This window comes from Solanum stenotomum, chromosome 11 (assembly GCF_019186545.1).
Source record: "Solanum stenotomum isolate F172 chromosome 11, ASM1918654v1, whole genome shotgun sequence".
NCBI lineage: Eukaryota > Viridiplantae > Streptophyta > Magnoliopsida > Solanales > Solanaceae > Solanum > Solanum stenotomum.
The window spans coordinates 12595361-12667293 of NC_064292.1; the positions used below are offsets into that span (position 1 = coordinate 12595361).

Genomic DNA, 71933 nt, shown 5'->3' on the forward strand with positions numbered 1-71933 from the left:
CTTTTAATTTTGCCAAAAAATCTTTGATTTTCTTCAGTGCATCCACTGGACTTTGTTCTTCATATTGTTGGGCTTCGTGCATATCTTCACTTGTTTCACTACGCATTGAAGAATCTGATTTTGCGTAATGACTTATATTTAGAAGAATCTTCTTCTTGACTTCTTCTAGATATCTCATAATCATTTCATTTTGCTCTCCTTCATCATGATTAGAATTTTTCTAGCCATATGTTTTACGGAGGTCGAGTCATCAGTCATGATTCCTTTATTAGGAATTGATTTATAATCGTGTACGGTTTTCGTAATTAGATCCAGCAATTCTTGTCCGTATATGGACTTTGTTTGAGGATCTTTCTTCATCAACTTGTCCCAAAAATTATTATAATAAGTTCTGTATAGATAAGGGATTTGTTCCTCAGTAAAATCTACTTCCGGAACCCATTTATGAATCCATGGAACAGAGAATTCTATAAAAAAGTATATCTGTTCAATTTGTTGAAAATAACAAATATGTTCTTGATGATATAATTTGTTGAGATCTGAGGAAACCTTGACCCATTCTTTGTATAACTTGTGAAATGGTTCGGGCAATATTTTTATTGTTGGCCCGTGGTATGACCACAGTTTAAAAACCAATTTGGTATAGGATTCGCAAATATCTTGGCACATACTTTTATAAACCAAGTATGTTTATGTCTCTCATTGTTATAACAGAGAACTTTATTAAATGCCTGAATATAATCCCAATAGGTAAAGCTTACCATGACTTTGTTTAGACTGAATTGTCTTTCAGTCATTGAGGAAATACCCCAATCTTCAATATGAATGATGTGTTTTATAATCATTTTAGAGAAGTTATAAACATTCTCACTTGTATTATATCCTGAAAAATGTTGAAATTCAACACCTGTGCTTATTAGCAGAGTCTAATAATATTTTCGAGTTTTGTATGACTCACCCGGGAAATAAAGCCCATTAACTAAATACCTCTAGAATATCTTCCAAGGTTCTTCTCTTCTCTGTATGTCAGAGTTTTCTAAGAGAAATATCATTTCTCTTTTTTCTACCTTTTCATATGTTTTGACATCATCAACTTCTTCTTTGGCGATTGAAGCAAAAGAATCACCCTGCTTTTGAGTTATAAACTCCTGTAGTTTAGCATATAATGGATCACTTTCTGGAATATCTTCCAGATGTATTGATGATGAAGCTCTTTCTTGTGCTCTAGAGTTTAAGTTATATAAACTCATTCCTCCCTTTTGTATAATTGGAGTACTAGATGATGAAGATCCGTATGATGATCTTGATGAACTTGGGGATGATCTTCCCCTTCCGCGAGTATAACTGCCTTTTCCTCTAGCCTTGGTTATCCAAGGAGGATCCATCCTGCAAACATAACGTTTAGTTTTAATCATTCAAGAAGTTATATTTTTAATCATTCAAGAGGTTATAAACTTCATCACAATAAAATCTTTCATAAAGCTCTTGTTCAATCATGTAATTATTGACAATATCAATCACCATTCCGTCTATAATTTTCCATAATATAAGTTCCTTTAAATCTCTAATAAGAGGAACTGCCTTCAAAATCGTAACCAAATATTTATCAGGAAAGAAGTCAAGAAAACCCATCAGAAGAAAGATATTCCCTTGATAAGAAGTCTGGGAGGGAGTTATCACTTCCCTTTTTATATTGAATTTCGAAATCAAAAGGGGCTAATTGTGCCTGCCACCTAGCAAAAATTAACTTAGACGCATCATGTTTAAAATCTTTATCAAACATATACTTGACTGACTGAGTATCAGTTTTTATCAAAATTTTTTGATTATATAAATCATCTTGAAATTTTAAAACGCACTTAACGATAGTTAACATTTCATGGGTTACCGTCGCATATTTTTTCTGAGCATCGCTCCATTTTCCTGAATGAAAACGAATAAGATATTCATTTTTATCATGCGGATTAATTTGTTTTAATATACCTCCATACTCAATATTAGACACATCCGTCTCTACAATCTTTGGCCAAGCAGGATTAGCAAGGGTTAAACAAGGTAAAGATTTAACTCTTTCTTTAATAGTCTTTACAAGATCTGTGAGACTATTGGTCCAAGGCTTTTTATGATCCTTTTTTAGCTTGTCATATAACGGAGCTAAATCTCGAGATAAATTCTTGTAGAATGGGGAAATGTAGTTTAAACTTCCCAGAAACCGCTGCAATTGCGTCTTATTTGTAATAATATCAGGGAATTTCGATGCAAATTCAATAGATCGCTGAATAGGAGTTAATTTTCCTTGACAAATCAAATGCCCCAAAAATCTAACTTCTGTTTGAAAAAGACTCATTTTAGGTTTAGATATGACCAAACCATTTTGAATAACTATTTTCTTAAAAATGTCTAAATGCTTAATATGCATTTCAAGAGTCTTTGAGTATACCAAAATATCATCAATATAAACTATGATGAAATCCAAATAGGGATTGAAAATATCATTCATTATCTTTTGAAATTCTGAGGGAGCATTTTTTAACCCAAAAGGCATTACATTCCATTCGTACTGTCCAAACGGAACATTAAATGCCGTTCTATATGAATGGTCTCTAAATATTTGGATTTGCCAATATCCAGATTTTAAATCAAATTTTGAAAAGATATTAGCATCATATAATCTGGTTAATAAATCTCTTTTATTAGGAATAGGATATCTAATCCATTTTAAAAATTTATTTAAAGGTTTATAATTTATAACTAACCTGGGAACACCTCGTTCTTTTTCTGCTGCGTTATTAACATAAAAAGCAGTACACGACCATGGTGATTTGGAAGGCTTTATCAATCCCTTTTGTAATAAATTATCAATTTCCTTTTTGCAGAATTCAACCAATTCGGTATTCATCTGACAAGGACGAGATTTGGTAGGGATATTTTCCTCAGAGAAATCATCTTCATATGGAAGAGTTACAATATGTTTTTTCCGATTCCAAAAGGCACTAGGATGATCAGCACAAATATCAATGGCCATTTTTTCAGAAATGAGTTTAATTTTTTCCTGTATTTTAGCAGATTTTAAAGTATCGAATATATTCATACTAAATATCTCAAGTTGTAAATAATCAACATGCTTTTGTTTCATTTCAATTAGAGCATTAATATCTCTAGAAATAGGCTCGGTGATAAAAGTATAACTAATATCTTGATTTTTATAAGTAGCAGAAAATCCTTTAGCATTTATATTAGTAAAAGGATAAATTGCATTTATAAAAGGAGTTCCTAGAATAATAGGAGGGTATAACTGATTTTTTACTAAGAAAAAGAAGTGAGGAATACAAACTTTATTCTGGCAAATACGAGTATTAGATAATTTATACTTTATATCTAAAGCATGACCAGATGCAGATTTAACCATATGAGTTGTTTTTTCAAAATATTTAGTAGGTACAAGACCTTCTTGAATGCAACTCACATCAGCGCCACTATCAATCATAGCAATGTTAGTTATAGAAAAAGTATTATCAATTAATATAGTACATTTAACATACCATTTATGAGCTGTAACAATTTGCATCATTCCTAAAAACATATTTTGTTTCGGATCAATATTCAAAGTGTTGGCAAGAATATTTTCTTCAGCAGTAGATTCATCATCAACCTTATTTTTTCCTTTGCTATTAGCAGACTCAATCTGAGTAAGACGGTGATCATAAATAATATGATTTTGTTTAAGAAATTTAATTTCTTCCTTCAAATGTTCAATTTCTCCTTTTAAATCATCAAAAGAGGTATCACGAATAACCATGGTTTGTTTAGAAGAGAGTCTATTATGAACTTCAGACAAGGAGTAAGGAGCAGAATAATTAAAATCATCTTTAACCTTTTTATCACTAGGAATACTAGTTGAAGAGCTAGTTTTACTAGCAGCCAATTGAATGATCTTTTCACGAAGAGTATTATCGGTAACTTCTTTTAGAAGTTCTATCACATTGTCTGTAGTGATAGTGAACATATTCATGTCTTCAAACTGAGATTGCAACTTGTAAAATTCATCATGTTCGCAGTGACAAGTATCACCATGACATTTGCAAGCATCATTCGAATCTTGTTGAACCTTACTAGATGACTCAGGTTGCTCATCCTCCGTTGCATAACTTGCTTCAGAATCATCATAATCTGATTCGGAACCAGAAGTATATAGAAAACTATAAATCTTCTCTTGAATATCATCATCAAGTTCTAGAGTCTTAAGCTTTTCTAGCTTACAATTTGGAGCTATATGCCCAAATTTTCCACATTTATAACACTTAATCTTATCAAGATTTCGCTTGGACCTATTCCTGGTAAATCTATGAGATTTACGATGAGTCCTACGCTCATCTCTTTCTTCTCTAGTCCTTCTTCTAGATCTTCTTTTCTTATGATGAGATCTATGATATTCTGATTTAGAAGTTTCTCGGTGGGTGCTTTTTGAAGCATCCGGTAAACCGAATTGAGTACAAAAATCTCCTAATTGAGACTTTTCTTTAAGCTTATCCATCTTAAGCTGTCTTGAGAGTTTTAACTCATTGCACAAATTTATGCCTTCTTGCGTACAAGCCCTAATAAGCTTTCCATAAGTAAAATCACTATAGGGAATAATTCCTTGAGGATTTCTAAGAGTCTTTTTTACTCTTTCTGCAAATAAAGAAGGTAAACCATCAATAAATTTGGCTTTCCAGAATTCTAAACCATTTTCGGGAAGTTCCATGACCCGACTTAAATAAGTGTCTTTATACCATCTAAACTCACCTAAATGTCTACATCTAAGACCATTTAGAAGAGATCTAATGGTTTCATATTGATTGGTAAATCTACCACTAAAATGTTCAAGAATAGTCAAAATAAGTGTATACACAGCGTCTTCTCTATTTTGAACAAGGGCAAAGCCTAAATTGTCATGACCTTCATTTGCTGCCTTAGCATTAATTACTGCTGCTCTGGCATCAGAGGGCATATAATTATCCCACCATCCTCTTAGTTGACCGGTAAATCCTGCAATAATCATCTTGCAGATGGTCCTGTCAGTGTTATTGACACTTTTGCAAATAGTAGCATACATAAGCATCCTATGAACCATAATCGTCAACTGCCTATCAGTTAGCCCATCGAGATTCCATTCATAAATCTCACTTCCACTATAAGAAGTGTTAGTTTGATTCCAATCTCTTTCCTCTATTAAAACATCTTGAGGAGTAGGCCTAGGATAGTAATACGTTTGCATGCTAGGTTTTCTAGCATAAGCAATATTACCACTATTCTTCTTTGGATACCCATGAAGTTTATTAACTTCCATTTCCATTTGAGTTTTGAAATCAAAAGTAGCTTCCATCTCATCTGCAAAATCTTCAGCGAGACTTATCGGTTTCGCACTTGCACCAAATTATGAAAACTTTTTATCAAGAAGATTTTCAAGGTCGTGCAAAGGTCTAAGAATAAAATCCTGAATCTCAGGAGGCCTTTGAATATGGACATCAGGTTGTTTTGACGAAGAAGCCTGTTCCGAAACTTGTTTCACATAATAATAATATCATCATTCAACCTTAACATTATTAGAATTCATTTTTCGTGTTTTTGCGTACATTCAGTTATAATATATATTTTCCAACGTTTTTCTATTAAGTATTTTTAAAAATTATAACTTAAATTAAGAAAAATAACGAATACTCTCTGTTAAGAGAATGACTATAAATATATGAATTAAAACAAAATTAAAATAACAATAACTATAAATATATGAACTAAAACAGAATTAAAAAAAAATGAAAAACTAAATTTGAATTAATTTGTTTTTTTAGGTGCTAGTAATTGAGAAAACACTAAATATTTTTGAGTTAATTTGATATTATTAAAAATATTGAATGATATGAGTATTTTAAATACTCAATCCTAAAAACATTTTTAGTTATTGTGATTAAAAAAAATATACTTATTAATTCTTTTATTCAATGTATCAACATCTTAAGAAAATGAAGTTAAGAAATATTTATTAGGAGTAAGAAAATAAGAAAATGAATGAAAAGAAGGGTGAGTAGGAGAGAGATGGTAAAAAGGTAAAGAAATAGACACATTATCCAAGTGTCACTTAATCAATGGAAGATCACATAACTATTGTTGGTTGGACCTCTACCATTATAAAAATTTTCATAAATAGATACCATGGAAATAGAGAGTAGATTCCTTAGATATAGACATATAGTCAACCATATTTAAGAATTTACTTATAATATCACTTTTATTTCTTTTAACTTTTATTTCTTTTAGGACCACAATGTCACTCAATTATACATATTTTCCTCAAAATATATTTATTTCTTTTAATTAGATGTCATGTCATATTATTATTCCTTTAATAAAAAAGATTTTAAGAATACAATAAAAGCTCATTTAATGTCTCTATAAGCAACTTCCTTTAGGTATTCAATTGAAGCATTTACCTTATTTTTGAATTTCATAAAAGATAATCAAATTAAAATTAATTAATACTTTCTCTCTCCAATTATTTGTTCACTTTTAAATTGGTACACCTATTAAGAAAACAATGATTGACATAGTGAGTTTACCATTTTACCCCTATAAATTATGAAGTAGATAAATTAAAAATTTAAGATTTTCAGGAAGTTATACCTTTCTAAAAATCATTAATTGAGGATATAATAGGTAATTTTTTTTTGTCATTTCTTGATTAGTCAAAATGGACAAGTAAAAAAAAAAATTGACAAGTAATTAGGGACAAAGAAAATGCTTATTATTTGTTTGTCAATATTTTTATAAACTAATGATAAAAAAAATATATAAGTAAAGACTATAAGTTAATAAAATTCATAGACTAAATGTTTCAATTGAATATACCTAAAAGAAGTTGCTTATAAAGATATTAAACAAGTTTTTATTAATTGTTAAATGAATAAAAGAATAATGTAACATGGAATCCCATTGGAAAAGAGGAATATATTTTGATAAAAATAACAATAGTTGGGTAATGTTGTTGTGCTAAAAGAAACAAAAGTGATATTAGGGTAAATTTCTAAATATGAATGACTATTTAAGAAATTTACTCTTGAAAGATACAAGTAATTAATGAACTCTTTTAAAAGAAATTTTGAAAAACTTCTCAATTATATTTATTTAGGCATTCAAAGAGTATTAATTATAAGAGTAAAATGAGAAAATTTTATTTAATTTTAGATTGATTTAATAAGTGGACAAGTAATTTACGAAATATATTTTTAGTAAGGTGGCCAACTAATATGTGACGAAGGTAATATTAGAATTTCTTCAAGTACTCTCTCATCTTATATTGTTTGTCCACACTATTGAAAATATCTATCTCAAATTACTTGTTAATTTATAAAATTAAAAAAATTAATGTAATTTCCCCCCCTTTCTCTTGAAATTAATTTTTTTAAAAGTATATTATGAAGTTCTGAAAAAGTTTTTCAGTTGTTAATCCTAATATTGATGGATAAGATACATGAATATAAAATGTATTAAAAAGAGTAAAAAGGGTAAATTACTAAAGTATATTTCATATTTATTATTTATTAAAGAATGTATAAAAATAAAAGTGGATAAGTAATATGAGACGGACGTAGTAATATATAAGTGATGCTTCTCCCTTTGTGTCATTGGTGCTGAGTGAAGTGAAAATCTCACTCATCATGACTACTACGCGAAAGTTATCATAAGATATATACCCCTGTACTATAATCAAAATTTCTATCATAAAAAAATGAAAGGGATAAGGCACAAGTACCCCTGTACTATAATTGAAACTCCTACAACATATCTTAACTTAATTAATATCCTATTACCCCTCCAACTCATATTTTCATATTTTTTATGCACCTTTAATGCTAACATGATACCTTCAACCACCCAAATTGGTCATGTGCGTACCTTGTATCCTAATTTTTTTTTAGCCTTCATTCATTGTTTTTCTCTCTTTTAGAGTGAGAGAGAGAGAGTTGATTGTGTGAGAGAAAGAGAGAGTGCATCTTTCGGTAAAAATGAAAGCCTCTCAAAAATGGGCCGTCATTGTTTTTTTTAAGGAAAATTTACTAAAATACACGTCCTATGTTTTTCTTATTTTCAATATCCCCTTCTATTTCTAAAAATCTCTAAAATCCCTTATTTCTTTAATATATTCGAGCTACATATTAATGTATCCGAGCTAGTATTTAATGTATCCAAGTTACATATTATGTATCCGATTTATTTTATAATATATCTGAGCTAGTTTTTAATGTATCCGAGTTACATATTATGTATCCGAGCTAGTTTTTAATGTATCCGAGTTACATATTATGTATCCGAGCTTGGTTTTAATGTATCTGAGCTACATATTATGTATCCGGTGTGTGTTACTTTTTAAGGGATTAATGTAATTACAAACTAAAGAGGGATAGATTGTAATTTAATATTAAAACCATGTGATTCCTAATATTTATCCTTTTTTTAATGACCTTATAATTGAATCGATCCCCGAATAAAATAGGCTACTACTTATGAACTTGTTTTTTCTACATTTTAAGTAAAACCATTTTTATTTTTAAGAAACTTGTTTTCTAAAAAAATTAGTCAAACACACATATAAAATTTAAAAAGTGTTTTTTGAAAAATATTTCTCTTCGTATCAAATACACTCTTTTAATTTAACAATGTAAATTAAAAGATTGTTGACCAACATAATTAACTTGGAAGCTTGTGACATATAATTTTTATATTAGGATAACCGGCATGAATTTGATTCGTAAACATGATATCATATCATGTTTCGTGTTTTTTAAGAAATGATTTAAAAAAGAGACGAAGAAAGTCATTCCGACATGCTTCTTTTGATCTTTTTAGGTTTTCTTGTTTAGTTTCATAAACTTTGTATCACTAGTTTTGCTAATGTGTAATTTTTTCAATAACTATAACATATTAAATGTAATCTTATAAGTGAAGTCTCGAGCGAGAGAGTAGGATGTACGCAGATTGATGAAGTAAGAATGTAAATAATAAAACATTTCAATGAAAAAAATATAATATAAAGTTAGTATAATAAAACCTAGCTCAAAAAAATTAAAAAGTTGATATAATGATATTGAAAGAGTTGCGTTGAATTTGATGAGTTGATATAATGATATTAAAATTGTATTAATCTGTTGAAGTGCTTGAAATTTAAAGAATTTATCAAAAAATAAATTTAATCTTTTTATAAACACATAACAATAGATTTTGCATAATGTAAAAGATTTGAGCGGTTGGTGGAGTTTAGAAAAATCAGTAATGAGATAATAAAAAGGGAAAATGCATAAGTACCTCCAACCTATGCCTGAAATCTCAGAGACACACTTACACTATACTAACGTCCTATTACCCCCCCCCCCCCTCTCTCCTCAATTTATTTTATAAATAATTTTCTACCCCTTTTCGGCCTACGTGGCACTATCTTCTGGGTCCAGCGCGGGTGACAATTTTTTCAAGCTATCTGGTTGATAGTGTCACGTAGGTCGAAAAGGAATAGAAAATTATTTATAAAATAAGTTGGGGGGAGGGCGGGTAATAAGACCTTAGTATAGTATAAGTGTGTCTTTGGAATTTCGAGCATAGGTTGGGGCTACTTCTGCATTTTCTCTAATAAAAATATAAAAGGGAATAACAAAGAAACGTGTAAGAATAATGATGTGGCATTATGATAATGATCGAGATATAAATAATTTAGTAATCTTATGGTGGAGACTCCTCTGGGTAAATTATCAACTCAATGTTAGTCTGGAAATTTTTTGTTTTATATATTTAGGTAAAAGAGGAATAATATGTGACGTTAAATTGCATATATATTTGGTGGACTTTACAAAAATGAAGGACCATAGGGAGAACAAGTGATTAATTATAAAGCATATATAATTGGTGGACTTTCTACCTCTTTATGTTATACTACTATTTGTTTCTTTAATTAATTTAAAAGTAAATTCCACCAACTTGTCTAAATTTTGCTAATTACATTCTTACTACTTTCTCCATCAAATAACCCTTTAACTAAACACCATGATTACTTTAACTAACTTAGTAAACAACCTGAATAAAGTAACTAATTGCTTTATGCTTAGTGCCAATTAGCTTTCTTTAGGAGTTAAATATATGGATTTAGCTTAGGATTTTCTTAAGCCTTTAACACTTTCCGACACTAATCCTGAATAAATACACATAAAAAAATTAGCAAACATTATGATTTTATAATATTTGATAGCATTTGGAGTAATAGATTAAACAACTTTGTAGTAGTAAATCTTCTAAAGCAATATTTTACTTTTGTGAATACCTTTGTGATCCACCATCTTTGAAAATGTTGTTAATGCAATTGACACATGCAGGCGATATTTGAAATAAATTAGGGATGTGCCCATTGCCATTATTAATAAATGCTTTTGACTATGACTATACTATACTATTCCCTCCGTCCCATTTTATGTAGCATCCTTTGATTTAACACAAAATTTAAGAAAAAAGAAAAAAATTTGAAACTTGTGGTCTAAAACATTAATTCTTAGATATCTGTGTGGTTAATTGTAGTAATATGACATTCTTTTTGAGACGGACTAAAAAAAAAGAGTGTAGCATAAAATAAGATAGATCGAATAGTATTTATGCTTTTATATTTAATTTTCCACAAGTAAAATGACATGTAATACCCTGCATTTGTTGTTGAAACTCTAGAATTATTAAAAAGTTTATAGGGAGATGAATTTAGGATTTAAACTCGATAAGGTAGAACAATAAGATTCTTGGAACTTATTCGCACTAAATATATTTTGCCTTTGAAATAGTAAGTAAGAATTTAACATGTTAGAAATTATTTTAGTGATTTTTCACATAAAGAGATTTGTATTCCGTAGGTTAAAACTACTTAGTTCAATCGAAACTGTTAAATATAAATGACGTCCACCTATGTATTTAATTGCATAGAAAATATGTGTTGATTAAACAATTATATATATATATATATATATATATATATATATATATAGATATATAAAATATCACTTTCAAGAGTTAATTATCAACACTGGTTTGAGTATTTGAGCTGAAAATAAATCTTTGTGATTTGTATTATTCATTTATTTATTCAATTATATAAATAAAGGTGATGCTCCTACTTGATGGGACTTCTTGGAGAATCTACATATCATGGGCCCTCATTGTCTAATAACACTCTAAATTTAATCTCTTTTGTTATGTTAATAACTAAACATGGCCAACAAAAGCAATAAGTTTCTTCTTGGCATGTGAAAAATTGTCTTATGAAATTTGATTTATGAATTGAGGCATGGGGTCATATTTTCTTTTTGTTAATATTATAATAACCTAATTTGGCATCATATGTTTGTCTGTTAGGGATTATTTTAACAATAACCTCTTTATACCAAATGTTAATTAAGAAGGTGGTGGCTTTTGTCCAAAGAAAAAGTGATTGTTAACGCGTCTAATTAGTGGATTAATTACTAATTAGCTTTAGTTTAATGGAATGACAATGTCATCATACTATGAAGATTTTGTTTGGAGTAAGTCACCTGTCATTTGCTATGGTGATTTCCTTTTTCATGTAAATGGAAAAATTGAAAAATAATTTTAAAACTAAGGTCACTTCACTAGATAACCAAATTAGGTACTTTAGTACATTATGGTTTGACATCACATAGATTAGGATAAGATCTTGCTTATAGATGTTAACTATGATGATTTCCAGCTAGCTAACAAGAGCAAAACGTTGCTTCCAAATGCACACACAAGTATATGTAGTCAATAAGTAATAGATTGATGATAAGATTGAGTATTATTCCACAAAGTCTTATAATTGACTATTTATTATATTAAACTAATACTAATTATTTATTCAAGCAACTTCTTAGAAGTGATTTTGATTAACTAAAAAGACTGAAATTAAACTAGAAAATAAGAAAATAAGCAAACTTCGAGACAGAATTCAACAAGAGAAAACATTCGAGGGTTATTGATGCTTGGTGTATTTATATATCTTTACGCATTACGTTGCACACATTTCTACCTTTTTATTTAGTAATATATATAAGATTTTAAATATTCCCTACTTGTGATGATTATGAAGTATTATGTTGGAATACTGACCCCCAGGAACGTGTATATTCAATCTATTCCTTTACTGATTACAATAATTATGTTATGTAAAGAAAATAAAGTAATAATATAATATTTTATCACGGAAAACCCCAGCTCATAAAGGATAAAAAATCACAACCTATACATCTGTAGGATTTAACTTAACTTCATTAAACTATGTGTAACACCCCAAAAAAATTTCTAAGTTAAGACTCGAACCATTCTTCATTTGTTAATAAGATCATATTGGGTGATTCTTAAATTGCCCATATGTGTAAAGGTCAATTCTATAGTGTGAGAATGAATTTGGATATGAATTAAGGTCACTAGAATCCCCTGGCACAAAGTTGAGTTGAAAGTTTCCATACCGAGTAAGTTTTGATACAAGATTCTACTTGGGTCAACTTCAAACGACCATATCTCTTAGAATTTAAAGACTTACGTGGCCCATAACCTATCAAATTAAAGGTACTTGAAACTTCTTTCCAACACCAGCAGTTTTGCGTTAATCGGAGTTCCTAGTAGGAAGTTATGACCATTGTAGTAACCTGATATAGTGTAGTGACGAATTAGTCGGCGGGAAAACATTAAAAAAGGTCATTCTTTTCTTTTTACCTCTAAGAAAACCATAAACGAATTTCTTAACTAATTATAGGCCCAAACCAATCAAACTTTCATCTCTTAATCCAACATTTTCTTCTCTCTTAAACCCTAAGGTAAAACCTTAAGGAAAAATCAAAGTAGAAGACTTCCATTCATGATTCTTTCAATCTTCTTCAAGGTAAGTCCTTTCCAAGAACTTCATTCTTACCTACTTAAATTTCTTCATACAATTATGAATCATTAATAAGAATCCTAATTTTTGGTCATATAGTTTCAAGAAGCTAATTCAAGAATCTCAAGAAAGGTTTTCTTGATGATGCTCCATCAAGATAGGGTTTCAAGGATTCTAATTAAGTTCTTCTTCAAGATTCTTAAAGAACATTATTCTTCTAGGTATGCAAGGCTATCATAGTGTTGGACTAGTTCATCATTATGACCTACATCTATTTTCAATCAATAAAAGAGTAATCTAGGATTCTATCCTTAGAATTGAGTATTCTTGAGATGAGTTGATGTTGAGTTCTCAGTTCTTAATTTCCTGATTCTTTTTGAAATTTTATTCCTAATTATTGAACTGCTATATGTTATGCATTAAGATTCTTGAGTTGATTTGTTCATGACTATATTTCAGCATGAACCCTATGAATTGAGTATTCTTAAGATGAGTAGTATCGTTGAGTTATGTGCTCTTGAGTTCTGATTATTGACTTTTTATATTGTTATTGAGATCCTTGAGTTGATTTGTTCATGTTTATATTCCAGCATGAACCCTAATTTGAGCTATAAATTTTAAGAATATTTTAAAGCTAACATTTGTGTTTTAAACTGAGTTTTTGATAAAGTAAAGAGGAGTTTGAGAAAGATTATAAGGGAACTAAATATTTCCCAAATATTTCATTTTTACATGAAGAAAGAGAGTGTTATTTTGAGAAAATAGAAACTTTGATTTCTAAACAAGTTTATGAGTTCAGAGATATTTCAAAGTAGTTACCTCTTTTAAGAGGATAGTTTGAGCAATTATCTCAAACTAGAGAAAGAGTGTGTTTTATACATTTGATCATGAGCATATGTATTTTGGGAGTAGTATTGAGCACCGATATGGAGATGAGTTCAGACAACTCAAAATCCTCATAAATCATGTTTTGCCAACATGAGTAAAGGATCATACTTTTTAGATGAATCTTTATTTCTTAGTAGATCCACTTAGTTGAGGTGTCCTATATCCCGGCACGATATAGGACAGTTTGGACAGTGTGGGTTGTATCATTACATAACTCATAGTGATGATTTTTGAATGTTGTACGTGGTGTACGGATTACATCCCGATTATTTCTTTGATGTATTAGATTGACTTATCAAGACTATGCTTACATTTCCACTTTTATGTCAAACTCTTCTATTGATATGAGATTTCCTACTTTTGTCTATTATGTTGTGTTGAATGTATGTCAAGTGGCTTGTGTAATGTCTCTCAGGGTCTTATACACCATGTCACATCTATGGTGTAATTTGGGCCATGACAATTCATCTTAGTTAAGTACATCACCCTTGTTTCCGCCATACCCACCATTGGGTTCACAAGAGCAACGACCTCTCCATTAGCTTGGGCAGTCATGGCTTGAGCCAATACTTGGAAAGTGGCTCGAAACTCAGCATGTGACACTTGCTCAGCCAAAGGATTAACTGGTATTCAAGGAACCTCAGGCTCCACACTGTTGCCCACATTCTTTCTTGCATTAACTCTTTGAGGAGACATATCCTGGAAAGCATCAGACAAGAGTTAGAAGAAAGACCTTTATAGAGATGAACTCTATGACACAACTTTAGAGTGGTGAAAGAAGTGAAGTTTCCTAAACGTCTTGTGGCCTCATATTCATGAATGTGGCCTGCTTCACACTTATGAACAAGACTCTACTCGACGCAACTTGTTAGACATCCTAGGACTTTTCTATAAACCTAGCGCTTTGAATACAAAGCCTGTCACGATCCAATGTACATGGCGAATAAGACTCCAAGAGATATTAAACAAGTCACTTGACATAAGCATGACGTACGAAAACACAATAAATGAGAAATATAGGCAATATATGTCTCAACCCATAAAATGACATAAAAGATACCAATAAAGTACATGAGAGAATACACATAATACTACTAAGTCTTTCATAAGTCTTATATATCCATATATGTGACTAGGAAAACCCCCAAGTCACAAACGAAACCTGAAAACTCAAATGACATCAAAAGCAATAAAGCAGTCTATGGCCTTGACCTTAAAATATGAGGACATATCAATCCAATCTGTAAAGGGGAACAATCCCGATCTAGCCAAGATCAGGAGGAGGACGTCAGACCCTATATTATGCGATAATATAAGCACAAATATGCATTATTACTATAAATATACTAAGTATGGGGAAATACATAAAAACGTAGGCATGATGGTATGATGAACTTCAAAAATGATATATATGACTAAGTGAAACGTCGTAAAAGTCTTTAAAGAGAAATCATAATTCCTAGCAGGTTCAATACATATTGAAAACTATAGAAAACTTTGAAGAGACTTCTGGAAAAATAACATAGTTAATTTGTAGGATATTGACCGTTAACCGATAATGAAACCATGTGAGCTATAACATGAAATCTGGTGTAACCCTCACACTGAAAAAAAAGAGTTTACTTGTCAGGGTAGAAATCTGTATCATTTATAGTTTCTAAGGTGGATCTACTAGCTAGGTCATTTAAGAAAATCCTATGGGAACACATAGTTTGGGACAAAGAGATTAGTCCTATAGACCCGACCTCTACCAACGGGAGAGCCTCTATCTCAAAGTCCTCTCGGTGCTAAGTGAATCCCAACAAAATAGACAAAGTCATGTTATATCATAGTAAAAATACTTGGAAAGGAAACAATGAAGACTTACCAATCCAATTATAAATTCATATTAGAGTAGCTCCTTTCAAAACCATGATTTCATAACTTCATTCATTAAAAAACTTACCTATCTAAGCATATAAATCATGATTTCCTTCATATGTAAGGAAAACATTTCTTAAATAGTTGACATCTTATCTTAAAAGCATCATTTAGTCATAGATCAACAATTTCATATAGCATGCATAGATTCATAATCAAAATTCATAAATCCATAATCATAGTTCATATTCATAAAATAGACATAGACATAGATTCATGTGAAAACAATTGAAAATCATGTAATTGAGTTATAATGAATTGAATCGCAATAAATTGAACCCATGACGAATCATATGAAACACTAAGAGAATTTGGGTGAAATTGAATTGGAGATTGAGATTTCTTTAGAACTCAATGGATGAAAGGGATCAATTGGTGAATTCTCACATAACTTGGTAATGAAAGCCCTAACAATGGTGTAAGAGACCTCTAAGATTGATGAAACCCTAGCTTGACTTGAAGATCCTCAGAGAGAATTTGGAGAAGAAACACCTAAGAGAACTTGTGAGTTTGAGTGAATAGGAAATGAGCTAAGCTTTGAAGAGTAAAATCAGTTATAAGGGTAGTTATAGGGTAAAAATACATAGTTTAAGGGGTGAATGGATAGAAAATGTAACACCCCGCAGCTAGAAAGAGTCATTTTTGGAAACAATGAAAATCTGGAAATTTGACAAAATTAAGTTAAGTATGAAGTTTTAGGTCAACTTCAAACAACCATAACTTCTAGATCACGATGAGTTAAGTGTAATACAAGATACCATAGGAAATATCTTTGAATTATCTTTCCAACGCCACTGAGTTTGCGCAATTTCGAGTTCATATGAGGGAGATATGCCCATTTGAAGTTGGGTTGTCTAGATAAGAAAAGTCAAAACAAGATTTTAAAAGGGTATTATGGTCTTTTCACCACCCAATTAATTAATTTCATTTTTGATAATTAAGTTGGGGTCTAAACTGATTGGGTTCAGTTTACGCTATTGAAAAATAAGTTAGGGTTTTGAGAGAAGAGAAAAGAGGAGAAAAAGCAAGGAATCGCCAAGTTCTTGAAGTTTTGCTTGAGGATTTCGCCAAGGGTTGATCCCTACGACGTATGTGAGATCACATAGCATTGGGTTAGTTCACCCACGTGTCAATCATGATTTGATTCAACGTAATTATGTTCTTGAAAGAACAGTTTATGAGTTTTTGATGAATATTGTTGAAAGTTTCATTTGAATCTTGATTGTTAAAGTTTGGAGAAGTTCTTGAGTTAGATCCATGAAATTAGATGTGGTTTTGAGTAGATTCTTGCATAGTTTTGGTATGTAGTCGAATCTAAGTGTATGGGGAAAGACCGAATTGAGTTTAGAGGGTTTAGAGTTGAAAAACAACCAAGAGAATTCGTCAAAAATCTGGGAAAATAGGTGGGGCGCCGCGCCACTCAGAGTGCCCCACAAAGCTCTCTGATGGTTGTCCTCTGGGGCACCGCGTCAGCAAGAACGCCTCAAGCAAGACTCTGAAGTGAAGTTTTGGGTCTGGCGCCCCGCGCTACTCAGAGAGCTAGGGACGCCAGGTCTTTTACTTTTTCCCACTTCTTTCCGTACTAGTTCCCTTGAAACGTACCTATGTTTCCTAGTTGATTCCTACACTCTAAGGTACGTTTAAACAACATGAAATCATCAATAACATGAGATCGTGAACCTTGAATCCATAATTCAATTCAAGGAAAGTTAAGAGTCAAGTCAAGAGAAGTTCATAGAGTTTTCCAAAAGTCTTTTCCAAAAGTTTTAACTTTGTTTTAAGACTTGAGTTTTGAGTTAAGTAAAGAGTAAGAGTTGAAGTTCATTTATTCAAAAGAGTATATGGGTACTATGTATTCCTAAAGAGTTTAAAGTGTTTTCACATTTAAATAAGAAAGGAAACTAAGATTTCCAAAGAGCCTTTGAGCTAGTTTACAGAAAAGAGTTAATGCTTTCACAATTAAGCAAGAGAGGAAACTTTTATTTCCAAGAAGAGCCTTTGAGCTAAGTTTTGAGCAATTATCTCAAATCATAGAAAGAAGATAGGTTTTTAAACATGAGAGCTAGTATTATATTTTGGGAGTTGTATTGAGCACCGATATGGGGGAGAGTTGAGACAACTCCCAGCCCCCATAAACCATGTAGCCACCATGGGTAGAAAAGGGGCATACTTTTTAGATGATTTCTTGGTGCTTTTTAGCATAGACTAGTGGATCCACTTAGTATTCAGGTTCTATGCCTTCGGCAAGGTATAGGTTGGCCCTGGCAGCGTGAGGTAAAACGTTGTATCATCACAATAACTCTTGAGTGATGGTTGTCGGTTAGAGAAACTCTCATAGCAGTATTTTGTATTTTTATATATATTTCAGAGTTATATTGTATCTTTGCATACACAGAGTATTATTATATTTCTAAATACACAGAGTTGTTATCCATGTTTCAAAAAGCTTTTCTTTATATTGCACTTGTTTATACTTTTTTTTATTGAAATGAGTTCAGTTCAGTTNCTCATAGCAGTATTTTATATTTTTATATATATTTCAGAGTTATATTGTATCTTTGCATACACAGAGTATTATTATATTTCTAAATACACAGAGTTGTTATCCATGTTTCAAAAGGCTTTTCTTTATATTGCACTTGTTTATACTTTTTTATATTGAAATGAGTTCAGTTCAGTTGAGACCAGGTTTGTTCTTTCATTTCTTTTCAAGCTTATGTCTTGTTTGTATTCCTCTCGCATGCTCGTACATTCAGTGTATTGATGCCATTTGGCCTGCATCTTTTAATAATGCAGATACAGGTAACTAGGATCAGCATCCAGCGCATCATTGATTCTAGTTGAGTTCTGGAGTTATTGGTGAGCATCCTTATTTTCGGAGGATCCCTTTTATCGCTTTCAGTATGTTTAGTTCTTTATGATATCGTGGGTCTTGTCCCGACGTCCATCTCAATTGTGTAAAGGCTTCATATACAATTAGTGATGTTAGTTCTTGAGTCTTTCTATTTCCTGTTTTGATGGTTGAGACTTGAGTTGCCACTTTGACCAGTGAATGTTTTTTAATATATTCTAAGTTTATTATTGAGCAATTTAGTTTACTTTTTAAAGTACTTATATCATGAGTAAGTCTTTCGTTGAGTAAGTAAGCCAGACCAAGGGTTCACTTGGGGCCAGCAATGGTTCTCGAGTGTCAATCTCGCCCAAGGTGAAGGCTCGAGGCATGACAGAAAAGACCAAAACACCCTTGATTAAAAATCATTGTACAGTGTCTACGGTTGGACCTACGATCCGTAAGACTTTCCACGAACTACCCTGGTAAACTGTAGAACTGTTACTAGGTCTCATTAATTGGCCATACTTTCATGAAACTCCTCTTATGGATCGTGGATGTTATTACGGTTCGTAGGACCTGGTCGTGAAACCCAGAAACCATTCCAAAATTTCACTAAGTCCAAACAACTTCTAGGGGCACTTCCTACGGCTCATATGACTTATTAAGATGCCATGTTCACTTGAGACCACATCAGAGACTTGACATTTTCAAAACCTCCACTTAACTCCCACGATTACCTTCCTATGGCCCGTAAAGCTTCCTACAGTCTGTAGGTCGACTCTTAGAAACTACTTCAATGTCCAAAAGTGCAAACCCTTTTTGTCTTCATTCATAAAACTACTCATGCATTAATGATATCATGATGGTATCATATATTAATATGATATCATTAAGATTTTTTATATTCATTCATGTACAACCAACTCATTCTCAATGATATCAACTCATATATATATATATATATATATAATAGCATTGTATCATTGATTATTGACCAGTCCTTCAGGGAAGAATTTAGAATTTCTCAACGATACCATCACAACATATCATATATTGACATGATATCATTAAGGACTATTTTATATATTCTGTAACACTCTTCAAATCATGTATGATATCATCACCATATATTAATATATTGTTATGGTAGCACTAAGGTTTCCTTCATTCATTATTAATGTAAGTGTCAAAAATACACCTAAACTATCCTTTTTTTTTTAGGTTTCATACCTAAACTATTGAGAGTGTGAGTTTCATACCTAAACTATCACTTATTAGTTTGAGAAACACACATCTCTCTTTTATAACTCTCTCATCATGCTGTCAATATTATGATTTGAAAAAAATGAAAAGAAAAGAAAGAAAAAAATAAGAAATATTTTTTAAAAAAAAGAAAAGAGGAAAGGAAGAGGAACAAATAATTTTTTTACCGAACAATAAAAAGAAAATTAGATGAAAACTGAAATTATGAAGAAAAAAAAATCAATTTTGCTACTTTGTTAGGGGAGGGGGGTGTCTGGTAAAATATTAAGGCAATGGCTACAATAAAGATAAATATATTAAGTTGGATCCAATTTAGATAAATATTTTTTCTAATGGGTTCAAGTTATGTAGTTTTCCTTTTAAAATAAATCGATCCAAACAATTGCTTTAATTTACTATTGTCATCCCCCTTTTTACTTTGTTGCAATATAACTAGACTCAGCAGGAACTGCAACTTCTCATTCGGTTCATTCTTTATAATAACTTTTACTTTTTGTTTGATAATAAAATGCTCTCTTCAACCCAAAAAAAATAATTATAATAACTTTAACGTAATGATGTCAGATGACATTGCTTCGTCCAAATATTTAATAAATACATATATTAATATTCTGAAATTGTTAAAAAGTAATTTTTTTTCATTTTAAAATGAATGATTTGTTTTCCTTTTTAGTCAGTTTAAAAAAGAATGACTCCTTTCCTTTTTTGGCAACATTTTAATTTTAGTTTTACCCGTGGCATGTTTAAGGCATTAAGATTAAAGAACATTCTGATACATTTGATATAACATTAATTTAGGACCATAAAATTAAAAAGTCTTGTTTATTTTCTTAAACTTCGTACCAAGTCAAAGTAGACTTTTGTTTAAACAGATGGAGTATAAATTATCAACTCGTAAATGAAGTAAAACCTGCTAACCCTGACGAGAGGGAGTTGCTCGGATGGTAAGCACCTCTCACTTTCAATCTGAAGGTTGCGAGTTCGAGTCACCAAAGGAACAAAAGGGGTGGGAGCTCCTAGGGAGGGATTAAAAAAAAAAACTGCTAACCCTTACTGCCCTATACCCAAACTTGTGTACAATTGAGTTGTGACAATAAATGATTGGTGCAATGTTTATAATTCATTCTTCTCTTACCAACAAAACACTCACATCGGTGCAAAGTCTCAAATTTGACCACCAAAAGGCATCATGGTTCATGCCATAATAGATTAATCACCCTTTTGATCTAATATTGTATTTAGAAACCATTCTTTGACAATGAGATACTAACAACTATTTTTTCCAGTTGACTAATAACCAAAAAAAAAAAAGTGTGATTTCATCCTGTGATTATAAGCATTTTTTAAAAATTTACTCAAATACTTTAAAAGTGTTTAAAAATCATTTTGACTTGAAGATACTTAAAATAAGTTAATTCAAACAAATTGTACGTATCTTGTCACATGAAACATATCTTAATATGATAGGGTAAATATTGTTCCTAAAACTTCACTAACCAGAAAATATTGAGTTGGAGTAGTGTGCAATTGATATTCTTTGCAACTTGATAGAATTTTATTCAAGCACAAAATATTCTTCTTTGTCTTCACCTACTTAAAGGTTCAAAATCATGCTTTTATGAACCTTACATCTCATTGGAGTCTTGGACATCCATATTATATGATTTTGTATGTTGATTCTTATACAACAATTAAACTAATTCAAGCAAGGGTTAGAAAAAAGAATCAAAGAAAAATGTCTTCTTCATTTTTTCATACATATTTTTTAATGTTCAACTAGATCATATTATATTTCCAACAAATTCAAATGCCAAAATCTTGCTTCCTAAATATAAAATATAATTTAACTATGTAACAAAAAAAAAACATTACTATAAATTGGTATAGATAGGAAGCACAACTTCCTCATTCAAAATCACAAAATCTTGATTCATCAAAAAAATATTTCCAAGAATATAATATGGCCCCAAGTATTGATGAAAGTAATGCCTTGTTTGATTTTGTGGTCCAAAAGGGTAATGGAGTAAAGGGACTTGTAGACAATGGCATTAAAATGGTACCAGAAAGATACATACAACCACCAAAAGAGAGAATATTAATTGACAAAAAAATCATGAATTCAAATGATGATATTGATCAACTATTGGTGGCCATTGATTTATCAAAATTACATGGTCCTGAACATGATCAAGTGGTGGGAACTATTACAAAGGCTGCTGAGACACTTGGATTTTTTCAAGTGGTAAATCATGGTGTAACTTTGGAGTTATTGGAATCACTTAAAGGTGCAGCACATAACTTCTTTGCCCAACCACCTATGGAAAAGGCTGTTTATCTAAAAGAAGTGAGTCCAAGTCCTTTGGTTAAATATGGGACTAGCTTTGTACCTGAAAAGGAAATGGCTTTGGAATGGAAAGATTATGTTAGTATGATGTATACTAATGATGATGAGGCACATGCACAATGGCCTCCTCAATGCAAGTAGGAACCCTTCTTCACTTTCTCTTTAATTTGATCACTTTCTAATCCCACTTTTTATGGAAGGTTGCACTCTTATTATCAACTTAGTTTGATCTGATACGGAGTTTATAAAATAAAGAAAGATTTTTAAAAATTTTGGTCTAAAATATGTCATAAATGTTTGTGTGACTATGAATCATTTCATTAAAGTTAAAATGAGCATTTTAAAATTAAATTGTTTTCTAAATATAGAAAAGGTCATTTTTTTTAGACGGGCTAAAAAGAAAAATAAGTCATATAAATTGGGACAAAGGGAGAACAATTATAAGTGCATATAAATTATATTCTATTAAATAGAGCATATTGTCACGTGCATATTAATTCCTCAAACATTACGTGTATACTTAGTTTTTTTAAAATTTTCAATTATATACATGCAAAGTGTGAAAAATCTATCCTATTAATGTAGTTTAACTTATGTAGCAGGTAATAGTATGTTATTACTTTTATATTTTATGAGTGATTATTTGCAAGTGACTAAGGATGTGTATAGTATAAAGGAAAATATATGTTTCTCATATTTGATTTGTTCATTTTCTCTAGTAAAATAAATTCTTTAAAACTCGTAAATATGGCTTTCATTATGGAAGTAGGAAAACAAGTTTCACAAGCGGTGTTCCACATTAATTATCTCTTCCTCATCCTCAACCACTCCATTCCAATAATGTTTGTCTGTATTATATATAATTGATTTTGGGACAATACGTTTTGCTAATTATCACAGATAAGAAAATAAGTTTATTTTATTTTTTTCACATGTTAGGGATGTGGCTCTTGAATACTTGAAGTCATCAACAAAAATGGTGAGGATACTATTGGAGATATTATTTGAAAATCTTGGAGTAACACTAGATGAAGAAAAATTTGAATCACTAACAGGGCTCAAAATGGTAAACATGAATTTTTACCCAAGTTGCCCTAATCCAGAGCTAACCGTAGGCGTCGGACGCCATTCGGACATGGGAACCCTAACTGTTTTACTACAAGATGGCATTGGTGGTCTATATGTTAAACTTGAACAAGATGTGGAAGATGAGTGGATTGAGATTCCTCCCATTCCTGGTGCTTTAGTTATCAACGTTGGAGATACCATGCAAGTAAGAATGGATTTCACTTTTATACACTGACATCGTAAATAATTTTTTACACTATATTATGGTTTGTTGTAATAGATAATCAATCTTATTTTCTAGGTTATTGATTTCATTTTTCGAACAATTACCTATAGCTATCTTTTTAGGTAACCATATAGTATATTAGAATAAATTTACATATATAAGTTAATCTTATGAAATTTACACTAGATTTTAACATAATCAAAGGAAATGGGGCCTAATATATTTGGATTTTGGATTTAGATCTTAAGTAATGGGAGATACAAGAGCGCGGAGCATAGAGTTCGTACAACAAGTTCAGAATCAAGAGTTTCAATTCCACTGTTTGCTACACCAAAGCCAAGTGAAAAGATAGGGCCATTGCCTCAACTTGTGGAAAGTGATGGAGTTGCTCACTACAAACAAGTCTTGTTTGGTGATTACATGAAAAACTTTTTTGGAAAAGCTCATGAAGGAAAAAAATCTCTTGATTTTGCTCAGAATGATGATTCTGCTTAAGTTGTATGTTTATGGGGGTTTCTTCTTCTATTTTTATTCCCAAAAAGTGCTTCAAACATGCACAAATAAACAATTGTACTTTGTTGTAACCGTTTTGAGTTTATCTTATCAAGTTGACTTTTAATAAATTGCTATGTGTACTAGTTTATTGAGTTTTAAAATAACAAATTATCAATAAATTGTCATTTCCTTTATCATGGAAAAATAGATTTAAAAAAAAAAAAAAATTAGTATTGCCTTTTCTTTTTCCTTTGTAGTCAAGTCTAAAGCAAAGTATAAATTTGTCAATATATAAATGAAAGACGATAATAAAGGGTTTCATCAAATAGAGCTTCGCAAACGTTTTTTCTGTATGTGTAGGCCAACACCGCTTGAAAATAATATATTTTTTTTAAAAAAATAGAGAGACTTCAATATTATATTATTCTTAGTGTAGAGGAGAAGTTTAGATGATTATCAGTGTACCACAATGAAACTTCTGAGTTTCAATCATGAATGTCTTATGAGTGAAGATTTGTCAATATTAGATAAAGAAAATACATATACGGAATGATACAATTGATAGAAATTGCATATTTAAACAATTATATAAGATTCTAAGCCACTAAATTAAAGATGTTAAACATGTTCCTCTACTCAATCTTATTCATTTGATCAAGAAGGCATTAGACCATGCCTACTAGAGCTTGATGTTCACACTTAACACACAATCAATGGATAGTGCTAGTTGGCTATATGAATTTACAGGTAAATTCTACCCCAGACATGTTAGGACAATAATATCAAATGTGACATTACTTCTATCGTTAGATCCTTCTTTTGGAGAAGGATCTACCCAGATGGTGTATCCATGCTAATCAAGTGTTAGTCCCCAAAGATAAACAAGTAAATACCTTTTTTGATGTAAGGCAAATAGGTCTGAGCAATTTAAAAAACAAGATGATTTCTGAGGTTCTTCATAAGTTTTTTACTTGGATTATTCTCAACTAAATAGGTTGGCTCTAAAAAAGGGGAGAGTATTGTGAAAAAATCTTACTAACATAAGAAATATCATACTTAGAACCAAAACAATCAATGTAGTAATGAGTGACTAACCTTTCATGTAAGACTTTGTATATAATCTTGTTGGCAAATCATACCATATCATATATTTATATAAAAGAGAACCCTAGGCCCACCTACGTGGCGCCACCACAAGCTAGAATTTCCTTTTAAATTTATTTATTTCCAAATATAGCCTTCCCTTTTCATGAAAAGATGTGACTTTTATGAAATGTTGTGACTTTTATGAAGAGTTGCGACTTTTATGAAGACTTACCAAAAAAATAGTCATCCCCTTTCATGAAATGATGTGACTTTTATGAAAAGTTGTAGTTTTTATGAATAGTTGCGACGACTTTTATGACAAGTTACGACTTTTATGAAAAGCTGTGACTTTTATGAAAGGTTCTGACCTTTCCGAAGGGTTGTAACTTTTCCAAAAAGTTGTGACATTTCTGATAAGGCATAATAAGAATTTGTTCACACTATCTTTTGTTGTCTATAAATATAGGAATTTCCTCTCATTTCAAAACAACGAAGAACTTTTCTTCTTCTTTCTTATGCACAATTAAATATTCGAGTACTTTGCTCCTGTTGAGTGGCTCACTGATACCATTGTTTTTGTATCAATATACTTGTGAATAAAATTGTTCCATCCTGAGAAGATCTATTCCATTAAACCTCGGGTACTAAAGGGGAATAATTTCCTTAAGGGGACACTGTGCATTGAGTGGGCTCAATTATTTCCTTTCTGTTTCATTAATATTCTATTGTAATAGATCCTGATATTTATTTTGTACACATTAATTTATGCTTATGATATTAATTGTTGTTTTTGGTACATGTTTTAACCTTTGTTGTTTATGTTTCTGCAAAACTATTGTTAAAAGTATTTGTTATTACATATAAATATTATTTATTTATTAAAAAATATAAAATATCTCTCGTGGATGTTCATCTTATTTCCCAAAAATATCAAATAGTAACACTTCTTGGAGGCAAAAGGATAAATTACAAAAATCAAATTAAAGATGATTGATTGAAGGATAAATGATGAGATGTTATAATTATTATTTTCCTTTACATTATTAATGTACGTTACTACGTAATCTTGTATGTAAGATAATATAGTGTTTTAGTTTTAATGACTGATAGATTGTGAGTATTATTTTATAAATTCGGTGATATTAAATTTCCGCGCGAAGCACGGATAATTTTACTAGTATATATAAAAGAGAACCCTAGGCCCACCTATGTGGCGCCACCACAAACAAGGATTCTCTTTTAATTTATTTGTTTCCAAAATTAGTCTTCCATTTTATGAAGAGTTGTGACTTTTATGAAGAGTTGCGACTTTTATGAAAAGTTGTAACTTTTATGAAGAGTTGTAACTTTTATGAAGAGTTGCAACTTTTATGAAAAGTGACTTTTATGAAAGGTGGTGACTTTTATGAAAGATTGTGACTTTTTCAAAGAGTTGTGACCTTTCCGATAAGGCACATTAATCATTTGTTCACACTACCCTTTGTTGTCTATAATTAGAGGGATTTCCTCTCATTTTAAAACAATGAAAATTCTTCTTCTTCTTCTACACAATTAAATATTCATCTACTTTGCTCATGTTGAGTGGCTCACTGACACCATTATTTTTGTATCAATACACTGATGAATAGAATCGTTCTATCCTGAGAGGATCTATTCTTTTATACCTCGAGTACTAGAGAGGAATAATTTCCTGAAGAGGACAATGTGCATTCAATGGGCTCATTTTTTTCCTTTCTGCTTCATTCTATTGTTCAGATAATGATATTTTTTTTTACAGTCATTAATTTAGGCCTAGGTTATTAATTGTTGTTTTGAGTACATGTTTTAAACTTTGTTATTTATGTTTATGATTTTGATCATTATGTTGAAGTTAAGATATGTTAATCAAAAGTTTGATGTAATCATTAGATTATTGGTGTCATGTAGATTAAAATTCTTAAACATGTAAAATAAATGAGTTTGATTTTTATAGAGTTTTCAGTGGCTAAAAGATCAATAAGATGTCCAAGAAGGGACTTTTGAGTGTTCAGAAGTTATGGTGGTTCCACATTACAATTGAGTTTTAGTTATTAAACTTTCTATCTTATCGAGGTTTTCAATCGATTATTGACATAGAAAAAAAACAGGAATGTAGTGGGATGGTCAGTATTGTACTCAACCTTAATAAAAAATTGGGGGTTCAAATTTCGAATTGGAGTCAATGAATTACCCCTCAAAGTAGGATGAATCCATATTAATCAAATCTTAAAGAAATAATTATCTCAAACATTAGATTAAAAGTCCCAAAAAAAATTAAAGTTTTAACCATATTGATCGAAACATAAACAACAAAATATGTCTTTTGGCTCTCAAAGTAGTGCCATCGACTGCGAATGATTTTGAATAAGTGACTTGTCAAGACATCATTTAATTCAAATTATTTGAGCGACATACATTATTTCATTGAACTCCAAGGCATATGTTTTAAAATTTTAATTAACTTATCAAGTATACAACTAATTACATAAGATGTATAACATTTGGATTATGTATGTAGAGGCCTTGAATAGAAGAAAAACTCTCGCAATTGATGAATAAAATGTTTGTACCATTTTTAGAAAATACAAATATAGACAATGAAACAATTAAATATCTTTACTAAACACCTTGGTGATGAATAACTAAAATAAAATGAAGAATTAATAACAAAATGCATAAACACTTAGAATCAAATCTTTTTGGTTTGAAGATTTAAAAAATATTTCATTTCATCTCTGGATAAAATATTCTTGACAATTTATCGTAGGGTTGTACCCACTCGAAAACACTTATACTATCAAATGTTCAGAAGTAGATTATTAACATAGTTCACCACCGCGCGAAGCGCGGACAATTTACCTAGTAAGCTATAAAACCTATGACCTTAAATCTGCAAAAGTATTTGTCACTTTTTTTAGACAATAAAATCAGATTGGTGCGAGTAATGAACCTTGATAAATTTTGCTAAAACAAAATACTTTCACTGTTATTGTCACATCTTTTCGTATCATCTCCCAACAAGTTTAGCAAAAAACATATTTGAGAAGGCTTCTGGTCCAAATGCACTATTATCTTTTTTCAAAATATATTCTTTTTCATTTCATCTCTTATGATATTTCGACATAAGATCATAATTGATCTTGATCCATTGACCTTTTGCTTCCCCTGTGCTCCGATAGGGATTTTGTCTAGGGTTTTAGAGAGAGCTTCTTTGGAATCATACAGGTTTTGCTGAATATATAATGCTATTAAGTGTACCTCACCTTCACAAAAATTAACTTTGAAAATGCATATATTTGGTCTTTATTTAAAAATCAATCTTGAAAAGGAAGTAAAGTTTTATAAATAAACATAGTTCCCAAATCAAATCCATTGACAAGACGAATTGTCACAATAGGAGGCCAGTAGCTCTTGGCAATATCCTATTTATGCCACCAAAACTATTCAACTCACCCCTAAAAAGAATCAGTATGTAAAGCCAGTCCAGTATAATCTAAGGTTATTTTCTGTAACTGTTGTGGACTCAATTTGCGTTTGCACTGAGAAATGCAGGCTCTTAGAAAGAATACAAAGACAAATGAACCTCCGTTTGGAGAATTAAGTAAAAGTTTAGAGGTAAAACTACTACCCTAAACCCTGTAAAGTTTCATCTTGAAAAGGACAATCACTTCCATTTTCAGTCGAAAAGTTGGTTCTGAGAAAAATGATGATTATTAATACAAATCTTGAACCCTGGACAAACTGATGGATGCATAATTTCAATAATGATAAGCAGGGAGAATATTGTGGATGGTGCACCTCCTGGAAGCTGTACAAACAATACCATTGCTAAAGCACAGTAATGAAGGGATATGGATGCTACAGACACAAAGGAATGATCACCAAGTATACCACGAGAACTGACAAGTGAAAAATATCAACGAAAATCCAGAATTGTAAGTCAGTCGGTGTAGATACAGTTGCATCCACTACTTATGACTTACACCTCCACAAAGCATAAAGTTAACGGCTATATTTATACCACCTCCTTCATTTGCTCAAGGATCTAGCTGGGGTCGAAATCAACTTCAGTGAATCATTACTCAGGTCAGACAATATGTTCTTCCATGATTCACACATTAAAGCAAACGGAGCAATCTTCACCTTCCTCTACATACACTCCTTTGTACACTTCCAAATGACATGCGGTCTGAAACCTTGCCCTCTAACAAAGACTTTACACATTCATCTAAAGCTCAGCCTCCACCAATATCTTCCTGCTGCACTTGCTAGAATGTGCAACTGAATTCTAGTTTGGTAGATGTGTATAACCATGTGAGCGAGATTTAGCTGGTTCTTCTAAGATTGCCTTCAGAGCAAGGAGAATCATATGCACCTTGAAATGACTTCCCTGTTTGTGAAATCACCAGGAGCGACGAATGCTGCTTCCATAGAAGAATATAATGACTTGTTAGAACAGAAAATCAGCATCATATTGATATGTATGCTTCTATTAGTTACATGTTTTCCAGCATACTGTTTAGAGTAAAGCATTGCCTTAACAAGATAAGCAATAAACAATGATTGTACCAGGTTCCCAGAGACTACAAGCATTTCAAATTTTATTCACTTCTTTTAAAATTGTGATCCCTTTGAAACAGTCTCAGGGTAACTTGGGCTTTGACTGTAAAGAGATGGAGGTTCTATTTTCATACAGATAAAGCAGTTACTGCCTCTACAGGAACTGCATTTAAAAAAACCACAGGAAGATTCACAAGAAACTGAAGAAAGGTGGCAGGACTGAAGTCTACATCTGAATGCCCCTTGTCTGCTGAGTTGGTGGCTGCTTGGACTCGTCATTGTCCATAAAATATCATTGTCTTGAGTATTATGTATGTAATAGTAGAAGTAAACATTAAAATAAGATTGACCAAAGGTTGCCAATACAGAAAACGTAACATCAAATTTGAATTTGATTAATTATTTGAAATTCTTAAAACTTTTGAAAATAGTATATAAAAGACATAATAAATGGCATGGTGTAAAACAGTCTGCAACATAATGTGAAGAATATTCTGAAGACAACTGCAGTCTTTTTATGAATTGCAAGGTCATATTTCAGCTTTGGTGCATGTATTTTTGCAATTTTTGGCCTTCGCTGGTCCATGTCCAACTCCACTTTAGACCTACTGCATTTCTGGAAAGGGAGTGAACAAGAAGTACCTGAAGAGTTGGAACACTACACCACACATCATCTGAAGGACTATTTGGCTTGAAAGAAACAGTTGAATTTTCTAAGGCATAAGGACAAACATACTTAGCCTTGAACAAAGATGCTTTACTAGTTTTTTGGTGCAACTTGTCTCTTGTAAATGATGTACATGCAATGTTAGACATGATAAGGGAGTCACACGACTTGTAATTTCTTTTTACAGAACCGGCTCAGTGCAAGTTTGCCATCTATGGAAAAATTCATTATTTATAGAAAAAACATTCTGCAATATATCAAAATAGAACTAATGTAATACAAATAGGGACAAAAAACTACGATAAAATGACATGAGGTGCAAAGGCATCATATATATAGAAATATTTTGAGCATAACCAGAAAATAAGGTCCATCAGGTAAGGTGAATCAGTATACAGACCTTGGTTCCAACCACAATGGTTCCACTTGAGGGATGAGTAATACATGCAGTAACACCTTCAGTTGTTGGAATGAATTGATTTTGCTTATGTGGGCTCTTTACTCCGTAAAACTCTTGCATTTCTTCACTATAAGAAGAATACCCTCATTTAAGCAATATTCTCAAAGAAAAAATGAACAACATTGAGGGTGTGTTGAGTATGGAGTTGGTCAAAATGTTTTGGAAAACATTTTCTCTACGAAAACAAGTTCTTTTAAAATGAGGAAACTGACTTCTCTAATTAAAGTAAGGAAAACAAGTTCTATAAATGACAATCCAAGTTCATTGTCTCTTCCTCACTCACCCAACATCCCAACCCCTGCCGCTTGTCCATCCCACCCCCTATTAACTATCTTATCTTCTGTCTATTTTTACTAAGTCATAGGATATATTATAATTTTATTCATCTCTTGTTACTATTTTATTATAGTGTGAATGTCTCCTAATGCTATGGAGCTTATCTAGAAGTAACTATTAGTTCCTATTGCGTAAGCGGATAATTGCCTATACTTTAGCTTAAGTTTAGTAGATAGTTGCCAACACGTTAGCTTAAGTTTAGTAGATAGTTGCCACTCCTATCATGAATGACGAGTCACCTTATCAAAAACTATTTGGTAGATCTCATAAGTCCTGACAATACCACCTTAAAAAATATTGGTTATCTCTATTACCCATGGCTTAAACCTTATATATACCAAAAATAAAATTGAACCCCGGTCCACCCCATGTGTATTTAGGTATCTCTCAGGCTCACCATGCTCATATATGCTTTGACCCAGTTCAGTCCAAAAAATATGTAAGTCATGATGTCTAATTTTTTGAAAAGAATTCACTTCTAAACAAATGTTCATCCATTTACGGAAATATACTTCCAATTAAGTTGGGATATCGACTCCAATGAGAACAGTCCAACAACGATTCAAACTCCTCCTCTCTCAATTCTGTCACTTATCTCAATCCCTGTAGAGTCCAACTCTAACAATACAACCTATTCCCCTAGCGATGCTCACTCCTACAACAATGGCCAAGTACCAGGCAGAGACATCAGGTAATCCGCAACTCCCTGCCCCTTCTTCTTCACAACTTCGTGTCCCTTCTTCTTCACACGACACTACTAGTTGCTACACATATGCCTCTACTCACATGGTAATGACCCTCCAGGTCATTTCTGTGTTATTGCCTTCTTTTCATCGTTTAGACCGTTCCTATAGAGACCCAAGTCATTTATGACTTACTGGGACTGACAATTTGGTCACATGGTTATTCGTTTCGATTCTGTGCAAGTTTTCGTGTTTTGGAGCTTTTGAAACTTGAACAATTGACTTCGGTCAAAAATTTAGAAAGACAGCCTCAAAATGCAATTCTAACGGTTATGTTAGCTCCAAAACATCGAGTTAGTCTAGAAGGACCTTTTGTGCGGATCTCGAGCTAATCTTGAGCCCCTTTGTGGAATTTGGCTTAGAGTGGAGCTTGGGTGTAGGACTCACTTTTTGTCGAGACGACCTTGATTGAAAGTTTTGACGGATTCGTTGAGTTCGAAATGTCGAATTTGGTAAGGTAGCATATTTTGTTTGCGAGCACTGGGTTCTGAACGAATCCCGAGCACCCCGTTGGAGATTTTGGCATTGGCCAAAACCAACTGATGCACATCAGCTGGTGCAGACATATTTAACCTTCGCGTTCACAAGCTTCTAGCCGCGTTTGCGATAGCTAGAAGACTGTCTCCTCGTTTGCAGGCTTCTGACCGCATTTGCAGTGGCCAGAAGACCTTGTCTCCTCGTTCGTGAGGCCTTAGCCACGTTCGCGAAGGCCAGCATGGTTGCCTTCCGCATTCGCAGAGGTTAGTGAAGTTACACTCCGCGTTCGCGAGCCAGCCGTCACATTCGCAAAAAGTAAGGCCTTGACCCTCTGCGATCATGGAAGGTTTGCCCGCGTTCGTGATGAAGCTTTTGTCCAATCTTTTAAATAAAGACCAGACGCGTATCAGCTTAGTTAGGAAATTTCAAACTCGAATATCTTGAGCTACAAAGCTCCAAATTAGGTGATTTCAAGTCGTGGGTTTCCGGAAGGCTCGTGGCTACGCGTTGTAGTGATCGGGGATTGCTGAGGACTACTTGTTTGAGGTATATTCCCCCTAAAGTGACTTCCAGCCCTCTTGATGTTGCTTAAATTGGTGTTTTATTGCACGTTGTTGATTATATATGTTCCAAACCCCAAAATGGATCCCGTTTTGGGATACAAGTTGGAGAGCTTGGATGAACCTTTTGACAAAGTCAATTCTAGGATTTCCGACGCGGGTCACACATTCTCATTTTGACTCAAATTTTGTCTGTCTCTGATTAATGTGTTTTTGGTGTCTAAACGACCGCTTTGACGTTGTGATCCTATTTTTGATAGTGTGGCAGCATTCGGAGGCCATATGAAAAGAACAAGCTTTAGGGTTGTGAATTTGGAGCACGTGCGGTCTGCTTTGAGGTAGACTATGGCTTCCCAACCTTTAGGTTGAGCTCGAGAATGTAAATGCATGTTGATTTGTGTGAATTTGGGTTGGGTGGTTAGTCGATCATGCTTACATACTCAGAAATCATGTTTTACACTTGCTTCGGGTTATTTCGGGACTCGTTGGCACGTTGCTCTTCTTTTTTGACCATCCCTACCTTGTGGCTTGATTGGTACTTTTTTCTACTGATGTCGGAAGCATGTTTTGGCCTTAGTCTAGGTGTAGACTATTATTTGCCTTAGACTAGCTGATTTTGGAACCGATAGGCCTTAGTTCTGCTTTGTCGTCGTTTCGAACGACTTAGCTCCCTATAGAATGATGTAGGAGACTTAGGTTTGATAGAATGAGCCTTAGATTAGGTGATAACTCAGCTTTGATGACCTTTTATCCATAACTCCCTCTTTCTATGGCCCTTCGATTTACGATTAATATTTCGAGCCTTGCTTGGCGACGTGGGAATGGATTCAATTTAGGCTTGGAGTACTATATTGATTACCTTGGTATGGATGTCGTTCCACGGTGGTACTATGATGATGATTTGGCATGGAAATCTTCAGCAGCTTTATGTTTGCAGATTCAAGGTCTGGTCACGCTGCTCTATTATTGGTCATAGATTCGAGGTCTGGTCATTTGATCTACAGCATCAGTCCATGATTCGGACTCTTTATCCTCTACAGAGTTAATACATATCGGCTAGATCCTATTGGTTCTTTTGGAGGCCTATCCGCAGTTCAAGGTCCGAGCTACGCACTTTCTAGCTTTGGATGATCCTATTGGTTACTTTAGGATGTTATCCATGATTCGAGGTCTGGGCTACGCACTCTCCAGTTCTGGATTCACCGGGTTCTGTTTTTAGTAGGTATAGCTATTTTGTGTACCCGTCGGGCTTTTGGAGGTCCATTCAGGTTTTTATTTAAACTTCACACGAGTGTACCTCCTAAGCTTATGGGTCCAGTTAGGTTTTAGTTACTTACTTACTTCATTTCAGTCTTTTCTACACTCCATGTGCATTTCTGTTAGATTTCTGCTCTTTGATCTTTGTTGTAGTAAATTCTCGCTTTTCATATTGCCTTTACTTTTCTTGCTCAGTTGGCCTATGATGCCTACTTAGTACTTGTTGTTTTGGTACTCATGCTACACTCTGCATCTGTTTTGTGATGCAGGTTCGAGCATCAGCTATCAAAGTTGAGATCGAGCAAGCAAGCGTAGTATTCGTAGGTGAGAGTGAGCACGTGGTTGTCCTGGATCATACCTGTCTCCATCTATATTATTTGACTAGTCTTTTGTGTTTTGACACCAGTCTGTTTGTTTTGGTCCACTTTTGAGACTTGTACTATTTTATTTAGTAGCTCTATACTCGTGACTTCTAGGTTCTAGGATGGATCTTTTGGCTTTACGTATATATATGCTTTGCTTCCGCTCTATTCTCCTGTTATTTCTATTAAATTGTTTATTCTTGTTTAGCTTCTACCCCTATAACCATTACTTGACATTTCGGGTTACGAGTTGGCTTACCTACTAGTGGGTTATAGTATGTGCCATCATGACCTTAGAGATCGGGTCGTGACACATACCAGAGATGCAAAACCATAGCTAGCAACCTACAATCCGTACAGCCAGAGAAGCCACTCCTCCACCCTTGTCATCCCAACAAAATCCAAATCCAGAAACCAAGCAGTTAAGCCCTCTCCTTCTATACCTGCTGCCCTGATTCCCCCAACACCCCCAAACCGTATTGTAACTTGGTCACAGAATAATATCTTCAAGACAAAAAGAAAACTCTCTTTTCTGACACATTTGACTCCTACACTTGTAACTTTCAAACAAGCCGATAAACATGAAGAGTGGAGACAAGCCATGAGAGTAGAGTATGATGTTTTAATAACCAAACCATAAAATTGGTGCTATCTATAGTTATGCAACACAATTGGCCAATCCATCAACTTGATGTCAATAATGCTTTCCTACAAGGAAAATTGGATGAAGAAGTTTCTATGCCTCAACTCATTTATTAATCCCCAATTTCCAACTCATGTTTGCACACTGAAGAAGGCTATTCATGACCTCAAACATGCCCCCCAGGCTTAGTAAAATATTCTGAGTGAACATCTGCCGAGAATGGGCTTTGTCAAAACAAAATCTGAAACCTCTTTATTTGTATGGAAGCATTTGGATGTAACTATTTATGTGCTTGTCTATGTTGACGACATCATAATCACTGGAAAACATACACTAGTTATTAAATTTGTCATCAAATTCTTCGTAGAAATATTTTCATTGAAGGATTTTGGCTATCTGAACTACTTCTTGGGTGTTGACGTTAAGAAAGTACCGAACGGTCTCATTCTTTCACAATCAAAATACATTTTGGGCATACTTTCTAAACTGGATATGGACAATTGTAAAGGTGTTCGTGTTTCTACTCCCATGTGTTCCAGATTACCACTTGAGTATGCTGATGGTTCTCCACCTACTGATGCCACGCGCTACCAGTGCACACTTGGAAAATTGCAGTATTTGTCCCTCATTCGTCCAAATATTTCTTATGAAGTCAATAAATTGTCACAATGACAATTTATGCATGCTCCTACTCATGAACATTGGACAGCGATTAAAAGAGTATACGGTATCTCAAAGAAACTGCAAGTTCAGGACTTTGCATCCTTCGCAGCTGACTCTAATTTGTATGTGTATGCTGATGTGGACTGGGATGGCGATCCGAATGACAAAATCTCTACATCAGGTTACATCCTTTTCTTTGGGCCAAATCCAGTCAGTTGGTCGTTAAAAAAGCAACATGATGTGCCCCCAAGGCCTAGCTCAAGTGGCAAAAGGTGGAGGATTTGTGGCTTAGGTCGCAGGTTCAAGCCCCACACCATGCAAAGCGAAGCCTGGTATTTAAGTGGAGAAGGGTAGAGGGGCGGGCCCATTATCCACCGAGTTTAGAAGGCTGTGATTGGTCCAAAGGGCGGGTCACAGACGGATTTCTCGATTATCAAAAAAAAAAAAGCAACATGATGTGGCTTGCTCATCCACCAAGGCAAGTATAAATCAATCGCCAATGCACTTGCAGAGCTCACTTGGGTGAGAGACTTCATGAGTTACATGTGACGATTTCGAAGTAACCAACAATCTACTATGACAATGTTAGAGTTACTTATTTATCTTACAACCTAGTGTTTCATACCCGTATGAAACATATTGTTGTAGATTTTGCATATGTCCATGACCAGGTTCAATCTCATTGAGTTCATGTTACTCATACTCATGCTTGTGATCAACTTGTTAATACCTTCACCAAGCCACTGCCTAATCAGCCTTCACTAGATATCGTTCCAAGTTAGGCATTGTAATTTGTTACACCATGCCTAACTTGAGGGGGTGTATTAACTATCTTATGTGCTGTCTATTTTCACCAAGTCATAGGATATTATTTTATTTATCTCTTGTTACTATTTTATCATAGTTTGAACAAGTCTCCTAATTCTTCGGAGCATATCTAGGAGTAGTTATTAGTTCCTATTGTGTGGGCAGATAGTTGCCTACACTTTAGCTTAAGTTTAGTAGATAGTTGCATACACTTTAGCTTAAGTTGGTTGTAGTTCATGTATTTAATGTTGGATGACAGATTCAATAAGATGATCCCTTTGACCTCCTCATCTGAATCTTTATACCCACCCCTTAACCCCACCTCATACCATTCCCATCGTGTTTAGTTAGATTACATATAAATACTCTTGGGATAATATTTATTTGCTTAATTACCAAACACTAGAAAATAAGTAAAAATTCTATTTGTTTTCCAAGAAAACATTTTAACACACCGTGCATCCCCCAGATTTTGTCAATTTGGCCAGTTAAGAATCTAAGTCGAAAAGAAATCATATGTAAGGATCTGCAGCAAGTACGTCAAAACTAGAAACAGAAAATCAGAACAGTCCACTAAGGCCATCAAAGAAATCATATGAAAAGATCTACATCAAGTACCATGAAAGTATAAAAACAAAAAAAACTCAACAGTCCACTATGAACATCTAATGTAAATATGTCAAAGGAAATAACAGAAAACTGAAAATTACTTGAAATCCACATGGCAAGGGGAGCTTCGATCTGGATAGAAATCCAAAAGATAGAGCCCATTACTTGACAATGATCCAACAACATAAATCTGCAGCAAAAGAAATTTCAGTAGAACATAAGAACTCACATTGCAGAAAAATATTCTACTTGAAGCAAACAGATATGTAAATTGTTATAGAATGTTCATAGACACATCTTCATATAGTATACATAGGTATAGCTATTGATAGATTTTCTTATTTTGTTTCCTCAAATAGTTTTACTTGTACAGAGGAGGCGTATCCAGAATTTCAGGATGATGGATGTGTTAACTTGTACAGAGGCATATCCAGGATTTCCGGATGATGGGTGTGTTGACTTGTACAGAGGCGTATCCAGGATTTCGGGATGATGGGTCTGTTGAAGTGTGTGGCCATCTCATCTAAAAGCTTAAGTTGTTAGAGAGAGCACATTTTTATAAGTTAATTATATTCTCAACACACCCCTTCACATGCGGGCCTAATTCTTTTTCGTGGGTCAAGCACGTGGAAATTCTTTTTGATATGGGTGGCGGTGAGATTTGATCCCAGGACCTCTACCTGCTCTTATACCATGTTGAAGCGTGTGACCATCTCATCTAAAAGTTTAAGTTGTTAGAGAGAGCACACTAATATTAGTTAATTATATTCTCAACAGGGTGCACTATTGCAGATAGGTGGATCTAAGATATAAATTCGATCGATTTGACATTTAGGTTCTTATTACTAAATATTGTTTAAATTATAAAATTATAGGTCCAAATTAATTTTTATCTATTCAAAGAGTGTATGTGTGTGTGTGTGTGTATATATATATATATATATATATATATATATATATATTTCACACCGAAGGTATTGAGATCGACTGAACCCATTGATTGTATGTTATATCATCTAGTACTACTAGTTTTATTAGTTTAATTATATAAAAACAATTATAGTGTCAAAAAAATTAGGAATTTCAAAAGTCACAAACTTGAAAATTTTGAAAGATTAAAGATATATATATATATATATATATAAAGTGCTACCAATAACCATGTGTTACCCAATTTTAGAAAGAAAAATAAAACAAGATAGATATAAGATTCAAATTTCTAAACTCACTTAGAGAGGTGCACCCAATCATCATTGCATTATATGATACTCTAGTGTGGATTCACATAACTCTCTCTTGGAAAAAAACGAAAAGAAGATTACTCCATTGTCTCAGTGTTTTACATAAATCAAACACTATAAAGGAGGGTAAGCTGCAAATAACAACCAGACCACAATTTCACTTCAAATAATTTTTCCGAGGTTTATGTTCCATGCAAAAAACAAAGAGCATGCAGCATCTCCAAACAGCATTCACAAAGCACTTTCTCCCCCTTCCTCCGCCCCCAAGGCTTACCCAAAATGAATCAAGAAGAAAAGATATAAAAGGATGATCCACATAATTGTAAATCAGCCTTTGAAACAGGGGATCAGACTCATAGAAACAATCCACTGAGATATAATCCTTGCCCAAAATATCAGTATCTTCCATCTAGTTTCCTCATGCACAATTAACTGATGATGGTTTAATGCAGTCAAGTCGAAACCAGTTTCTCTCACCATCCACATTATAGAAACAAACAAGCCATTTTGAATGGTATTTTCAGTCATGATCTTATGCATGGGAGATGATCAAAATATCAGCATGATGGCTTAGGGTCAAAAATCAGCAGAAAACACTCGTAAAGTTTTAAAATTATAAATTAAAATGGAGAAAAAAAAGCCTACTATCACCTGCTGCTACCTCTCATCGACAACAACAACAAAGCCAGTGAAATCCCACAAGATGGGGTATGGGGAGGGTAGAGTGTGCGCAGACCTTACCACTACCTCTTAGGAGTAGACAGATTGTTTCCAAAATACACCAGCTCAAGCAAATCAAAGAAGAAATCAAAATAAAAACTTTTTGGAACTCTTAGTACTTAATGATGCCAAAAGACTTCTTATTAAATGCATAATACTGTATAAAATAGGATATTAAATTGACCACTCCTCAAGAACATATAACGGACAACTGAATTCACTCATTCCCTCAACTTTCAAACAGATGATAAATTAGAGATGAAGCCCCTCCATACCAATACTTATCATGGCCAAGTGCGATATGAAATTTAAAACACAGTATAAGTGACTAATCTAAAGTATATAAAACCAGATTTAAGAGAAAAAAACCATTATTTTTGACAGAATAGCTTCTAACAATAACCATCTTAACAAAAATGAATCTACGGTACACTGTTATAACTCAAGGGGAACTAAAGAAGTATGTGCAGCAGAAGGATTAGTCTTACAGAATATGCTGGTATCCATGAAGGTTTCCGTAAACAGCGTAAGTTAGCCAAATCATTGAAGTCATCCCTACACTCGAGAAGAAGATAAATTATGTAAGATAATAGTAAACAGATCGTCCTTTAGAATACTGAACTAGAAATGTCTTTTACTCACAACCAAGGTGGAGGAGGACAATGAATATGTGTGACTTTCAAACTATGGACATCCAAAACACCTGACCTGTAAAAAAAAGAAAGGAGACTTACAAACAACTAAGGAGTAGTATATGTATTAGTGGCAAAACAAGTCAGCACCAACACTTTGGTAGTATGTCACAATTAGTTTCAAATAAATAGCTAATAATCAATACTTAGGAATAAATATTGCACACGAGTATACATTGACAGACAGGAGAAAGTGGTGATTGCTCTTTGATTTCATCCGCTTGCTCTCACACTTCAGTGTGTGCATTCGAGACATGTATGAAATATCTGTTGCTGCTTGATGCCAAAGGTACAAAGGTACCACAGCGTCAATTAGCATAAGCGTGTAATATTAACTTCAGCAATCCAAAATAAAACACCCAACATAGGACCTACTTTCATGCAGGAATAATCAGAAAAAACACAACGACAAAGCCTTGGAAGCATGCTAAGTGTATGGGTCACGTGAAAATCTTTGATCATGATTCATGACTCGGAGAGTTTCCTACTCCACCTCAAGTTTGAAATAATCTTATTGACACCACCATTACGTAACAAGAGTTCTACCAAAAATATTCCAGTACCTTCTCTGTTACACAAAAGTAAGTATGTGAATGACCTGACATCAATAGAACGCATTCCAATAATAACAGAGAAAAGCCACCTAATAAGCAACGCATAATTCAGCACACTGGGCGTAAAAATGCATCAAGAAGTAAAATGAAAGAATGTCTATGCATTTCCTTTCCAACTTACCAACCATCGTCAAGATGAAATGCCAATTGATTTTGACAAGATGGATTTATGTCAATGGAGTGTATTTCCTTCGATACTATATTTGACTGAGCCTGTAAAATGATATCTTGAATAAGATAGAAATAGCAAATGTATGTAAATTATGAGAATAACTATAGATAATGTGAAAACGGAAGAGAAGATGAGAGGAACTCGGCTTGGTTATTCCCTCAAGCTATTGTGGTTTAAATAACTATGTTCAAAGGTCTTAAAAAGGAAAGGAAATCAATACCTAATTACAAATCACAACGATTCTAACCCTCCCCATCAAGTTGGTGCATAAAATTTTATGTACCAAGCTTGCTACATATATAACTCGTCTTGGGACGATTAGGGACTTTGTGAATATGTTGTAAGATGATCATTTGACCGCACAAACCTTCTGACAAAAATTACAACCAATCTTTGTGTTTGTTTCTCTCGTGAAACACTAGACTTGATGCAATATAAAGTGCAACTTCATTATCGCACACAAGTTTCATTTCCTTAATCTCTCCAAATTTCAACTCCTTCAATAGTTGCTTGATCTGTCGGCACTACCATTGCCTGATATTTTGTTTGTGCATAGATTTAGCAACAACATGTTGTTTCTTACTTTTCCAAGATACCAAATTTTTCCCAACTAGAACATAGTATCCAGAAGTGGATCATCCGTTAGGGTATGACCCTACTAGTCTGATATCCAACAATTTTCTCATGTCCTTGGTCTTTGTAAAGTATTCCTTTACCTAGAGCAGATTTTATGTATCAAAGAATGCAATTAACTGCAGATGCCTCTTACAAAGAGAATCCAACAATTGACTTACAACACTAACCAGGAAGCCAATATCAGGTTGAGTCACTGTGAGATAGTTCAACTTTCCTACCAGCCTCCTATATCTCACAGGATCATTGATGGGCTCTCTGACCAAGTAGGAGCTTAATATTTGGATTTGATGAAGTATCAATAGGCCTACAATTTGCCGTCCCAATTTACTCAATAATACCAAGTACGTACTCCATGAAATGGCAATTGAACCGCAATTCCTAATTTGGATTGAGTAACCCCAATGCCCAAGAAGTACCTCAATCGACCAAGATCCTTAGTCTAAAAGTGTTGAAAAAGGTGATGTTTCAATTTGGTAATTCCCTCGTCACTGTTACCCGTGATGACTACGTCATCAATGTAAACCACTAAGTGCATGCATAAAATTGGGGCAAAGTGACGATAAAACACAAATGATCAGCTTCACTTCATACCATACCATGTCAAATGCCTTAATAGCCATGCTTAACTTCTCAAACCATGCCCGAGGAGACTGATTCAGACCATAAAGTGCTTGCCGTAGTCTGCACTCCATGTTACTAGACTCCCACTGAGCAACAAAACCAGGTGGTTGCTCCATATATACCTTATATTCAAGTCTATTGATGATTTCTTAATTACCGTGTAAAATAGTAAAGTTGATCAATCTATTAATGATTTTTTAATTACCATGTAAAATAAAAAGTGTCCATCTAATATTGGATGGAGGGAGTACAAGTCACCATGATTGATAATTTAAAATATTTAAAAAATAGACTTGTTTGAATCGCGAAATTTGGAAGGTGCCCCATGAATTGAGACGCAGGAGTATCTTTTAGGTATTTAAATACATTGTGTGTAATTGACCACTGGTATTTCCTCTCAAACAATGGCTAACACTAGGATTTTACCCCATCTATGTTTTTCCTTTTCATTTCATTAATTAGCTGTAATATTTTTGTCAGAGTCCATCAAAAGTTGCAATGGAATTAGCTAAAAATATTATACAAAGTATTGTGTGCACGGAATAAGAGTATGCAACACTCTTTCCACTTCCAAGAAATTACAGTAAGTGTGATTAAACCTCTCATGCTTAAATGAAAAATATAGTTGATCATACTCTTATTTCAACTGCATCAGTAAATTATCGCATTACCTTTCACATTATATTTAACCCTCTTGTATTCTTATTTTGTCTTGCCTTGTGAATAGTTTTAAAAAATGCATAATTTAAAATAAATAAATAGTTCAAAATTTAAGAAAATTTTGGACTTCTTTTTCATATTGATGTTCTTAACTATTATTGTCTTAGAGCCCGTTTGGCAATACAATATAAAATGATGAGATGAAGTTGAAGTTTTGTTTGGACATGCAATTTGAACTTTTTATGTTGCATGTTTTCTCATAAACATAAAAACTCCATAAGTTGTAAAACTATTAAAATTGTCCCAATTCTTTGTACATCTTATAAAATAAGCAAAAGTTTATAAAATCGCATAGTACACAATCACAAAGTTATTCTAAAAAAAATTATTGATCAAACTTTAACTTAATAAAAAGATAAAATTGAATATAAGTTGTATTGTACTAGTCTTTAATATAATCCTCTCACATAATATGGACAATCTTCTCACATTGAACTTGCATTTCACAAGACACGACAAGACAAAATAAGAACATAAGAGGGTTAAATATATGGGAAAACGAAAAAAATTAATTTACTAATGCAACTAAAATTAGAGTATGGTCAGTTTTATTTTTCATCTAACGCATGACAGGTCTGATCATATTTACTGTAATTTCTTAAGTGGAAAGAGTGTTACATACTCTTATTTTGTGTACACAATACTTAGTTTGTATAATATTATTAGTTAATTCCATTGCAACTTTAGATGGACGCTGACAGAAATGTTGCAGCTAATGAATGAAATGAAAAAGAAAAACAAAGATGGGCTAAAATCCTATTGTTAGCCATTGTTTGAGAGGAAATACAAGTGGTCAATTACACAATGTATTTACATACCTTAAAGATACTCCCTTCGTCTCAATTTATGTGGCACCTTCCGGATTTTGAGATTCAACCAAATCTATTTTTGACCAAATTTTTTTGTATATCTTTTAAATATTTTAAATTGTCAATCATGGTGACTTATACTCCCTCCATCCCATATTAGATGGACACATTTCATTGTACATGGTAATGAAGAAATCATTAATAGACTGATCAACTTCATAATTAAAACCCTCTCATTCACTCCTAAATTTCTACGCTCAAGAACTTTCAAAAAAAAAAACACTCAAGGCTTCAAGAAGCAAGATCTAAGGTTCATTCTCAAGGTCTCTTTCTTAAGTTCTTCGTCAAAAGGTATGTTTGAACATTCCCCATCTCAAACTACTCATACAAGGTTCATTTCTATTATTCATATTTTCTAAAATACGAATTGAGGTTAAGGTTGAGAGATGCTTTCATGAAAATTGATTACAAATGTTCCTCTCTTGTTAATTGTGTTCAAATTACTTTATTATGATTTCAGAACTTGGATTGTTGGATTGCCTCCTATGATTTTGAAAAAGGTTTTTTGGTATCAATAACAGATCTGAGAATTTATGAGATTGTCAAAAGCTTTGGTTTAAAATGGCGAACAAAGGGAATTTCCCATCCCAGTTAAATGTTAATGATATTGCATTTTTATGTTGACTTATAACTTCGAAAGACTTGAATGATGGCATTGAACGGAATGCTTTAACATAAATGAGTCTTTGATTTTCAAACAGTGAGTTAAGAGCTTTAAATGGTAAATTATACATTCAGCATGGTTATTATGGCTTGCAAGTGTTGGTATGATGATACTAATGGAAATATACCTTATTTGGATAACTTTAAATAAACGAAAACTTGTAAAAGGTTTTAATGGGGGCTTAAAAAAAGTTTGGTAGTATCGCCGACAAGGTGTAAGGTCCTCGTGGCTTATCACTCGAATCCGCATTTGCTGACATGAAAGGTCCTTGTCCTAAAATAGGGTTGACCATTGTATGTTGTTAATTGGAGCAGCCTCTACAGTCTTTTCTTTGGGAAAAATTGGTTTGTCAAATTCTTATATTTCTCAAGTCATGCAGTATACATGGATTGGGGCACTGGTCGGGGGGAGGTCGGACCCATATAGCCCATGGGTCGCTTTTATGTCGTTGAACACTACCCTACTCAAGATTAATGGTTTTCGAAAGGTCGATGTCTAAATGCTTTGGGTCTGCACTTATGATTTTGTCTTTCCTTTATGATTATATTGTATGAATATATATTGTTTGTCTTTTCCCCCGGATTGTATACCAGTACTCGTCGTACTGACCGTCCTCAGCCGCTACATCGTTTGATGATGTAGGATCATTCATGGTTCCGGGCAATAGTAGATCATTCAGAGACAACAATTAGCATTGTGGTGAGCTTTCCATCTTCCGAAAAGCGGACTTCTCTTTTATCCGTCTTTCCTCTGGTTTTCATGGTATTATCAAGGGCCATGTCCAGACGTAGATATTATTATTATGTTAGTAGATATTTCGTAGACCTATGGTTAGTTGGTATTGGTTATCTTATTAAGAGTCGAATTGGTTTTCCTCTTTGAATTCTTTTGAATATTAATTGTAATGGGCCTCCTTTTCTGCATGGTATTTGTATTGGATTATCCAGGTTAAGTAGGTTGGTTGGTGCTCTCGGGCCTAATTGAGTTCCAAGTGCCGTGTCACATCTAGGGTGGGGTCTCGGGACGTGACATAAGAATATTGGGAAAATTGATAATTAGGATTATCTGTACTTAAATATGCAAAATACTAGCTTCAATGCCCTACCCGGCATGCTAATAAGTATGCCAAGAAGAATCAAAAAATAGAATATATTGGGGAATGGAAAGACTAGATGATGTCACTATAGTTATTACTGTAGAATAAGATAATGGCTACCTGACATGACTTACAAGTAAACATACCTTCAAAGAAGCAATTCTCTCTAGCTCAGATGCCAATTTAATTGCTGTCATAGGAGAATAACTTACCTGAAAACACAAAAGCTCTCTATTATACGCAATTAAGAATTTTACCAAACTCATTGGGAATCAAAGATCACTTACTTTCTCATGTTCTACTTATTGATGGCATAAATACAATTCGCATGATATCAATAACCAAAGATCCTTTTTTTCACTTTCGATCGACTAAAGTTATTAATATCTTTTATCTTAACAATAGTGAAATAAGAGATTTCATTATATATTTTCTCAAAGCCTCAAATACAAAAGACACAAGAACTCACAATAGAAGAGAAAACAGGAGCAGTTCAAATTTACTAGTCAACTATTAAATCTGACATGGACAACCCTATATGTTGCATCATGATTGGAAGCCTAGAAAAGAAACACACATAATATTAATACCACTCTGTTATTCTGGAAAGCTGCAGACGATCTTCCACCACGAATATCCCACATGTAAATAGTTCCCTGCTTGCTAGCTCCAAATATAACCTACTATTTGGAAAAAAGAAAATTTACAAATGGAAGTTGTTGATAGCTTTCAAAAAGAATCTATCTTAGTCGTAACCTGATCATCTGCATTCAATTTGATACTATTAAGAGGACTATTAGAATTGGTTGCTAGCTCAAGACATGGAAGATCACTGGCTCTTCTATCCCATATATTTATAACACCAGAGACATCAGAAGCAAGTAACCTGTTGAAGCAAGCATATCACTATTCATTAGGACCTAGAACAAAATATGGAAGTTATGGAACTACAAACCTTAAACTCCATTTTATAATTATAATGAAATCAGAAAAGATAAACTATAAACATGTTACAAAAATATAATTTAAGGTTGCAACTTATAAAAAAATATGTAGAACAAACACAAAAATGATTATTTAGAAAACTTAGTCTAACAAGAAATGTGACAATTAATATTGGATGGAGGGAGAATAGGTTTTCTCTCTAGGGGCACGTTAGGTGCCTGTAACTTGCACACCTCCCCAATGGCACAGGAACGACCGAAAAAAACCACCAACAAATTGCCAGCAACAAATGGACAATGACAGCAGAAGGAGCACCCTGTGACACAGGATCCTGGTACGGGCAAGTTGAAATAAACCATGAAGAATCAGGATAAATTTGATGACGAAGAGCTTCAATGGCCATATTTACCGAGTAGCAGCACAATCTGGAAAACATCATGTAATGACCCTAAAGGTCATTTTTGGAAATTTTCAGAAAATTACCATTTAACCCCTCCCGATAGTGAACCCGGTTTTTGGGTCGTGACACGTCACCATCTCTAATTGTGAACAAGGTGCAAGTACAAAACAGATAGATGACCCTACTACCACACCAGTGAATTTGACGGGATCAACCAATGGAATAGTACCAATGGAGCCAACCTAGGTCTCTTCACCCCCAAAGGTTGACCCGAAACCTGACGAGACTGAAATTATGGGGATACTACATGAGATGCTAATGAGGGGACTTGGGCTGGTTTGGTAGTGGGCAACAAACTTGCTTCAAAAGGTATGAATCTCTTATACGTTTCACCAGTGATCGAAGAAGGTGGAATCATAGTCCATCTACTGAAGGAGGATCTTGAAGGTGGGAATCAGCAATGGGACAAAGATCTCATACTATATGTGGTAGGTAATACACCAACAATTGGATCAGTAGAAAAGTTAATTGCTATGCAGTGGAACTTTGCGTCGATAAGGTATTGTACAACACTGATGGCTATTTTGTGATTCATTTTAGTTGTACCAAAGAGGGATGAGGTCATTTTCACTGGACCTTACACACTGAATAATAGACCAATGATCATAAAGGCCTGGACAGTTGAGTTTGACTTCATTGAGGAGGTCTTAAAGGCCATTCCTCTGTGGGTGAAGCTTCCTAATCTTCCCCTAAACAGCTGGAGCAAGGAGGCACTTAGCAGGATAGGGAGTGGCTTGGGGAGGCCACTTTGTGAAGATGATAGTACAATTAAGGCTGAGAGGATCCCGGATGCTAGTTGAGAAGGATGTAACTAGGACTTTGCCCTGCTCTGTTAATGTGGGTGATCCTACTGGGAAGGAAGTGGATCAAACTGTGCTTTATGATTGGAGGCCACTGCACTGTCCAATATGCTGCCAAATAGGCCACTCTTGCCCTGCAATGAGAATGAAACAAGATGCTGCGCAGGCTGCAGACCAATAGGAAAAAAAGTAAGGGGTCCAATAGAAGCAGGAATGAAAGGTGAACAGTGTTTTAGATCCTAGCACAGATTATAATATTGATATCCAGGTAAGACTTAAGAGTCGGTTGCTTACTGATGGAACTTATAGTAGTATAGTAACTGCTAATACATCTATCTCTACTGAAGTACTTGAAGGGGGCAAACAGTGAAAGGCAAATCAACTGCTAAGCAAGTGGTGTTCCACAGTGGCAGGGAATGGGGAGCCCAAATGCTTTCATTGTCCTTGTTGATACTCGTACTTCTACTTCCCAAGCCAGACTGGAGTTAAGGTGGAGTGATGAAGCACCTGACCCCCCCCCCCCCCCCCCCCCTTCCATTACATTAACAAAGGTGCTTGGAATGTCAGGGGTATCAATAAAGTATAAGCATAGTGGTTCACTAGCTTTTGCAAGTCGCATAAGGTAGTTCTTATTGATGTTATAGAGAATAGAGTTTAAAGAACCTAAGGCTCAGAAAATTATAAAGAAACTAGTAGGTAACTGGTGTTGGGTGGCTAACTACCAAGAGGGCCGGGGGGGGGGGGGATTTGGATGTTGCGGAACTAGGCTGTGGTTGATTTCAGAAATGACAGAGATACATACACAGTTTATACATGGACAGTTGACTTTACTCCACAATCAAGCTAGTTTTAGCTACAATATTGTATATGGTCTTCAAGATAGTTCAAGATAGAAAGCTCTTTGGGAGGATCTAAAGGGGCTTATCAATGGTTCAACAAAACCAAGATTGATCATGGGAGATTGCTGCACTGTACAAGATGGGAGGTTAAAGACATTAAAGAGTTTGTCCAAGATACTGGTCTAGTAGAATTGAAGAGTGTTGGCACTGGATACGTGAAGACAAGAGAGCAACTAGCTGATTCGTTTACAAAGGGCATTGAATGGAACTCGAGTTAATTATCTTTGTAACAAGCTAGGCATGATCAATACCCACTCCAGCTTGAGAGGTGCTAAAGAATACATCTAGACACCCTATAATGAATGTAGACACCCATTAGTATAATGTACAGAGCCTACATATAGGGATTCATAGAATTTTCTTTTGATTTCTTTCCTTAATTAGGGCTCAATGTATATGTATGTGTACCTCTCACATTATGGAATAGACAATTTGGAAATTACTCCATTACCTTGTTCAGTATCAGTATCTAACTGTAGCCTTACAACAAGATCTTGTCAGCATTGGGCTAACAAATGACTTTTCAGCATGACATGCCATCGTGATTTTAAGATCTGAAGTGTTAATTCAGTAACATATTAACTAGAGTGATATAATTGCTAAAAGAAGGCTGTTTGGCTGACCTTGAGTCATCATGGGAACAAAATGCTACATCAGAGAAACCTTTATGAGCATTATATCCATGAACAGAGATGGTATGCCTTTTCCGTAACACCTACACAAATAATAACAAAAGGTAAAACGACAACAATTCGCCTCAAATCACTTTGAGTTAACTACTTTATCTGCATTTTTGGGCTTTGTGGATGATATGACTTAGATAACTATGACAGTTGAAGCAACTCTACATTTTCTCTTGAAGAACAGAATGTAATTGTTTGAAACTCTANCACCTACACAAATAATAACAAAAGGTAAAACAACAACAATTCGCCTCAATTCACTTTGAGTTAACTACTTTATCTGCATTTTTGGGCTTTGTGGATGATATGACTTAGATAACTATGACAGTTGAAGCAACTCTACATTTTCTCTTGAAGAACAGAATGTAATTGTTTGAAACTCTAGTGAGACAGAAGATGGTACTTACTTCAACTGGTTCTGAAGATACATAACCAATGTCAAATATACATACATCTGAACTTTTCATAGATGTGCAAGCAACCTGATTTTGAGAACATAAGACGTGTCAAATCTAAAGTCCAACTAAAAGACATATACTCCAGATAGAACAAGATCTAAACTAATCAACTTGAGAGAAGACAAACAGACCTTAAAGCGAAAGTTTCCTATTAGGTACACATTTTATGTGGTGCAAAGTTCGACAAAACTGATAAGCTAAAACTAACGCTTCACTCGTCTGCACTTAATAAAGGTCTTAATCATTCAAATCTTAGTCATTAAGTTTGTTAATTTTATTGGTCAACTCTTAATCATTAAGTGCATTTGTTTTTTAAATTTAACAACCATTTAATGGATCGGAGAAGATCTGAATGATTAAGATCTATAACAAAGTCGGTATCTTTTGTTTCCATTAAGATTAAGACGTTTGAATTTGAATGCACATCTAAATGATTAAGATGTTGTCTCTAGATCTAAACATTTAATGATTAAGATTGTTTCTTTTTCAACATTTGAATGTCTAATATCATGAGTGTCTAGATGATACCTTTTATCCCAACACAATGTTCACGACTTAGTAAGGCATAATGTTTATGAATCACAAGAAGGGCATTAAGAACTAAATCTCGTGTCAAGCACGAAGGCCAGGATGTGGTGGATAATATCCCATGACTATATTATGCCTACGCGACCAGGTCCGAACTCCGAACACACAGATAGTATTCCATCTCTATATGATGGATAGTATCCCAAATGGCTAAAGAAGAAAATGATGACATCCCAAAAGCTAAGGTATAAAAGTAAGATTAATGATAAAAAAAATATGCATAATGAACCTAAAAGGTGGCTTCCAGTTATCGTATGCTTTAATTTCCTACTTCATGTACTTTCTTTATGCATATTGCCTACCGTATGTCATTATGTCTGCTTTATGTATGAGTACTATTTCATATGTACTCACATCCCATTTGTCGGGGGCATTGCATTTCACAATGTAGGTTCTAATGTTCATATTAAATTTATTTGTGAATGTGCGTGAATATATGACGGAAGCATTGTGATTTTAATGTGGATAGAAGTCTTGATAATTATTAGGAAACACATGTTACATGAATATATTTTAAACGGTACTTGCATTTTAAATATCATGTCTTTAGTAGAAAATTTGAAATATAAGTTGCACGGGCACATGGCTGACATATCACAGATTATTATATTACTTAGCTTATACTCTAACTATTAGGCTTAGATTTTATAGAATATCAAGTTTTTTGCTAATATTTTTTTAATTCTGGTGTATTTCATTACAGAAAGATCACAACGAAGGATGCAAATAGCATACATGAACATGGTGAGAATATTGTGGAGGTAATTGATCATGCAGAACCAAATCAGAAAAAAGTTAACATTAGTTGTTTGCCGCTACTTCAAAAGACCTGGCAGAGCTATATGTGGAATTGAAAGTGCAGTGTGTAGAGCATCATTTAAATGTGGTTCAACTCTTGGTCACCAAGGTAAAAGTTATAGGACATCACATTTGCAGTGCCGTAAAGATAAATGTCTGATGCTTAAAGTTCATGATTCATGTCAAATGATTAATCAAAGAAGGTAAAATGTAGTCTTGAAAAATTGATTAGTGGACACAATGTGGAATGCTTGTTGGAGCTATCATAAGCATAATTTGTCGTACTCTTTTGTTGAATATGATGGAATTAAGGCTTGGGCGAATTATATAAGTCCAAATGTTATGATTCCTTCTAGGAACGCTTCTGTTGCAAATGTCAAGAAAGTGTATATAGAGAGAAAGAGAAATTGAAACAAACCTTAGCTAAAATTCCTAATAGGATATATTTGACTTTTGATTGTTGGACATCATCTAATTCCGAGGGATATATTTGTTTAACTGCCCAATTTGTTGATAAAAATTGGAGTTTGATTTGTAAAATTCTAAATTTACATATGTATCCACCTCAGACTGGAGTTGAATTGGCTGCTATACTATATAGGACTGTTTGAAAGATAAGAAGGTATATTCAATAAATTTGGATAATGCCACTGTCAATGACACCTTGCAAAATATTTAAAAGGGACATCTTAGATTGCAAAAGAGCTTGTTATGTAATTGCAAAAGAAGTGTTTACTCAAGGATTTGGATAATGCCACTGTCAATGACACCTTGCAAAATATTTAAAAGGGACATCTTAGATTGCAAAAGAGCTTGTTATGTGATTGCAAAAGAAGTGTTAACTCAAGGAATTTGACATCAAAGAGCTTGGGAAATTAAAGTATTTTTTGGGAATCGAAGTGGCACACTCAAGCAAGGAATCTTTATTTCCCAACAAAACTATGTGCTTGATTTGCTGAAAGAAATAGGAAAATTAGGGTGTAAGCCAATGGCTACACCAATTGAATATAATCATAGATTGTGCAATGCTCCAGAAGATTATGTGGTAGATAAAGGCTTGTATCAAAGGCATGTAGGGAAATTGATTTACTTGTCCCATTCAAGGCAGGACATTGCATTTGATGTAAGTGTTGTTAGCCAATTTATGCATGGTCCTAGAGAAATGCATCTTCAAGCTGTCAACAGGATTCTACAATATCTTAAAGGAAGTTCTGGAAAAGGAATATTATTCAAAAGAGGTGGAGACATGGTTTTAGAGGCTTATACAGATGCAGACTATGCTGGTTCATTAGTAGATCGAAGGTCAAGTTCTAGATATTGCACTTTCTTAGGAGGAAATTTGATGACGTGGAGGAGTAGAAAACAAAATGTAGTAGCTAGATCAAGTGCAGAATCCGAGTTTAGATTTATGGCTATGGGAGTTTGTGAGTTGTTATGGTTAAAGATAATCCTTGATGATTTGAAGATTAGATGGAAAGGACATATGAGACTATATTGTGACAATAAATCAACAATAAGTATAGCTCATAATCTTGTACAACATGATCGCACTAAGCATATTGAGGTAGATAGACATTTCATTAAGGAGAAATTAGATAAAGGACTCATTTGTACGCCATTTATATCTACAAAAGATCAGGTGGCTGATGTTTTAACAAAAGGACTGCCAAACAATATGTTTCAAGATCTAATAAGCAAGCAAGGAATGGAAGATATCCATTCACCCACTTGAGGGGAGTGTTGGCTGATAGAGGATTTCCAAGAAGATTTTCTTCTTATCAAGATATGATCCTCTAAGTGATTTAGGATAATTAGAATATCATATCTCTGATCCTTTCTCTTAATGTAAAATATATGATTCTGTATAATCCCGATTTCATGGGATTTAGGTGATTCTATTCCACAATCTCTTATGTATATACAAAGCCATATTTATGACATAGAAACATGTGAATGAAATTATTCAACAATCTTATTCCACAATGATACATTGTGTTGTGATTGTGTATTATGTGCTTACTGAGTTGTGGTTGTCTGCCCATATTTTGTATATTGGAACTAGCCAATGATCTTACTAGTACACTATTGATGTGTGCGGATACTGCACTTTCTCTCTCTTTGTTGAGTACAGGGCATCTTCAGGCGACTGCTTCATGACCTCAACTGTGAAACCATCGAAATTTGAATCCAAGGTTGAGCCACTTCCTCCGGGATGCTATGGATTCCTCTTATCCTCTGAGTCCATTATTCAGACTCAAACATTCTAGACTTATGTTTTCGTTTTGTTCAGGTTTGCATCCCCTATCCTAGACTATGAGATGTTTTGGTACTATGACTTTCAGGTTCTAGGGAGTTTTATTTTGCATTTGGATTTCTAGTTAAATTTGAGTGTATGGGAACTCAATCTTTTTAATTATTAAAAGACTATTTCCTTACTGTTTTATATCATGACTTAGTTCGTAATTGGTTGTGGGTTAAACATTGGATTGGTAGTTGGTTCTCCCACCAGGAGTTAGCGATGTCGTGACACTGGTCCTTCAACAACTTCACCAAATTTGCTTATACTCTTACCAACTTACATGAAAACCAATTCATGATCTTTAAGTTATCATAATATAGAAAGACTAACTTTTTTCATTGCATAAGATCTTGCGGTGGAAATTGTTCAAACCTCATCTTGATTGGAAACATTCCATCGAACAACATCAAGTTGTTGACCAGTAGAAATGTGCAGCAACTGCTTTGTTTCATCTTCTTTTGAACCTATATGAAGTTTTCAAGTTCCAAAACATTGTATAAGAAGTAGCTCAACAATAAACTACATCAAAAGGCAAAGCATGTAGGACTTGTCTAGTTTGGTCTTTCAACAGTCCAAGATCATATCATGGAAGGCAGGTTGGTTAAGGGAAAAGATCAGTCCAGTTTCATTAGCCAACTCTAGATGGTTGGGGCTGAGTTAAGTTTCAAAAGATCTTCCCATAGTTGGAATACCGGAGTTAAGTAAGTTTTAGCAGGAATACCTACCCCATGGTAACATGCTTATGTAAATAGGCGATTCTACAATAAGTGGCTTTAGTTATTATTAGAGGATAAGTATAGTTTTAAGAATTTGATACCAATTGAAAAGTATTATCTCATGGATAATTGCAAGGGATATTATGTTTCTTCCTAATGATATAATCAGAATGATTATACAGCAAATTCTCGGGAACAAACACTTGGGAAAAATGACGCATGATGACGAAACTTATACCCCTTACCATTACAATAAAGACTCTCGTAGTCATGCACAGTTAAGCAACCTGATTGAGTCACTGATGCTAGATATATTCCCTGCCAAAAATGAAGATGCAGTTAAGTTTGAAGAATTGAAGAACAGACTGAGAAACTTAAACTAAGAGAAGGGACCGGGGGAAATAATAAGGTAATCCTGAACCAAGTGCAAATGATAAGTTTTTTTCTTTTTGATAAGGCAAGATTTTATTAAATAACAGTATCAAAGAGGTACTGCAGCAAAATACAAAGAGCTAGACTTGATCACATTAAATCCCTATAAAATTTAACAAGTATAGCATATCCTGAAAATTAAAAATAGAGTTTCCTTTCTTCCAGTAATACATATTTTGAGTGCATCTATATTTCACTAATTGAGTTGCTCCTTTTTGCCATCAAAACATCTCCTATTCCTCTAAATCCAGTTTGTTGTATGGTGCGGAGTGTTGGTCAGTCAAGAACTCTCACATTCAGAAGATGAAAGTGGCGGAGATAAGGTTGTTGTGATGGATGTTTGGATATACCAGGAGAGATAGAATTAAAAAATGAGGATATCCGAGATGAGGTAGGGTGACTTCAGTGGAGGACAAGATGCGGGAAGCGAGGTTGAGATGGTTTGGGCAAGTGATAAAGAGAGACACGGATGCCCCAGTGTGGAGGTGTGAGAGGTTGGTTATGGATGGATTCAGGAGAGGTAGAGGNGACTTCCAGCATCCTAACAGACTTCTGAAATTTTTAGGAATAGCGCATTGCACACCGAAAATTCCCATAAACAAGGTCCAAATCTGCCAGGTGTAATTATAGTGCAGAAAAAGAAGATTAACAGATTCACAAGAGTGTTCACATTGATAGAATCTGCTACAAAGTTTAGAGCCTCTTTTCCTCAAATTCTCCTGTGAAAAACATGCATCATGAACCACCACCCAATCAAAACAAGCCTTTTTAGTTGGTGCAGAGCTCTTCCAAATCAACCTCTAAGTCCACATAGATCCCAATTCAGTGTCTTGCTAAAGGAGTTCTCTATAATAAGAGTTGACAGAAAAGCTCCTTTCTAACTAGGATTCCAACGCAATACATCTTCCCTCCCTGATTTATCTTTACTGAATACATTTTTTGCAAAAATAGGTCCCACTTTATGCATTTTGAATAATAGAAATTCCTCCTGAACTGAAAATTCCAGCCATCTTCATTAAAGACATCAGTCATTAGCACATCTGTGTTATTCGCTGTACTGTAAAGGCAAGGAAATCGCTCTTTCAGCAGTTCTGTACCATTTTATTGCCCTTCCACAGTCTAACTCTCTTCCCATTACCAACTACAATGCTGACATTCTTGATGAATTCTCCTCAGAAACTATCTGTTTTCACACAGCTACTCTGTAAGGTGTATTCACAGCCTTAGGAGCCCAAAACCCTTCCACCACAGATTTCCAAGGGGCTACCTTTCCAGCGTTGAGTCTCCACACCATTTTCATGGCAAACTTCGGTTATGAACTTTTAAATTCCTAACTCCTAAGCCCCCCTCTTCCTTGTGTCTAACTATTGTATTCCACTTAACCAAATGAAACTTCTTGTTCTAAGCACTATCCTCCCACAGAAATATTTCCTTATCTTGTCAATCTTCTTCTCTATACTGGCAGGAATAGTAGCAAGGACATCAGGTATGTTGGAATACCATTTAACACGCTATTAACTGGAATTAGCCTTCCTCCAAAAGAATGCTATTGTTGCTTCTGAGGAGTAAGGCATCTCCCAGTATAATAGGAATCTTCATGGGAAAAGGCATCTGGAGTGTTGCTCAAGGAGCAAAAGAATAAAATAGAATAAAAGTTCTGACTGAGATTATTAGGTTTATTGCTTATTATTAAAGAAGGGAAGGACAATGGTTAAGAAAAACTCTCTGAAGACAATAAACAGAAATCTGTATTTGGAAGATAAAAAGGTAATGAATAGTCTCTAAAAAGCAAACAGATGGTGTGTGGGATTTGCGGTAAGGATAATGGACCTTCAAGGGCACGCACAAACATAGTTGAGTGACTTATTTATGAAGAGTCCTTACGTCCAAGTGGATTTTCTCATACTCAGCAATCTCGGTAGAGTTCGGCATGTTCTGGAGATAGCTATAGATGAAAACCCAAAGATCCATTTGTTGGTATTCCTACCATTCCTTATAAAATCAATAAAACTAACTAAGCTATTAAATAACTAGCATAAAAATACTCAGATCTCTAACTCTAAGCAGAAATACACATTTTTGTTGATCTAACACCTAGACTTAAAGGCAAGTTCTACAGAGTGGTCGTTAGACCAGCTATGTTGTATGGTGCGGAGTATTGGCCAGTCAAGAACTCTCGTATTCAGAAGATGAAAGTGGCGGAGATGAGGATGTTGTGATGGATGTTTGGATATACCGGGAGAGATAGAATTAAAAAATGAGGATATCCGAGATGAGGTAGGGTGACTTCAGTGGAGGACAAGATGCGGGAAGCGAGGTTGAGATGGTTTGGGCAAGTGATAAAGAGAGACACGGATGCCCCAGTGTGGAGGTGTGAGAGGTTGGTTATGGATGGATTCAGGAGAGGTAGAGGTAGACCAAAGAAAAATTAAGGAGAAGTGATTACACAGGACATGGCACAGTTGCAGTTTACCGAAGACATGACCTTAGATAAGATGGTGTCAGGACATGAATTAAGGTAGAAGGTTAGTATGTAGGAGTGTGTCCCTACTAGTAGGTATGAGTGTTTTGTCTTGTGCCCTTACTAGTAATTGTAGGATTACTCTTATAGTTTCTTGTTCATCGATTTCCGTGACTATTTATTATTTCGTGTAGACTGTTTGTAGTATTATTTTGTTATAGTACTACTAGGTTACTAATTGTTGTTTTTGTCACTATATAATGTATTTTGTACTTCCATTATGTCTTTTCCTACACTATCTTTGATTGAGTCGGGGTCTATTGGAAACAACCTCTCTATATCACCTCTGAGGTAGAGTAAGGTCTGCGTACACACTACCTTCTCCAGACCCAATTGTGTGAGACTACACTGGGTATGTTGTTGTTGTTGTTGTAGTTGTTGTTGCTGTTGTTGTTGTTGTTGTAAGGTATGAAGAAGTGCATTATGAAAGCCTATATTACTTCCATTTAGCCAACAGAATGTTATTTCTTGAAGAACTTCCAGATTACATTATGTTTTATAGTAGCTTCACTTCTAAGCAAGACTGGCATCTAATCTAGTCCCACAAAATAGAAGCAATGAACAAACTGTTCTTTCAATCATCTGATAATGCAGTTATAGGTCAATATGCAATTGCCTATGGGAGCTGGAAAAATATAGCACCCAATTTTTTTCCAAATAGAAGAACACAACAAACTTGTTAAAGAAAGAAATCTGACCAAAAAAAAAGGAAAAAGAAAGAAATAGCAAATGCTTCAGATCAAGTTCCAGAGATTAGTAATCCAGCAGTTACCTTTTTATCAAATTCCAAGGCCGAGATACCCTCTCTGAAAACAGAAGACATGAAATCAAGAGAGGACTCATCGACAAGACAAAACTCGGACACCAGTAATAATTCAGTTGCTTCCAATCAACAACCAAATAAATTGAAACAAATTAAAAGACCACAATACCCCCCTAACGGATTTTGACTATAATTAGCACCATCAACTCCACCAAGAAACCAGTTCACCTGAAATGAACCTCACATAAGAATAAATGAGGAGGAACAAATTATAGATATATTACCAAAAAAAAAAACCGTCACACGTCTAAATTGCTACTGTGATGCAAAGTTTCCCTTCAAAATCAAGGAAAATGGTGTAAAACAAAAACCTAATCAAAACTAACAAAATTTAGTTCCTACAAGAGAAAATGATGTTACATTTCTCAATTGGAAACAGAAAGGCATAGATTAGTAGTACATGTGTTTGACAAGGCGCTCCATGGATGTGATAAGTATGAGGTAATACCATAACCTTCAAATTCAAATATAAAAGAAAGGAAATTACAACACAATTGAGCAACCAAAGTGAAAATTGAAAATGAAAATGTACATAAACGCATAATTTTTACCTCTGAATAAGATTGCATGAGTAACCCAGAAACATCATGCTGGTACTTTCGATCAAATTTTCCATTCAATTCGAGTAGACTTCTCTTCCATTGTGACCTAAAATCAAGTAAATTATACCTTTTTGTGTTCACCAATGTAAAGAGTAAGAGAAAAATGGTTACCTCTTAGTGGGTTTAGGGTTTATGGGAGAGGGATCCAAATATTTGTCCATGCCCTGTACTGTATCTGTATCCCTAATATTGTTCAGTTTAGAAGAGATGACGATATGCAATAGGTTCAAAATAGAGAGGATTTTCCCGCCAAGGAAATTTATTTTGTGTCCTCATTTCTTCCCCCGCTGTGAAGGGAGTTGTTTCAAGTCTAATTTTGGTTAGGTGACTAGTGGGTAGGGCTGTTTATCCGTTGGTTCGGTTCGATTTTAAAGTTTATTGATTTAATTAATTGGTTATTGGTTTGTAAACATGCTAAATCGTTAAGAACCATTAAGATATTGGCTTATCAATTACTGATCGTTATCGATTTTCTGTTAAGATTTGACACAAAAAATAAATAATCTTAGAAACATGGTGACAAACCAAATAAATCATGCACATAAGTTGATAAATTGTATATTACTAAAAAAAACAACACTAATACATTGTAGAATAATCGAAGTTTGATACTGCCAGAAATAAAAATATGAAACTAAATCCTAATTCAAGGACCTTTATATACCAAAATAGTATAAATAAATTTATTAATTTACTATCGAGCTATCGGTTAACCCGTTAAGAAAAACTTCAAACCGTTAAGAACCGATAACCCGATAATAAAAAATCAAAACCGTTAAACCAATAAACCATTGCCGATGAACCACTAACTTTTTTTCGATTCGGATTATCGACTTTCGTTCGGTTTTGAACAGCTCTACTGATGAGTTAATTTTAATACTCCCTCCCTTTCAAAAAGAATGGTCTAGTTTGACTTGATACAAAGTTTAAGAAAATAAAAAAGCCTTTTGAATCTTGTGGTCTTAAATTAAAGTTATGTCAAATGTACAAATTTGTCTTTTAATCTTGTGGTTTTTAAACATGTCACGTGGAAAGCTGAAATTAAAATATTACCAAAAAATACAGAGATCATTATTTTTTATACTGACTAAAAAGGAAAGGAGTTCGTTTTTTTTAAACGGGGGAGTATTAATTTCGCGGCACTTGCACATATTATCAGTAAATAGTAAATAGACGGGCAAATTAGCCAAAATGTGCATGAGGTTATATTTTTTACCCAAAAATTAGTCCACTTCAAAAAATAAGTAATAAATGGTCATTTGGTACTTTTCCTTACAAAAAATTTGGTCCGCTTCATCTTGATCTTCTTCTTCTTACTTCTTTTTATGCTTCTTCTTCTTCTTGTTGATTGTGTTGTTGATTCTTCTTGTTGTTGATGATGCTGATTCTTCTTGTGGCTTTTCTTTTATATATAAAAATATTGACGTATCGCAAACATGAATCGTTTCGAATAAATTATATATCAAAAGACTCGAAACATCAAGATGATTAATATTTAAAATTTGGATTGTTCAGAGGTATAGTCAATGTATATTTCATGTATAGTTAAGTTATAGTAAGTTTTAGAATGTATCATAATGTATAGTCAGTGTATAGCTCATGTATAGGTATGCTATATTATATAGTCAATTCAATGTGTACTTTCTATGACTTTTGGAAAACTACCTAGACTAATTTCTAATGATATGTGTACCTTTTTCGTTTAAAAATTCTGCAATGTGGTACTCCACATGAAAAAATAATTTCATAGTGGGAAATATAAATAAATTAATATTAGGTTACGAGTTGAAGGTTTAAAGTTAAAACTAATCTCATATAAATTAATTTATTCCAACTGTGATATCCACCATCTTCTTCTCCACCTTCTTAGTTGTGGTCTCGTCTCTATCATGGCACCGATATCTCTAACTTGAAAGGGGAGAAATTAGGATTTAAAGAAAGTCAACTAAAATTATATTAATAAAATTAATGTGTCAGCAAATAAAGTTGTTATATATGTCAGGTGGACGAAAATTTTAAGGGAAAACGCACCTAGAATCATTTCTAGACAAACATTTGGTCTAGTTAACGTATGTGTGTGTTTCACTAACTATTGGATGATAGTTCATGTATGAAACTCACATTTTCACTGATTCAGGTATGAAACTCAATAAAGAAAATAGTCAAATGCCCCCCTCTCCTCCCCCCCCCCCCCAACCTATTACTGGATTCCCAACTACACACTTATACTTTATGGAGGTCCTATCATCCACTTGGACTATTTCAAGATTGAATTAACTTTCACCCTAAAATGCAATACTCAGATTTATTTTGTGTGGTGAAATACACGCACCAACCCATATTTAACCAGTGTATTTTCTATTAAAATTTATTATTTTTTTATTTACTTTCTTCCCCATTCTTCTTATTTTCATTACTCTCCACTATTTGTTTCACCATTAAAACGATTTCAGAGTGTAACATCCCAAAAATTTCTAAGTTAAGACTCGAGTCATTCCTTATGGTGAATAAGGTTTTTCCCGAGTGATTCAAAATTTTCTTAGATGTTAAGGTCGCTAAAACTTCATAGCATAAAGTTGAATTGGAAATTTTCCTTCCAATTAAATTTCTCTATGAGATTATTCTTTGGTCAACTTTAAATGACCATAACTTTCAGCACAAAATGAGTTAGGTGTCCCGAAGTATAAAATTGAAGGTCTTCGAGTCCTCTTTCCAACTCCACCGAGTTTGCTAAATTTCAAATTCGAATGAAGGAGATATGCATGTTTGAGTGCAACCTGTCTAGTTAATTTGGTATTTTCCTTACCACCACTAGCCTAGCTCATTTGTGTTGATATTTTAGGGGTATAAACTGATGTGAATCCGTTTTAGTTATTCCTAAACACGCTTAGGGTTTTGGGAGGAGTTCAAGAGGAGAAAAGAAGAGTGTTCAAGATTCTTGCGAGCTTTGAGGATTTTCGCCAAAGATTTAATTCTTTCGAGTTATGTAAGTTTTCATAGTGATGTGTTGGTTCACCCTCACGCCAATCATGAGTTTTCCATTCAAATTCGTTCATAAGATTTCATATAGGGAAAAAGGACAAATATATCCCCGAAAAATCATAAATGGTATGTACATACCCTCCGTTATACTTTAAGATTGTCTATATCCTTACCGTCAATCTTTTAGGTTGTGTATACCCTTAAAACTAACTGACAGACACATGGCTTCATCTCAACAATTTACCCGATTTCATTTATTTTTTTACCCAAAAACCCACCCATCTTTCTCAATTTACCCACCCATGACCCAAATTACAACACCGTTGCATTTAAAATAAAAATAAAAAACAAAGAGCCCTGCTTCATTAAAACATAACCCAAAACCTTTTAAATTAAACAAAAGACAATTGTTCTTCAATACATCTTCATTTGCAACTCTTTTTCAAATCTCATTAAAACAAAGACACAGTAGCATGTACTTTTGTTGAAAAACAAGAGACCCATTTTAATTTGTTGTTCAAATCAATTTGTTGTTGAATGGGGTTGGAAATACTATCACCATTGATGGACAAAACTTCAAGTTTAAAAGTGGGTCTTCAATAGAATAAAAAATTTTGAATTTAAATTGATGTTGTTGTTGTTGAAAGGGATTAGAAATACTATCACCATTGATGGACAAAGCTTCAAGAAAAGTGGGTTTACAGTCAAATAAGAAAATTTGAACTTAAATTGATTAGTTGTTGTTGAAACAGGTTAAAAATATTGCCAATATTGATGGATAAAGCTTCAAGCTTTAAATTGGATTTGCAATTGAATAAAACAAAATTGAGCTCAAATTGATTTGTTGTGGTTAAAAGGGTTCGAAAATATTCTTGAAATAGATTTTGATGAATTGAACCAGTGCAACATATTTTTGTGGTGGTTGTTGTTGGAAAGCTTTTGATTTTAATTTTGCACTAGGTTGAAAATATTCTTACAATCTATTTGTGTTGTTGAATCATTGTTGTTGTTTGAAACTTTAAAGAGGATGCATTGGGTTTATTCTAGATGAATATTTGATTATTTGGTTATTTGGTTGTGGGTCGGGTGGATCTTTTAATCTTAGGTAAATAAATAAATAAAATCGTTTAAATGGTTGAGATGAAGCCACATGTTTGTCCGTTAGTATTAAGGGTATATACAATCCAAAAGAGTAACGGTAAGAGTATATACAACCTTAAAGTATAACGGAGGGTATTAACATACCATTTATGATAGTTCGGGGGTATATTTGTCCTTTTTCCCTTTCGTATATTGAGTTCATGATGAGTTTTCTTGAATTTTCATTCTTCAATCTTTATTATTGGAGTTTGATGAGTTCTTGAGGTGAGGGTTATGAGTTTGAGGGTTGTTCTTGAGGAAAGTTGAGTAGAAATTCGTTTACTTATGTTGGCTTTACAAATCTAAGGAAATTTGGAAGTAACCCATTGATTCTAGGTGAATCAGGTCCAAGAATCGAGAGGAAAAATTTGTCAGAATATTCTGGGGAAGGGGTGGCGCAATGCGCCAGGAGGGTTGGCGCGCCACACCTGCAGTACACCAAAAATGGTGTTCTAAAGTTTAGGGGTTGGCTCCCTGCGCCAAAAATGCGCTAGGGTCGCCTGCCCCCGTTCTTCTTCCATCTTTCATTCCGTCTGACTTCTTTTAAAACGTATCTTCACTCTCTTCCTGATTATAACTATCCAAACTACATCTAATCATTGAGAAATCCTATATATCCTAATCATGATTCTTGAATTCATAATTCAAATTCAAGGTAGTTGTAAGAGTAAAATTTGAAAAAGTCCTTTTGAGTCTTCTACAATTATCTCTAATTTGTTTTAAGACTTGAGTAAATGAGTATGAGAATAAGAAAAGTTGTATTCATGATTGTATATTGTAATTGAGATCTTTTAGTCGAGTCATTCATGCCCATAATTTCGCATGAACTCCATAAATTAGGCATCCATGATGAAGAGTACTAGCGTTGAGTTTTGAGTTTCGAGTTCTTGAGTCCTTGAGTCTTGAGTTCTGAGTATTGAGTTTCCATATTGCTATTAAAATCCCTGAGTTTGAGTTGTTCATGTCCATAATTCCACATAAACCCTATGAGTTGAGTTATGAATTTTGAGAAGCTTTTTAAAGCCAACACTTGATTTCTTAAACTGAGTTTTGAGAAAGTAAAGATGAGTTTTGAGAAAAGAGTTTCTAAAACATGATTAGTATGACAATCGAGTATGCCATCAATGTATGAGCAGTATGGTATGACTTTCCGAGTCATCAATGATCATATTACAATATGATTTTGATATATTTTTTAGACAGAGTTTTCAAGTATGAGTTGAGTAAGAGTATAAGGGGACTATGTATTCCCAGAGGTATCAATTTTTACATTGATAAAAGAGAAACTGAGTTTTCTAAATGAGTTATGAGTTCAAAAGATATTTCAAGAGCAGTTACCTCTTTTAAGAGGGTAATTTCAACAATTATCTCAAACCAGAGGAAGAGTTATGTTTTTAAACATATGAGCATGAGTATATATTATTGGGAGTAGTATTGAGCATCGATATGGGTATAAGTTCAGACAACTTAAAATCCTCATAAACCATGTCTGCCAACATGGGTAAAAGGTCATACTTTTTAGATGATTCCTTATTGTTTTTTAAGCATAGCTTAGTGCATCCACTTAGTTGAGAATGTCTTATACTTCGAAAAGGTATAGGACAGTTCTGGCAGCGTGGGCGAGACGTTGTATCATCACGTAGCTCATATTGATGGTTGTCGATTANTAAACCATGTCTGCCAACATGGGTAAAAGGTCATACATTTTAGATGATTCCTTATTGCTTTTTAAGCATAGCTTAGTGGATCCACTTAGTTGAGAATGTCTTATACTTCAAAAAGGTATAAGACAGTTCTGGCAGTGTGGGCGAGACGTTGTATCATCACGTAGCTCATATTGATGGTTGTCGATTATAGAATCTCCCAAATAAGAGAAATGATTATTATTGTATTGTCATATACATTTGAGTTATTATCTATTGTTTTAAAAGTTTCATGTATATAGCATCTTTTATTGTTACTTTCATTTCGAGTTGAGTATCTTGAGCTTGAATTGAGTATCTTGAGTTTGAGTTGAGTACCCTGAGTTAAGTTGAGTATCCTGAGTTGAGTTGAGTATCCTGAGTTTGAGTTGAGTATCCTGAGTTGAGTTGAGTTGAGTATCTTTGAGTTGAGTTGAGTTGAGTATTCTTGAGTCAAGTTGAGTAATCTTGAGTCACATTGAGTTGAGACGAGGTGAGTATGTCTTCGTTATTTCAGTTCGAGCTTATACTTATGTTGCACAGTTCCCCTTATATGCTGGTACATTTCATATACTAACGTCATTTGCCCTGCATCATTTCATGATGCATATATAAGTATTCAGGATCACCAACAGGCTTTTCGTTAGGGTCATGTGATATTTCAGTCAGCTTTGGTGAGCCTTCTTATATTCCGGAGGACTTCACCTTTACCTTACATTTAGTAGTTTTAAGATGTAGTGGGTCTTGTCTCGATATCCTTATGTAATAATAGAGGCTTCATAGATAGACAAAGTTGAGGAGTTTTCTGTATTTACTTTCTTTTGAGTATTGTACTGACTTTTTAAAAGGTTGAGTATTTAAGTTCAATGAAATTTAGTTCAGTTTTAAGCTTATGTATGCTTGAGTTAGTCTTCCTCTTGTAGTCAGCTAGGATGAGGGTTGGGTTCGCTTCAGGACCAACAATGGTTCTCGAGTGTCGACCACCTCCAGGGTGTAGACTCGAATTGTGACACAGAGCTTCTTCTAGTGATGCTAAAAATGTAAAAAGGACCAATTTTAAAAAAAAAATCTTATCAAGAATCTTCTTCTAATGATAATCTGAACAAAAATCATCAATGGGTATTGTTGAAAATACAAATTCATCAAATGGGTTGAAGACAAAAAATCAACATTTTTGTGGAGGATGAACAACGAATTGAGTTTATTTTACTTCTTTCTCTGATTATAAATTGTATGTAAATAAAGCTACAGGTCTAATGATTGGTTTTGCAAAACTCAGAAGATTGATTTGTGTATATAAAAAAGATGAAAATTGAGGTAGGAAGAAAAGAGAGATTAAAAAGTCATCGAAATAATTTGTCATCAAATTCATCTTCTTAATTCTTTGACTTCCTTTTCTTCGTTGATTATTTTCTTGCTATCGCTGGCACAATCAGGCCATTGAATATAGAAGTGTTATGACTGTTGTTTCTTATTCACCATGAAATTGAGTGAAAAAAATAAATTGCTCTATTAAAGGAAAGACCATTTTGTTTTTAAGAAATAGAAAAATAAAAAATATAAATTATTAAATTATAACAGAAATATAATAAAAATAAGCTTTACATGCTCATTGCTTCTCACTCTCTCAAAAAGAGTAAAATGCACTCTCTGTGTCAACTCAATATTTAAGAAATTATTTATTCCACTTTAGAATAGTCTAGGGGAAGGTGAGGGGGGGAATGTACCGTGAGTTTACACTTCTTTTGATGAATTAAACTTGGAGTTGTGCATGAGTGTTAGCCATTTTGTTATTAAATGTGATGGTGTTTTGTTATGATTTTGTAGAAAATAGGTTTGGAACAGTTGGTGTTGAAAGGGCTTGAAATAGTAGGAAAATGGTAACAGACAAGCCCACCTACGAGCCGTCGTTCCCTAGACGAGCCATGATGGCGTAGATGAAGTCTCTAGGAGAATGGACTAAGTGTGGAATAACAGAGGCGACTGACAAACCTTAAGTATGATGACGGGTCGTCGATTACTTCAGAGAAGATGAGTTCCAGTCTATGAACAACGATTGAACAGGACGGACCGTGCTTAGACCTACGAGCCATAGGTCATAAATGTCATTGCCATCCACTGGATTTTTGGCTAACTGCTGAGCAACAATGGCACCATGCGCCGTTGTTCGTGTGACCAGCCGTAGGTAGCCACCCGTTGATGACACTGCCCAAACTGAATTTCCTCAAGACATCATTTTCCTACTTGGTTTAGGATTTGTTTTTTATAAATAATAGTTTTAATTTTCGTTTTTGGGTGGTTATACATTTTACAATACTTTGTTTTTGGCTTTGAGAATTATATTGCAAACACTTAGAGCTCTTAATTCTTAAAGTTTGGTTTATGCAATTTGCGTTTGTTCTTCAATTCAAGATTTCATTGATTCTAATTGTATGCTCATGATTTATATTATCAACTCTATTATGAATTGTGATAACTCAAGCATGAACAATTAAATCTACAACTAGGGTTGTGGGAACCATGCATAATTAACAATGTAAGACTGATAATTAAGTAATTCTGAAATAGTACTGCTTATGCATGTATTGTTAATCTCTTCGTTTTGAATGTTTTTTAATGGTGTGCAATGTTAGAACTCGTCTCATTCCTACTTGTTCGACCAAGGAAGTAATGAATGAGAAAGGGATTGAACAACGAAGATTTAGCGTGATAATCTGCTATCTAATAACCTGACCCACCTATTGTGAGGGCTAATTTGGGGTTAATGGTAAGGGTTACTAAAGCATACACCCGTAAACCGATCAAGTTGCGTGGTGAAATTCCCTCCTTGGACGACCAATCACTTAGGAGATACCTAACTTACCAATCTTGCATGTTAACACTAGGAAAAAGTTACTATTATTAGGCTTCTCGTGTTAAGAACTTGTGGAGAACATTTGTGCCCTAGTATTCATCTCATATTGATATTACAAACTGCAAATCAATTTTACTTGTTACTTGTTACAACAAATCAATCAACTATTACTTTATTTACAAATTCCCGCTTTTTCCGGAAGTAAACCTGACTAAAAGTACAAATAACTGTAAATTGGCTTAAGTCTAGACCATATTCCTCGTGGGATCGATCCTAACCTTAGTTAGGTTTTTTATTTGGCAACGACCGTTTATACTTCTTTAAGGAGGTATAATTTGGGCGTATCAAGGGGTAATAGGACCCTCGTGAAGTATAAGTGTATAGTTGGGAATCAAGTAATAGGTTGAGGATCATTTTGTTATCTTTTCTCAAACTCAATATGTAAAGTGGAATAGTTTAGATGTTTTTTTTTATCATTTACTCTTTATTTTAAAAAATAAAATCTTGTTAAAACAAAAGGGTACATAATAAATAAGTTAATAAATCCACCCCAATTGGCCAGATCCATTTAATAGCAAAAAACATTTTACATGATATATGTGTTATGTATTTATTACATATACCTATAGCTAAAAAAATTATATTTTATAACTAAACTTCACTTTTTCTAGCATCTCTCCTCTAATCTCTTTTTTCCCTCTTTCTCTCACTCATATCTCTCCANCTAACTTATCAATCTTGCATGTTAACACTAGGAAAGAGTTACTATTATTAGGCTTCCTGCGTTAAGAACTTGTGGGGAACATTTGTGCCCTAATATTCATCTCATATTGATATTACAAACTGCAAATCATTTTTACTTGTTACTTGTTACAACAAATCAATCAACTATTACTTTATTTACAAATTCCCCCTTTTTTACGAAAGTAAACCTAACTAAAAGTACAAATAACTGTAAATTGGCTTAAGTCTAGACCATATTCCTCGTGAGATCGATCCTAACCTCAGTTAGGTTCTTTATTTGGCAACGAACGTTTATACTTCTTTAAGAAGGTGTAATTTGGGCGTATCAAGGGGTAATAGGACCATCGTGAAGTATAAGTGTATAGTTGGGAATCAAGTAATAGGTTGAGGATCATTTGGTTATCTTTTCTCAAACTCAATATGTAAAGTGGAATAGTTTAGATGTTTTTTTTTTTATCATTTACTCTTTATTTTAAAAAATAAAATCTTGTTAAAACAAAAGGGTACATAATAAATAAGTTAATAAATCCACCCCTATCAACCAGATCCATTTAATAGCAAAAAACATTTTACATGATATATGTGTTATGTATTTATTACATATACCTATAGCTAAAAAAATTATATTTTATAACTAAACTTCACTTTTTCTAGCATCTCTCCTCTAATCTCTTTTTTCCCTCTTTCTCTCACTCATATCTCTCCATTCCTCATATCCTCTCTCATTTTTCTAGCTTTATTTGCTTCTTCTATAGCCTTTTTTTTCCTTCTTTTCAATATACATTATCGCATTTGATAAATGTGTTTTTTATTTTTTTTCCTGAAAATTCTTTACATGATTTTCTTTTGTGTATTTTGCTTTGAGTGTTTGTATCGATTATATTTTGTCAAATATAGGAAACTAATACATATGAAAAAGTAGAAGATACTTGAATCTACTTTATCAATTCAATTGTATGGCTTTAATGATTGCATCAACGTACAAAAGCGGTGTATACATTGAATACAAAATGTATTTCTATATCGAGAATGAATACAAGAAATTAAGAGTGAATAAATACAAGTAATACAATTTGTATTTTTTTATTTTTTTATTTATGTATCGTGAATAAATAAAATTAATACATCTCGTATTTTGTTTAACATGTATGTACCTAATACAACTTGTATCAGTATGTTTGCACCAGATTCTATTCACTGAGACAAGTACTCGTCGAATACAAATTGTATTTCTCATCTCTTTCAATATTGCTAGTTACTCTCCTATTGTTATGAATGGTAAATATCCAAATAATATAGCTATAAATTTCTATTAGGCACAAAAGTTAGTCATTTTTAAAATTTCAGAAATTTTTACACGATTTAGTAAGCATGTGTTATGTATTTATGACTATACATAATGATACTTTAAAAAATTATATTTTATAGCTACACTTCACCTTTTTAGCATTTCTCCTCTCTCTCTCCATATCTCATTTTATTTGCTCCTTTTTAGTCTTTTTATTGTGTTTTTCTTTGTGTGTATCACTTGTATATTTTTCTCTTTTTCTCTTTCTTTTTTTCTTTACTCATTCTACATTTTATATATGTGTTTTTGTCTTCTTTTCCTAAAAAAAATCCTTTTTGTGTCTGTCTTTCCTTGGGTATATTTTATTTTGTGTATTTGTATTAATTATATTACGCTAAATGTTGACACCCAATTTTGGACCTTTACAATACAAATTAATCATTGAGCTTCTTAAATTCCAAACGATTCGAAATAACTGGTTTTTATAAGGTGCAAAATATTTTTCAAGTCACTTTTAATTAATTTTATCATTTTTATAATTTTTTAGATAATATATTATGTTTTACATAATTATGTATATAATCAGTATATTTTATGAACATTCGAATATCGTCTAAAAATATTTGGTTAATTATTTTAGTTATATAAGTGTTTATATTTTTAACTAATTAGTTTATAATTAAATTAACTATTCTATTTTGTTGAAATTAAGAAGCTCATTAATTAATTAATATTAACTGGTCTTATTCAAGTCCTAGCCTATTTCATTGAATTATCTCAATTTGGCTAGGTTTCAAATGCTATTTGACTATAATTGTAATCCAATAGTCATGCTTGGAATTGCAAAATTAGTCATCTCATATTTTAACACCTAATTATTGTTTGAGACCAAGCTTTGGGCTATGTTCCTTATAATTTTCGGCCAATTCCAACAATCAACCTTTTTTATTTTCAAAGTTGTCGTTTCTCACGTGAAGCCCACATTGCCCAGCCCACCTCTTTTATAATTCCAGCAATTCCCAGCCCACTCTTTCTATTCCCACCAGCCCACTTTTAATACTCCTAAACTGACCTTGAGCTAGCCCACTTTTCTATTCACTAAAAAAACCCAACAACTTCTTTCTCCTCTTTTACGCTAACAGCACAACGACCAAAAACAACAACGTCAACAGCGGTCCAAACGCTAACAGCGACTCCAAACGACGTCAAATACACAGAAGACAGCAACTTCGTTGTCTTCTTCCTGCAGCGTCCTTCTCCAATTGGTACCTGCAGCAAAAAAGTAGCTGCGTCCTCTGTCCTTGTAGTGTGGGATCGATCCACATCACGCCCAAGGATGAGTGATTCGATCCCACCCGTCCATCCCCATTTCCCCTTTCGGAATGAGTTAAAACCTCAAGAAAAAGTATGCCTCTCTTCAAAGGTGAAAGAAATTTATGGCATTTGAATTTTGAATGGACCCTTTTCCTATTTGTTTTTCACCCTTTCCCCCAAAAAATTTGAACCCTAATTTTGCCTATATATACTCTCTTTTTATTCATGGTGTGGGAGAGAGATTTTTTGAGTTGGAAAATTTAGAGTCAAAAAGGGGATTGGATTTCTTTGAACAAACTTCACACTTAAGAAATCTTAGACGGTTCTCTGATTTTAAGAGCGAAAAATTATTGTTCGAGATTGGATCAATCTTTTCTTTGGTCTGGTGGTCAAGCTCAAGGCTGTGTGAGAAGTCGTCATTCCTCCAAGCTCGTTCTTGTCCTATTTCGCTGCCCCGAAAAAGGTATCACCTTCTTCTACCTCAAAATGACTCTTCAATGTTTGAAAAACTTTAATTTTTGAGTTTGTTGGCTGTCGGTTGCTATTTTAGTTTATGACATTTCGATATGATGTACATCTCTTACCCGTTTCGTCGAGTTAAAGTCTTTTTTTTTCGAATTTGTAGGCAATGTTGTGGTCTTTTTTTTTTGGGTTTGAGCTTTGTTGCAAATTTTAAGGTCTTATTTACTCGTATTGTCTGCTATTAATCTTAAGGTTTTAAAATTTTCAAATCCCCAAAAGACACTCATTCTGAATTAAATACTTAACTAAATTATTCATCATTTACTTGGCTTAAAAATAAATAAGTTCAAAATATTTCACTTAGATAATATTTCAATATTTTTCTTTTTCTCCCTTAAAATGGTTCTAACTATAAAATTGTTTAATTAAAATTAAGTCAAACGAATTTAGCCAAATAATTAATTATCGGATAACCGTATATTGGCGGGCATTTTAGATGTCTTCAAATCCTTCCTGAAATGCTAATAAGAACCCCGAACACCCTTTAAATATTTTTCAATTAATTCTCTATTTTAATCCTTTGAAGAATCAATTTTCTTAATTTTACCTTAAAAATTAAGTGGTGACTCTTAAAACCAATCTAATTTATATTTTTAAATAAAACAGAATGACGACTCCGGTGAGGATTTGAATGGTTCTAACCTTAATATTAATTTATTTGGCTATGTCTTTTAACTGTCTACTTACTTTATTTATCGTATATATAAAATTCTGACATTAATGGCATTCGATTCCGCCAAATGGCAAATAGATTGCATCTGAAAAAAAGGCAGTTACGTGTCTTACCACGACTGTCCTTCAAAAAAGCACAAGTTGAATTCTTTGGAAGTGATAAACGAATAGTTGACTTGTGGTCGTCTAATGTCGTTTATTAGGCTTCACCCCGTTGTTTGTCCGACTCGGGTAACCGTCATTTCTAAAACAATTCTAGTCAATCTAGAGTAGAGCGAAACCAAATCCAAATCTAAGCATTAGCCCGAGGCGATTTAATACCAAGGCTTATTAAGTCCATTAGTAAAATTGCCAAAAATCATGTCCAAGGTCCACGACCTAACAACATATCATATTATTTGACATTTGAAAGATGTATGTGTGGAAACCTGATTGTTACCTATTTGGGGG

The 71933-nt window shown here is 33.6% G+C and overlaps 2 protein-coding genes across 4 annotated transcripts; one reads left to right on the forward strand and one right to left on the reverse strand.

Moving 5' to 3' along the window:
- Window positions 1-21727: 21727 nt before the first annotated feature.
- On the forward strand, window positions 21728-24024 carry LOC125844705 (scopoletin 8-hydroxylase). Its single transcript, XM_049524034.1, has 3 exons — window positions 21728-22316; window positions 23119-23452; window positions 23714-24024. The coding sequence occupies exons 1-3, from the start codon at window positions 21796-21798 to the stop codon at window positions 23966-23968; spliced, it is 1110 nt and encodes a 369-aa protein (XP_049379991.1). The 5' UTR covers window positions 21728-21795; the 3' UTR covers window positions 23969-24024.
- A 4479-nt stretch (window positions 24025-28503) lies between these two features.
- LOC125845287 (uncharacterized) lies at window positions 28504-58533 on the reverse strand. Of its 3 annotated transcripts, none has more exons than XM_049524769.1 (18): window positions 58397-58533; window positions 58235-58331; window positions 58084-58137; window positions 57793-57851; window positions 57633-57666; window positions 54153-54225; window positions 53564-53655; window positions 49456-49530; window positions 48989-49080; window positions 46018-46147; window positions 45852-45941; window positions 45396-45473; window positions 40605-40696; window positions 39820-39885; window positions 39666-39732; window positions 37318-37406; window positions 30700-30826; window positions 28504-29493 (listed from the first exon to the last, which is right to left on the reverse strand). In XM_049524769.1, the coding sequence occupies exons 1-18, from the start codon at window positions 58444-58446 to the stop codon at window positions 29398-29400; spliced, it is 1461 nt and encodes a 486-aa protein (XP_049380726.1). In that variant the 5' UTR covers window positions 58447-58533; the 3' UTR covers window positions 28504-29397. The 3 variants fall into 3 exon arrangements, with proteins under 3 accessions (XP_049380726.1, XP_049380728.1, XP_049380727.1); XM_049524770.1 differs by having other exon boundaries at window positions 28518-29493; window positions 45408-45473; XM_049524771.1 differs by lacking the exon at window positions 45396-45473.
- Window positions 58534-71933: the final 13400 nt, after the last annotated feature.

Bases quoted from the DNA above. Each gene is read 5' to 3' on its own strand.
- LOC125844705 (XM_049524034.1), top strand. From the start codon at position 21,796: ATGGCCCCAAGTATTGATGAAAGTAATGCCTTGTTTGATTTTGTGGTC. The intron at 22,317-23,118 runs GTAGGAACCCTT...TTCACATGTTAG, and splicing joins CAATGGCCTCCTCAATGCAA to GGATGTGGCTCTTGAATACT. The intron at 23,453-23,713 runs GTAAGAATGGAT...TTTTGGATTTAG, and splicing joins ACGTTGGAGATACCATGCAA to ATCTTAAGTAATGGGAGATA.
- LOC125845287 (XM_049524769.1), bottom strand. From the start codon at position 58,446: ATGGACAAATATTTGGATCCCTCTCCCATAAACCCTAAACCCACTAAG. The intron at 53,656-54,152 runs GTAAGGGGTATA...AACTTCATATAG, and splicing joins CGAGAGTCTTTATTGTAATG to GTTCAAAAGAAGATGAAACA. The intron at 30,827-37,317 runs GTAATTTTCAGT...TTCTTCTTATAG, and splicing joins CCTTGCCATGTGGATTTCAA to TGAAGAAATGCAAGAGTTTT.